Consider the following 72,089-nt stretch of genomic DNA (forward strand, 5'->3'; position numbering starts at 1 on the left):
TTGAGGGGGTCAAAGGTCATCGAAGTCACGTGACACTTTTTGAAAAAAATTTTTTCCATAGTTATCCCTATATACCAAAAATCAGACCTCTAGCTCTATTGGCTTGCCTAGAATTAGATATGTGCATAATTAATGAGGTATAGGATGTGCTGGTCATGTGACATTTTGTTAAAAAACCTTAACACTGATACTTGTCCCTGTGTACCAAAAATCAGAACTCTAGCTCTAGTTTGAAGGCCTGAATTAGATATGTGCATAATCAATTAGGTATAGAAACATGCTAGGGTCATAGGTCAAGTTCATCCTCAAAATTTTGATGTGCAGTTTGGTCCCCTGTTTGTCATTGTTCAGTAGTCACTGACCCCTTGGACTCTTACGTAGGCCAGAATATGCTGAGCTGCAGAGGTATAAGGGAGGTCAAAGGTCATTGAAAAATCAGAAAAATAATACTTTAAAAATCTTCTTCTCAAAACCGGCATGGTGAAAATTCTTGAAATTTGGTACGTAGCATCTTGGTAGTATGGTCTAAAAAGTATGTATTCAGATTTTCGATTTTTCAATTTTTATGCAAATTAGGCGAAATTTAAATTTTTAATAATTATAACAGTCAGGTCATATGACCAATCAAAGTATGAAGAGTCAGGTGCACCAGTACTCAGTATGTCTAATAAGCCCTGGGTCAGCCAACGGTTTGGAGATCTAGCTTTGCAAAGAATTTACGGAAGAAGAAGAAGAAGAAGTGATCCTGAGTAAATACAATAAAGGCCAAGCCCCATAGGGCTTTGGCCCCTAATGATGATGGAGGGACCAACATAATTTTAGTCCACCATCGTAGTTTTGGAACGCTACGCTACAGTAAAATATTTGTAATCATGTCGTGAGCTTTACGCCTTTTTGCAGTGATTGATCAGATTCCTTTCTTCTTTTTGTTAAAACAGGAATAGGATATGGATGATACTTCCACCACATGTAGGAATAATATCTCTTTATATCAACAAACACTTCGCCCTGGCAAATTCCCTTGCCATGAGTGGGTCAGCCATTGGCATATTTATTTTTCCGCCACTGATGCAATATCTGATTGACAGCTATGGATGGAGAGGCGCTGTTATTATATTTTCTGCTATAAATGCACACATGGGGATCTCGGCTGCTTTGTATCGAACTCCAACAAAAGTAGAAAAACAAGCCATGACGTCAAGCGACATACTGAGTCAGAAGTTCAACAGTCGAATATTTGTAGAGATCAATGCGAAATATGGGACTTTTCTCTTTTTAGACAAAATCCTCCTCTCAACATTTACACTGGCTAACTTATTTGGCATCGGTGTCGGATACCAATCCCTACCAGCCCATCTGCTTGCGCGTGCTGATACTAAAAGCCTTGGCAGTCAAGACCAGCTTGCATTCCTCATTTCTTTCTTGGTGTGTTCTCTTAGTTGGCAGATGGGTACCTCTGTTGATTGGGCGCATTTCTAAAAATCGCATTACCAGTAGCACATTGTTTGGCGTTAGTGTCCTTCTAATGGGACTCACAAGTATGCTTAGCTCCTTGGCAACCACATATGCAACTTATGCAATTTTTGCTTGTTTCGTGGGCTTTTTATCTGGCTTTTGTTTCGTTGTGGAGAACAACGCACTGAAAGAAATTGCAGGACCTGAGAATTTAACTGCTTCTCTTGGATTTGCAGTACTGGCCATATCTATTGGCGGTATTATAGGTCCACCGACAGCAGGTGAGTTCAATATGATATCAACACTGTCAAATAATCAGTACAGTACTTTATCATTTGCTGAAATCTGGGGAAAGTACATTCCGTATCGAAGACGATGTTGTTGAGTACATACAAAAACTACAGTCTAAACAGATGTCATGAGACGTCGACAGTTTAACGGTCATAACGTTTGCCACAAAGCAATGATTTCAGGATAAGCTGTAATGCACTTATTTTCTAGATTAAAACCATAAAAACTTATTATAATAGAATTATTAATTATGTTAATTGTGTTAAGCAATTAGAGCAAGTAGAGCATACAACTTTCATGGTGTGGTTATGGCAATGTTCCTTTGTTCCAAGGTTACATATACGATGTCACAGGGGACTACAACCATTCATTTTACTTCTACGGCGCTTTCTTAATGCTGGGTGGACTTACTGCATTATTACCGGAACCATATCTTGCAAAGAGGAAGATTGCATCAAGGAATATGGAAGGCGATCACAATTCACAAGAAATGGCCAACGTCGATGCTTATGTATCCCGATCATGCTATGTAAACGCTGCAACACAAACTGGCGAGTCACAACGGAAGAAAGATAATGGATTTGGAACTCAGTTACATCTAGGAAATGAATAAACCAAAGATACTGACAATTTGTACAGAAGAGGTAGAGTGTGTGTTGAAATTCAAAGAGGAAGAGTGTGCGTTGCATTCATTGAAACCAAACGAGGAAATACATAGTTCATAAACAAGCTATGGTCTTGTATCAATTATCAAAATTTACATGTATTCATTGGACCAATAAAAAGACAAACATTTTGTTCGTTTAGGTGCATATATATATATATATATATATATATATATATATATATATATATATATATATATATATATAATATATATATATATATATAAATTGCTAGACGTGGAACTTGTCGTGATTACTCTAGAGACTGTTTCATGCGCTCGGCAATCGTCGGGAGTGATGTTGGCGGGCTCGTTGCTACCTATATATAGGGTCAGGTGTATATGCAAACGAGGCGGTTGTTCTGGCGCGTTCAAGTGTTAATGAGAAGGAATTGCTTCTGTGTCTACATTTCGAAAGAATTCTGTACGTTTGTTCATAGACCCTCGAGGGTCTATGGTTTGTTTAGCTGTGTTGACTTGTCTGAGTTGATAATGTGAAATTTCTCCGTGATGCAGAGGTTACAGCGTTTTGTCTTGGTTGAGTAAGCTGGGCTCTGTCATGATAGACCATGTGACGTTGTATTTTGTGTTGCTGTCCTTGAGGGTCCATATGTATTTTGAGAGTTCCTTGCTGTTCCTGTGTTTTGATGTTTTGAAAGTATATTTGTGATATGTATATTTTGTTTTGAAAGCCGAGTCCGTGAGTCCGATATAGTGCTTTGTATCATTGCTTGTATTTACGGTGGCTTTGTATACTACTGAGGGCGTGAGGCAGTTTCCGGACAATGGGCAATCGTCTTTTTTGCGGAAGTTACATGACTTGGTTGGTTTGTTGTCGTTGTGTAGGAGGTGGTTGTTATGGGCTCTGATTATACTGCTGCTGATTATACTGCTCAGACAAGTCAACACTGCTAAACAAACGTACAGAATTTCTTTCGAAATGTAGACACAGAAGCAAATTCCTTCTCATTAACACTTGAACGCGCTGCCAGACACAGCGACTGTCAGTTCTTGCAAGGACATGAATATTCATAAGGATAGTGACGTCAAAAGAAAAACTTAAACTGGGCTTAGTGATATTATACTAGTAGCTAGTAGACCTATATACGCGGTATGTTTTTATTTGTCATTTTACATTTTATTTGGCTATGGTACTTGTCATTTGTTTTTGATTGACGGATGCGTAGAGTTCTATAAAGTACCCGATCAGGCAGAAATCCGACCGGTCGCTTGCAAGAACGTCCAGACCCTGGGATTCGCGTCGTGTCTCTGAAGGGCGCGCGCGTGTTCCAACGGGGAAGAACGCGAATCGCAGGGTCTCTGCCAGACTAGGATTCAGTGAGTGGGTTCAGAAATCGATGACCACATGAAGAATTCAGCGAGTGGGTTCAGAATCGCTAACTGGTTGAATGTAAGTGAGTGGGTTCAGAAATCGCTGACCACGTGAATAATTCAGAGAGTGGGTTCAGAAATCGCTAAGTAGTTGAATGTAAGTGAGTGGGTTCAGAAATCGCTGACCACTTCAATGTAAGTGAGTGGGTTCAGAAATCGGTAACCACTTGAATAATTCAGTGAGTGGCAGTCGCTTTGTTTTTCTCGGTAGCAGTTACAACACGTTCACCCCACGACATATACGTAACAGCCTACCACTAACGCGACAGTCTGCAAAAGTTTATTTCTCAAATTTATACTTTTTTGATTTTGTATATGCCCACAGACTTTCAGCAGGTCTAGGTCACAATAGTTGAAAACCTAGAGTAGCCATAGAAACTAAACCGTGGTACCTCACCTTCAATTAGTAGCAATGGTAGCAATGTAAATATTCAGTTTTGCCTTGTTCCTCCTTGTCTAGTTCAGCTAATTAGCAAATGCGAACACGACCTACGAACAAAGAAATATGATAAATCATAGCAAGCACGACTAACGTTTGTAGGGAAAAGCAAAGTCCCCAATGCTAGTGTCAGAAAGAAACATAGTTCTTCGGACGACATGGGCTGGCATTTCTTCTTCTCGTGTGGATTGGTGATAATTCTCACTGGTTTATCCATACTTCCAATGGTTTATCCATACTTCTCACTGGTTTATCTCGTACTTCTCACTGGTTTATCCATACTTCTCACTGGTTTATCCATACTTCTCACTGGTTTATCCGTACTTCTCACTGGTTTATCCATACTTCTCACTGGTTTATCCATACTTCTCAATGGTTTATCCATACTTCTCACTGGTTTATCCGTACTTCTCACTGGTTTATCCATCCTTCTCACTGCTTTATCCGTATTTCTCACTGGTTTATCCATACTTCTCACTGGTTTATCCGTACTTCTCACTGTTTATCCATCCTTCTCACTGGTTTATCCATACTTCTCACTGGTTTATCCATACTTCCAACGGTTTATCCATACTTCCAATGGATTATCCGTACTTCTCACTGGTTTATCCATACTTCTCACTGGTTTATCCATACTTCTCAATGGTTTATATCCATACTTCTCAATGGTTTATCCGTACTTCTCACTGGTTTATCCGTCCTTCTCACTGGTTTATCCGTATTTCTCACTGGTTTATCCATACTTCTCACTGGTTTATCCATACTTCTCACTGGTTTATCCATACTTCTCACTGGTTTATCCAAACTTCCAATGGTTTATCCATACTTCCAATGGTTTATCCATACTTCTCACTGGTTTATCCATACTTCCAATGGTTTTATCCATCCTTCTCACTGGTTTATCCGTACTTCTCACTGGTTTATCCGTACTTCTCACTGGTTTATCCGTACTTCTCACTGGTTATCCATACTTCTCACTGGTTTATCCATACTTCTCAATGGTTTATCCATACTTCCAATGGTTTATCCGTACTTCTCACTGGTTTATCCGTACTTCTCACTGGTTTATCCATCCTTCTCACTGGTTTATCCATCCTTCTCACTGGTTTATCCATACTTCTCACTGGTTTATATCCGTACTTCTCACTGGTTTATCCATCTTCTCACTGGTTTATCCATACTTCTCACTGGTTTATCCATACTTCCAATGGTTTATCCGTACTTCTCACTGGTTATCCGTACTTCTCACTGGTTATACGTAATTCTCACTGGTTATCCATCCTTCTCACTGGTTTATCCATACGACAACTAAAAAACAACTCAGGTGAGTGTGTAAGCGTAAATATTTAATGTGATCAACCTACAAAATGAACTATTACTTGTATTGTGAACGCTCCACATATTGTGCAATTGAGAGATTCATACCTTTACACACCGTACTATCATAAAACACGGTTTTTTTTTACATTCTATACTCAGTTAAGCTTGACATGGCAAAGGCTCTATTCAAGAACAAGAATTAGGTTTTTGCACGTTGGCTTCATGTATTTTGCGTCAAATTTCATCAATCATAAAAGCATAAAAAGGCTTTACTCATTAAACCCTGCTAAGCAAAATACAACCGCGGCAAAGCAAGTGTATAGGTAACTGATTGTAATACAAACACTAACAGTAATTAATATGTAGTCTAACTGCGCCTTGTTTATCTATACTTTGTCGCTGTCAGTAAGAAATCTCAGCAGGGTGGCGTTAAATGGTACTGTCTTCAGGAAGTCCATGCCAAGTTGATTTCTTATATTTATGTTTGGCAAGGAGACTTCTCATATCTAAACCAAGCACCCCGTGGTTTATTAGCTCTTTATCAGTAAAATAAAGGTGCCGCTTCTATACTTTAAGGTTTTCCAGTACTTGTTGCTATTGTAGTTTCTGTTTGTATTACAATCAGTTATCTATGCACTTGCTTTGCCGCGGTTGTACTATCAAAGGTTGTGGCTTAGTCCCTCCCAGAAGTGTACTTTGTGTGTGATCAAACATTATGACTGTCGCAGATCATGGTTTGAGAGATCGCTTACAGATAATGTTTCGCAGAGTTTTCTAATTTACAGTATTGTCTTTGTTTAGTTATTTCAATTAACAGTATATTTAGCCTTTTCATCTTGGTAACCTTGACCGTATGTTGTGAATATGAACGCTGTATGCTCGTTTCTGAGAAGAGCTCCACAAATTAGGAATGTGGGGCTAATAAAGTTATGTTTGTGATGACATTTTTGTTATTTTGTCCAGTCGAAATTAGATTAGTTGGTGGCAATACACTATTTGAAGGTAGAGTTGAAGTAAGACAAAATGGAAGCACGACATGGATATCGATGTGTACGGATGACGAGAAAGGCTGGAACCTCACAGTAGCTAGAGCTGCTTGCAAACAACTAGGTATGTAGTTATCAAACAGACTTAACCTTACAGTAAGTAACGGGGCTTTACTTGTAATAAGCTTACTTGAGGTACAGAAAGAGTGCATTTTGATATAGTAAATAAATGAGACCCATTGCGAAAATAGTTCCTTCGTGGCATAAACGAAGACGTTGTTATAGTATTACCTGAAAATGTACAGATAAAATGGCCGCGAATACAGTGAGCGTACACGGAAACACTTTCAAGGAATCACCGTTGTGGAATTCGAATCAGTAATTCTGTGACAACATTATTCGTCATGCCAAAGTAAATGTAAAACCTGTAGCCGAACAGGGTGCCTAATTTCTGCGATCATCGCCGAAAGAGACGCCTTACTATAAGTCAAGCTGTGACTTCCTCAACAGAATAACAATGATCGCTGAAGATGTGAAGTGAAGTGAAGTGAATTTTATTTCACCAAGAAATATAGACAAAATGTAAACATGTGCGAAAGAGAAGACAAGAATAGGCTTAAATCTGGTGAGGGTCACAGAAATAGTTCTCGGGGAACTATAGTCCGTGACCCTAACAAAAAATGTACAGACAGATAGGTATACGTAACTGTGTCGGATGACAAATTTGTATGTACAGGGTGAAAACGTAAAACATTTACTGTGCAAAAGGAGACAACTGAAGAAAAATCTCAGGCTCTTTACATGTTTACAATAAAGGTATAAAAATATCATTTTCAAGAAAATCGTACAGATCAATGGTCTAGAAGGTAAGCTTTCAGCGGTTTTTTAAATACATTCCTACTTGAAATACTTTTGATATCGCATGGGAGCGAATTCCAGTGGTAGGTAGCTGCGTATTTTATGCCATGTTTACTTGTGCAAGATTTACTCTAGGTACATAAAATTGTCTTGTTTGGATACCATCGTTCAATCGTTTGTCATCAAGTGATAGACCCGTAGAATTGCTAAATCCTTATGTTTGATGGCGTCTTAAAAGCAGCACACGCGCAGAATCATACTGTTAGACTGACGAGCAACACTCCCCTGCTCTCTCTCTCTCCTCTCTCTCTCTCTCTCTCTCTCTCTCTCTCTCTCTCTCTCTCTCTCCTTAAGAGCCATTCCCCTGCGCTCTCTCTCTCTCTCTCTCTCTCTCTCTCTCTCTCTCCTCTCTCTCTCTCTCTCTCTCTCTCTCTCTCTCTCTCTCTCTCTCTCTCCTTAAGAGCCAGTTTGCAGTCGATCCTGAGCTGAACACCATCAAGTACATCGAGTGGCCGCGGAGAGGGCGCCGACAAAGATAGGGAGAAATTTTGGCAAAAAATTGGATAGGGCTTTGCCCAGGAAGAGAGAGGCAGACTTGGCCAAACGTAAGATTAAACCACGTTGTTGGTGTGATTTAGTCACAAGGCGGCGTCAATTTTGATTTGCATAGATCGATTGTGTCAAAAAATAAGGAGGAGGCGTGTTTATGTGGAACTTAATGCTGACATTGCGGATGATGATATACCATTAATTCAGAATGTTGGACAAGAAGCACCTCCTAATGACTCCTAATGACTATGCATGTAGTGCATTTACCATATCTTTACTTTGAAACACATTATATATCTGTTAGCTGTAAAAAGTATTACCGGTTAAATGCAAGGATACTTCTCTGTGTTAACCTCGTAAAATCTGGGGTATTGTCGTAAAACTGTAGGGGAAAGGGTAAATGTCCATTCCCAGGGGCGGGGTCGGGGATGGAGAAGTCTGGGTCTCTGAGTCTGCACTGGTTTCTTGCTGCTATTGCTATTTTTGTTAATATGTTTGACTATGATACATACTGGCAATAAATATTTCTGCTACCAACCTTTGGTGGCTTGGTCTTGTTTAAGCACCGGTTTTGGAAAGATTTCTTTTTTCTCCTGCACATGTATTTGTTCTTTGACAGTCTAGATCTTACGCGAAGTTTTATCACAGTGTTGCATCTATTATCCGATGCGTTTGATTGGTGTAATCCTCAAAAGCAAGCAAGGGTAAGTTACTTCTGTGGACGCTGTCACCAGATTATCACCGAATTAATTTTGACAAAGCTAACAACGAAGGCACCAGTAAGGGTGTAACACAACACCTACAGGGTAGAAGGCAGCAATAAACAGGTCTGACGGTGATATATCGCCCCCTCCCCGAAGATCACTCACATCAAAACCATTGTTTGCTTCTGTTAATTGTCTGTCCCCGCTGCGACCTATGGAGGTGTGTAGAGTTCGTATAATATTGCCAATAAAGCATTGCGGAGAAGTTGACTAAAAGGGTTGTTCGACGTGTATTTCATATCGATGTTACTTTTTGCGACTGCATTCATGCGAGAATGCCGGTATGCGTACAATCCTGAAACGAAGATTATGACATTTTCCAAATCTTATTGTATATAACTTTCAAGTTGAATGACAAGAGAAAGTGACATAGAAATATATCATGACTGAGTGACCTATTGATTATTGATTGTAGCAGATGTATATATATATATATATATATATATAGTATATATAGAGAGAGAGAGAGAGAGAGAGAGAGAGAGAGAGAGAGAGAGAGAGAGAGAGAGAGAGAGAGAGAGTATTGCCTTAATACTTGCGTTTATGCCCGAGAGCAGGTGACGATATACCCGACGCCAGGAGGGCAAATGTCTCCTGCTGCGAGAGCACATAAATCCATGTATTCAGGCAATAATATTTTTATTACATGGCGCTTCACAGTTAACGCTATATGACATTTAATACGTGCAGGGCATCTGAATACCAACGAAAGTTAACATAGCAGTACACGCATGGATACTTTAATCTATTCTTTTAAAACGTCAAGGGCTTCACCGGACCTCTGTGTGTGTGTTAATCGCTTGACTGTGAGAGGGCAAACACATCACTAACACGAAAAATGTGTGATTCAAATAAGCTTACACGGTGTCATTGTAGGGTGCTTGCAAAATGAGGGTTTTCGATCTGCTTTGCTTCAAAACGGAGGGCCTCGTCACACCTAGTTACAATTGCCGCTACGTTAACTTTTCGTAATTGAGTTCAATAGATAGTACATATGTAGTCGCGGTCCCTGTACAGACACCGTGTGGAGGAGGTTGAAACAGCACGTCACGGTGAATCTGAAACCGAATCAGAATCCCACTTCCACAACCCTACCACGTTTGGTGATGGCGCTGTTCATAATGGTAGCCACCATCGTAATGCACGTGTTGTCCGCTACATGATCGTGTAAACAGTAAAGTACATTAACACTGGACGGGAAACAAGCCGAAGGATCTGTTGCCACTCACAAACAGCAGGTACGTGTTGTTGTGATCACAGTCACCTGTTTTCTAAAATTCCGGTCTGCGCCTACGCGCCCCGTAGACGTGTGTACATATACATATGCCAAAACGTGACTGTTGTGACGGTTCACTTGCAAGTTGCATTGAGTCGAATGCCTGCCTAGCGCCTGTGGCTGCAATAATTGTAGCCCTTGGGCCTTTGTTTGCCGTTTTGGCTGTTCAGCCCCTACGGCCCGGGGCTGAACGGCCAACATGGCAAATAAAGGCCCGTGCAGCTAGTTCTAGAGGTTTTGCTTGGGTACAGATTTTACCGAACGACCTGCAGACCAAGGCACAGTACTGCAGTACTGCAGCTGGTAGTACTGACATGTAACATGTTACTTGTCGATCTGAAGCTCTTCCTCCCCACATTTGTGACAGCGAGATAATACCACCAGTTGGAGAGATACCTATGAGGAACTTCGTTTTGTTGTGGTGCTTGTAATTGGAGTAAGTCTGCTCCCTTACCAAATTCTGGTACAATAAAAACATACCCGAGGTATACTTTTTCAGACCAAGTAGGTACATGTTTGGTATACCAGAGGTATACCTTTGGTTTAAAAAAGAGCCTACCTCGGGTAGTCCAGATTTGGACACTTTTGCCAAAAATAGGTATACCTTAGATATACCTATTTTGGCAAAAGTGTCCAAATCTGGACTACCTGAGGTAGGCTCTTTTTTAAACCACAGGTATACCTCAGGTATACCAAATGGGTACAATGTAGGTATACCTGCAATTGTCCAGATTTGGACACGTGCGTCCCAAAATAGGTATACCAGAAATATACCTTACCAAAACAAATAGGCATAATTTAGGTATTATACCTGCAATGTACCTATTTTGTTTACATAGTTGTTCAGACGATCTGAACTATGTAAACAAAATAGGTAAATTTCAGGTATTTACCTAAATTATACCCTTTTGTTTTTGTAAGGTTTACTTCTGGTATTACCTACTTTGGTATGCAAGTGTCCTGAGATGGATCGGATCTGACTCTTTACCAGAAAAACCAGAGATGCTGAAAACCAAAGAAACAACATACTCAGGTGACAGCAAAAATTATGCATTGTACCATAAGTTTCAACATTTTTTCTCTTCTCTTACAATAATAAATTCAGTTCAGATGAGAATCAGAATGAGAAGCTGACAAATTTAACAGATTGTTGACAGCACAAGATATGTTTATCCGACTAAGCTTTGAAATACCAGCATCACAAGAAACCATGCTATTAGCAAATAAAGGTATTATTAAAAAGACAACAGAGAAAAAAGGTTAAATTCAATTTGTGGTATGATTTATTTTATATATGCCATATGCTCATGCAACCTAAAAAAATAAGTGTCTTCAAAAGACACTCATTTGACATATGAAGTTTCATGTAACACTTATATTACTGTCAAAGGCTGTGATTTGGCTTTCTTGCTCTCTGTATTTCTTGTCCGTTTACAGTACCAGCACTGCATTCTGAAAAATACAAATCATTGAGGATAGAGTGTAACGTAGTCTTTCTTGTTTGACCAAAACCTGTGAACATTGTAATTTGATGAAAGAAATCTGTAATTATTTGAAAATGAGACAAAAGCAAGTTGGAAAATTGAAGCGAAGAAACCAAATGCATAAATAATTATGATCATTTATAAATAATGATTAAAATGGACAGCCAACAACTCGCAGTATGCCGTTTACAAGGAGCTAGAAACAGAGGAGCACCATGTTTACATACACGATGGCGACAATGTACAGCTGTTGTGAAACAAATGAATTCTGTATGAATCCGTACTCAACAAAACGCATCTGTAGTTTAACATAGCAATACAAGGGTTACAGAACATAATAGCGATGTGTAAATAGACAGCACATTGACTGACATTCTCATCGGCTGGCAGGATAAACGCTGGACGGTTCCCGTTTGCAGCGGGGTCTCTCCGAGTCTCCGTATGAGAAAATATAGTCGGAATTTTTACTGCTTTTCGCGTCCACAAATTTTGAACTTTGTCTGTCCCTGATACCGTATACACGTTTTTGCGACACTGTGATATCATTTGGGTGGTAATTCCATAGAAAGATCGCCAAATTGTCCATCAGATAACTCCCTGATCACAAATACACAGCCGACAACACTAAATCTAAATTCGCGCCGATTGAGCCTCTTGACATTCACGGAAGTGCTATCTATAAATCATTACGCGATCGATAAAATAGTTCCATTTTTAAACGCATGGACTTGACTCTACATCTGCACAAATCTGTTATGTTTCACATTAAATATAGCAATCAATTTATTACATGAATAAAATGGTTGATTTGAATGATAGAAAGACTATGAAGAGAGTAAAATTCTTTCTGCACGAAGAATCAATATCAATGCGCGAAGTGAACTTGATGAACCCGTGACCTGAGACTGTGAGTACACATGATGCTGCTGGCACAGCTGGGCCGGCAAAACAAAACGCGTTGGACATTGGCAAAGTAGCATACTGGATTTTCGTTTAGCAGCTCGGGATGCAGTATCCTAAACCTCAAATGTGTGATCGGCAATAGCTCTGATGCTGAAAACATAGATAAAAGCCTTCATCAGATGGCTAGATTTTGTTAGGGACATCGCTGCAGGGAGACAGCAGACTACATGTACATGAAGGGCATCCTAAAACGACTGTACAGATCTTTTGCTCAGAGTTGTAATACGACCGCACTCACATGCTGTGCTTGAAGGTAACGGGTCCTTGCTTTAGACATTGAATGCATTGACATTAACTTGTCTGTTTCTTAAATGAAAAGTTCTCGTCTGTCGACATTTGTAAGGTACAAATTTGCGGTATTGATTAAAAGTCCACGACCTGTCCTTGCTGCTCATTTACAAAGAGATGTACGTACAGATAAACGTAATTTAACAACTTTTCGTTTGAAACTGCATTATAATTTTGGTGTGAAAATATTATGAGAAACTACAGGGCTAGACTTGCAAGACAGACAAGTCCCTGTTTTATAATTTGTTTTCCGAAAAATTCTGCTGTTGATCAAACCATGATTTACCCAATCAAATTAAATGACACAGTTAATGTCACTACACATGCAATACCCATCCTAAAATAGCAATGTTGCTGAGTTGTATCGATTTTAGGAGCAGATTTGTGTTTACAATTAATTAATAATAGGTTCATTGGGATTTTAAAATAAATGAATATAAATGAAAGATAAATTTTGCATTGCTTGAATATGACCGGTCACACACTGTACTGCCTGGTAATGAAATACAGTTACTTCATATTTGCAGCAATAATAAAGGAATCAGTCAAACAGGCAGAGACATTTCAGGTATCACAAGAGTTATCATCGACATGCACTAGTACAAGCAGACATGCATGGCAAAAAAAAATATAAGTCATGGATTGGTATATTTCTGGTATACCAGTCTTCAACTTGACCATACATAGTAGAAGAGGTACATAATAGGTACTACCTGTTTCCTACCTAAAATAAACTGGTACATGTTAGGTATACCTGAGTTATACCTGATTACTGAGGTACAGCTTTGGTACACTGTATCAAAAATCGACCTTGAAAATAGGTACTCATCTGGTATACCAGGAGTATACCAGAAGTGATTTGGTATACCCTGGTATACCAAAGAGATACCTAAGCTATACCTTTTGTGGCGAGAATTTGGTAAGGGCTGCTGCCTGGCCAAAACATCATTGGGGCGCTCGATGTAGATTTCAGTGGAATCTATAATCACCCTTGTTTTGGGATACTTCTCCTTACCGGAAGTTGGCATGGTCAAAATTACCTGTAAAAATGAAAAAAATGTATTACATGCATGTACGTGTATGAATGCTTGCAACTGAGAAGTAAGTTGTTCATGTATTAATCATTTTACAAGTAAGTGCATCAATAATATATAAACAAGGTTATCGTGTACATTCTACTGTGTACTAGTACCAGAAAGCAACTTGAACTCCAAATATTTATCTGATTTCCCTGTGACTTAGTATAGGAATTTCTTCAAACTTCTGACCAATCCAGCAGACAAACAAACATTACCTTCTCCTTTGAAGGCCTCACAATCAGCTTCTTCAAACAATTCGACACGTTGTTGAGTGGAATCCACCAATTGACTATCAGTCTTGCTAACGTTGAACCGCAACTCTGAATTGATCAGCCAAATCTTCATCTACATGTAGTAGCTCAAATCTAATTTTCATCATGACGAGTAGGAATTCATCTTCAAGAGACAGCTTGCGCGTACAGCCAGGTTTTTCCCCTCTTTTGTACCATGGGTTTTTTACCTTTGATGACTGTGTGTTCATTGTTCATTTACTTGCCTTTGGTTTGATGAATTTCTCAAAGATCACATGGAATGCTTTGTATGATGGAAATCCAGTGAAGAAATTAACTTTCTTGTCACTGTACTTATATCACTGACAGAACATTTTGGTCTCCGTCTGTTCAAAGTTTGTAGTTTTGCAACTTTACTTCTAAGTGCCTTGATTTTTCTCTTCAATTCTGGATGATGTTATTTTCACTGCTGTACGATGTTTGATATGATGCTATCATCCAGCCTGCTATCATCTCAGTGATTTCCTACCTCAGTATTACTGAGGTTGCCATGAATTTCAGTTCCCTCTGCGGTGAAATTGTATGTGTGATCACTTTGCATGAACTGGATGTCTTCCAGTTCCTTACTGCCATTGTCATCAGGAAAAGGGATCACTTCCTCCATACTGGACTTTTCTGTTTTTCTTTTCTTAGATAGGTGTGGGACTTCTGTTCGTACTAGTTGTTCTGCGTGGCAACTTTGAGGGTATACCCTATCTTTGATATTGGTAGAGTATTAAGAACTGTGGGTTCTCCATCAACAAAATGTAGATCGCAAACTCTTGTGCTGTCAGTCACCCTGAAAGGTGGGGCTCGCTTGATGAGGGTGATCCATCTCTGTCTCAGCTCTGATTTTGTCTTCACTGCAGGAATTCTGAAGAATCTATGTTTTGAAGAGGTGTGTCTACTGTTGCTGTTACAGCCAACAACACAACAGTGATAACCTCCCTTTGATATTTCTTGTAAGTAAAGGTTAGTTAGCCGAACAAGCTTGTGAAGCCAACAGTACAGACAACTACACTTGCCATGGCATTGATTAAGTACGATGGTATCAACCGGGACTCGAACCCACAACGCACGGCACCCAATCACCTAGCGCAGAGGACAACAGACAAACTGCTCGACTAAATCCCCAATCCTAAAAAGATTGGTTCAATAACCGAGCTAAGGATGTTACAATTTTTGACTGCGCCCTCTCCACTCGCCGTAGAGTTCGTGAAGCACTCACGCTAGCACACACGCTATCATACATCTCACACAAACTATATCGAAGCGAAGCAATGAATACAACACTTTACACCGGGCGGAAGATAGCCTCGGGGACAATTCTGTCCACCAGCAGAGCTATCGACCCGGCAAAGAGAACGTACGTACACAGCCATGCAAGTTGTAACTTCAACGAGTGAGAACAAAATTGCAGAAGAGTTTGAGTGCCGACGGGAACAGTTGAACAGCATAAGTGCCTTTATTCACTGTACAATCAGACCCTTTGCTCCATGGTATAATACAGTCTGTAAAATTTTGTGGAGGTCGTACGGCATAGCAAGCCATTGTATATGATTACCGAGACTGTGTGAAACGACGCAGTAATACCTAATACCCTTTCCAAGAAAAGTGTGATCTCTCTCTCTCTTTCTCTCTCTCTTGTACTTTCGACGTTTTCTTTTGTCGGCATTACATGTACTTTACCGATTCAAAGTCACTGTTCGATGATGAGCAAGTCGGACATCAGAATGTCTCTCGTTTTTCATGCTCACAGAAATGGTTTGCCTGTCAAGGCCAAAATTTGCATGGTAACTATGGAAACCTGTGGTTGTGTCTGGGAAATGCCTGCAACCTACTGTATCTCTTTTGCGTTTCGGACAATCACCGTCTTCACAATAGAGTAATAATTTGCAGTACCTTTCCTTTTGACCGTCCCCAATGAGTAAAAACAGCTGCCAATCAAAATTTTGATCAGTCACACGAATATGTATATTTCGAAACATTTGTCTGTCAATCAATATTAACAGTCCCGATCACATAAACAGCATGGGACAGCCCGTAGTTATAGTTTAACAATATTTTCCCTGTCGATTTTTTAAGCGAGAAAATTTCAATGACGGTTACTTGAATCTTCATTTTCTGACATTGAACATTTTATCAGTGGTTTGTAACATCAACAAATTAAATAACCTTTCTCACAGCTCTCTACGTATTCCCTTTCGTGCCACTCACTCTCTTTGTCCAAGTTTGCTGTTTCAGACATCTGTGCGGCCATGACAAAGGCTAAAAATAGCTAAGCTTGCATGAGTACAGAGTTACAGTCCCATGGGACCGTTACTGTGATAACGGTCTTTGCATCCCGGGTCGCGCTATGGCTATCAAATTGAGAGTGTGTTGAACCTAAATGTCCCTACTATTGAGAGTACGACCACAGCTAATGGCACAGCTACACGAACTTATATCCGTTTCTTAATTTTATTTCCACATAATGTTACAATTGTATGTCTGAAACTGAAGAGACTGATCAAAACAATTTGCTAAAGGGGGAAGTATGGCCAAAATTTAGTTTTTAAGGACCAGACATACACATCATGAGAAAGAGTGCACAAACAATCTTATTCTTGTTGAGAACTTGTGTATTGTTTATTGCCATTGTAAAATAATAAAGGATTACAAATGTCATCAAAACTCATTCAGGTTAAAAAATCACCATAAAATAGAATGGAAAAACAAACTAAACTGATTATTAAAACCGAAATGAACAAAATACAAAATCTATTCAGGGTGAAACCATTACAGTAGTAAATAAAAGATTGCTAATCAAAATTAAACTTTCCATCAAAAACTGAATCAGACTTTTTTAAGCCAAGGCATGGATGTAAAAAAAGAACAAAACTCCCCATCAGTATTTCTGAAGTGCTTTATCGATATTGATAATGCAACGTTTCCATGTTGCGTCGCGTTCCTAAGCTGGTACATTTGTATATGTTGAGGGTAGTGAGTGAACATGGCGTCCTTTATGAGGTCCCTTCGCCTGGGGCTCAAAGCCAGCTTTGACATCCCCTTGGCCGAATTTCCAGATACAGTTCTTTTTTTTTGCTCTTCTGGCATGTAAAGGCTATACACTAAGTGCTTCACAAAGTTGCTGATCGACGAAGCCACGTTCAGCGATCGTTAGATTTGTGGTGGAATGGCATCATATGGCTGTGAAATTGTCGGCAAAGGACCTTCTGAGGAAAAAGATTGCTGAGGACAACCCGAAGTTGGTGACGATTCTGTGAAGTTTAGTTGGCGGTAAGTTGGCAAAGTTGTTGGTGGTGGAATGTATGGTGCTGGCATAGTTGCAGGACGTACAGGTATGGGTGGAAGACCGACATCACTTCTCGTTTGTTGCGTTGGGGCCTGATTTTTTAACACCTCGTCAAGCTTCCGCTCGATTTTGTGCTGTCATTTGACATCACTCTCGTCCTGACTGGTTTGTGTACCCGCCTCTACAGTCTGCAAAGGCGTTGTCTGTGTCCCTGCAGTTTTTGGAAGATTGTGTGATAGTCTGTAGGCTTCAACTTGACAATGGACATCGGCTAGTACATCGTCAGACAGCTGGACTATGTTTGTCCACCGATCAACATAGCCATCACTCTCGTAGCCGTCGTTGCTTTTTCCTGGTTCCCCCTAATCCTCTATGCACAAGGGCTGAAAAAAAATTGAAAGCAAGAACAAACATGAATGAGTGTAGCCCGAGTGTAGGTGTGCCTATTGAAGATTGTGACCTGCAAGACAATACACCATCTATTTTTTTGTTTAATTTTGTTTTACAACAACCGAAGGTGGAAAAATGGTATAAATTCCATGTCGTATTTTGTTTTAATATGAGCACTATTTGCATTATCCATTATGTCGCTGCTAAAAATTGTATTTTCAACACGAAAGCACCACCGCTCAAGTAGTTTCGGTCCCGCATAATCACACCAAAGTCATTTCAGAGCCTGTTCTCACAACGTTTTGGTACTGCTGTTTCTGATATTCAGTATATATGTACGGCCGTGGCTACTGATAGCTGTCTGTCAATAGACAGAATCCAGCTATTGACAGGCGCCTGTCATTAGACAAAAATGGCTATAGACACGTGGGACGTTTTTCGCTAAACTTTACTTGATTTAAGCAAAATATGGTGCCTGATGCATTTTTGAAGTTTGGAACTTTTTTATGATTTTTGTCATGTATAACAGAATGTGTTTCATTTAAGTGGGCAAGGAGCATTTTATTTCGCTAACATTTGGTAAATTTTACCAATATCTGTCTGTCAGATTTTTAATTCAATTCTTTCACACGCTTAACGATCTCCTTGAACCTTTTCAACTGTTCGGTGTCTTTTTAGCTTAACATTTCAACTGTAGCGGTCAAACTTGTATGCATGAACTTTGTCTCTGGACCTGCTGCTGCGTATCTGCCGTGATAACTGATGACAATGTCTATTCCGTGTTCATTTTCAAGAATCATTTGACACGATCGATTGTCCGCCTGATTTACGACGAAAGTTGTCAATCGCCATTACAATGTGTGATTATTTCTTCTCAATCACTTTAAAAGTCGTCACATTGGCATAATTGGTACGATTAGGTAAAAGTGGTGATGAGTCTTTTGTCCTATTTCTGAAACAACAGACTTGCGGCAAGTCTGTTTGCAGATAAATATCAAAACAATGGATGGAAGGAATAAAACCCTTAGCATCTGCGGTGTTTGTTGTAGAAGGCTGCATACATGTAGATCATGGGGCTAACGCGTTGGCCAGCTAAACTGCCGCCAAGAAAAGCAAAACGACGGGGCTCAATGTACCAAAATAACTTGGAAAAATGGGGACCGAAAGGACTTGAACGGTAACGGTTATAGTACCGAAAGGTCAAAATGATGAATAATTCATAGAATTCTGTTTACTTACTTTTTTCGGCTTGTCGACCATCTTTCTTGTCGTCTTTTTGGGTGGGCGGGACACTTCCTCGTCATTTGTAGATTTCTGTTGAAAAAAAGAGAAAGTAAGGTAACAGAAAAAGAGACAACTCATCAAAAACACATCGGAAACAGTAGCTGTTGTATTTTTTCGGTAAGTTAGGTCAGAAATTGTTGAACCACTTCTGTTTCGCTAGAGCATTTCAGTCTGGACTCTCTATCAGCAGCCCTATCCTATGGTCTGTATTTGATTGGATATTCGTTATTATTAACAAAAAAATGAAGGCCGCATCATTTTCACCTTAATCAGGTTGTGGAGGTGAAGAACAATCGAACTGTTATGACTTTTCTCAGAACTTATTATATAAAATCAGATACTGTAGTAGTTCCGCAATGTGACTTTCGGCCATGTACACTGCACAAAATGATACATTTGAAGTGGATTTACTTGATATTATCCTTATATCTGTTAATTTTTTTTTGCATCACGCTGGCAAGACTGACATGTGCACTGTGTTGATGGCATTTATCACTTTACATTGAGAGATACAATTGTGTTGCACTTTGAGATTGGAAGAGAGACACGTACGGTAGGTTAATTGTCGTGGTGTTATCACCATGTCCAACAATTCATAGAGTTCCTTCACGATAGTCATCTTGCAGCTGATAAGAGTAGATGGTATCAAAATCATCATATTTTACATTGTACCAGCCTGCAAAGCCAGGCACAATATTGATGACATGTACCTTATGTTGGATGTCTTTGCCCACTAGAAGAAGTGTATGCCCCTATGGAGATTCAGAAGTACAGTCCAGCTCAGAACTCACTTTCCGACCTCGTTAAACGCGAGGCTAACGCAGAGCTAACGCAGCGTTAGCGAGCTCTGTGACCATGCGTTAACGCCTATTGTTAAGCCAAACAAAAGAAGCTAACGCGCGCTAACGCACAACAATGGCTGGTGCCCTACCCAGAATATTCATGATTAAATGGTTGACACAATAGCTAGTGGCGCATGAGATTTTCAAACTCAAAATAAAATGTTGTAGTTGGTGAAAAACTGGATGAAATCGAATTCCAAGCATAAACAGTGGGAAACATTGCATGCTCTAAAGGGGGTATATCTCAGAAGTACGTAAACTCTTTAATAATTTCACATGCCGATTTTAACTTCACGTAGGCGACCTAAAGCATGGACGTAAAGTCATGTACAAAGGTTGGAAAATGAACAAATTACTTCAATAGTTGCAATTGTCGTTGTTCAAAACACAGTGAACGTTTTGTTTCTCCATGTCGATTTTGGTACGTAGCAAAACATCAGTAAGAAAGTGTCATTGACATTACTTCTACCAGCGGTCCTCCAAATTATTATTATTATACAGGGCTCGAAATTAACGGTTGTCGCTTGCCCGGGACAACTGAAAGTTGATTCCGGGCAGGTTAAATGTCACCCTTGGCTGCCCGATCGGGCAAGTGAAGTTTGCTGTTGAGCGGTAATGATTTTATGATTGAGTAAATAAACATTCACTGCGTCCCAGTGTCTGGCTGTCTCATGTGTCTGGGACTAGTGCGTTCAAAAGGTCAAAAGGTCATGAGGAGCTGTTCTATTAGTAAGTCACACTCCCTCACATTCAGTCATCCGCATTGATCATGTCAATGCATACATGGTGTGTGGTAATGGGAACTACCGGTAAATGGAAGAGCCAGTATCAAACGATAGAATGGTCTTGAAACATAGGAAATCACTCCCTCTGGAGAAAAATCAATGTGTGCTCACTGCCTTTCAAACAGGGTTTTTAAAGCCTGTCACAAGGGGCGTAATGAGCAATGAATAGAGCAGCTCTCTAGTTCCTCGTAACTTCGCTGTCTCTGTCGAGTTAATCAGCGGCTGTTCACAATGGCAAAACAAATGACCTTGATCTCATTCAAATTTCACAAAAGTCGTGAAAAGGATGACAGGAACTCAGTTGAAAATACTGTGGAAGCGAGAAACACTAAAGGAGATCGTAGTGGTGGTGATGAACAAAGACAAATTCCGGGAAAAGGCAAGGAGATCACTGAGGACGCCACAGCAGCAGCGTGTGCTCCTGCCACTCGGAGTACCGATACTGCAGATTTTTCTATGGGCAAGTTAAAAGTAACTTGCACTTGCCCGAAGGGCAGGTGCTCAGGAAAGTTAATTTCGAGCCCTGGAATATATTGATATCGTTATTGTCCACTGAAGACTTTCTGAAAGTTTTTAAATAAAATTAATACTCTGAATAACTGCTGTTCAGATTTTTTAAATATTTTTTTTTTGGAAAAGGGGAGGGGAATAAAGAAATTATCGGAAATCATTGTATCGGAGTCATTATTTACTTCAAAACCATTTCGCGAACTTTACTTCTTTCCATATCTGTTGGATTACGAAAATTACTTTATCAATTCGTTTTGTTTCTTCAAGGTGTGTTTCATTGCCGAAAGTATTTTATCATGACTGAGGCTGACATGAACCTCGGAGACATGAAAAAGATTTGTTTTTTAGTTCACGTAGGCCTAATCACGCACGATCCCTTTTGTACAGGGACCGTGACGTAAATATACACAACGCTAATTGTAAATCCATGCCCAAGGCCGATGACAGGTTATGTTAATCTCAAGAAAATTGTACATTCAAGTTTTTATACAGAAAAGAGATTCGTGAATTTCAGTGCCAGACTTGTGCAGCGCATCTGTCTTCATAACTTGTGTCGTTCTCTCATGACGACGACAATTAAAGTACGGTAGCATCAGAGAAGGAGCCGGCACCACTTCGTCGTCCTCAGGCAGCGTGATTGATTCATCCACCTTACAAACCGTTAGCTTATTCGAAGTATGAAGTTCGTCGTTACTTGCATTTATTAAGTTCACGGAATTATCTTTTTACCTTTCAGTTCGTTTAAATTTTCAAATGTAATGCTAAAGTTCAAAAATTACCTCAAGTAGCAAAATAATCGCAATTGCTAAAAAAAATACTGACACGAATTTGCACTGAAAATTGTCGCATACTCATTCGAGATGGCCTTTGACACATCACCTGATCAGTGCCATGACGCGACTGTACATGTATATTGAATAGGCTGCGATTCCTGATTGGATAGGGGAGGTCATGAACTGACGTGATTTCAGTGTTGGAATACAATAGATTTTTGATCGGATTTTGGCACCCTGTATAGTTCACTCGCAGTCACATACTCGCACTCATACATCGCACACAAAACTTTGTCAGAGTTGTGAATAGGGTCTACGTCGCGTCGTAAGTTTTGATTTATATGGGAACAGTTCTAAAATGTCTGACCGTATTGGGTATTGACCGACATGCAAACAGACGCAAATATAACTACACGGACGGCAAGACGTAACATGAAGTAATCTTTATTGCAAAATATAGGACAGTACAAAAAGAAAATAAAAACTGTAGTTTCTAGCTTCATGAATAGTATTTAATCTTTCCTTGCAAGTAAAAAAAAAATTACAATACGAAGTCTCAAGTCTAAAAACAAAGAATTCTTTCAAGTTAAACTGATGTTTTCACGTACATTACTACGATCTCCTAATACTTCCGTAGAGCCTTGTCAATGTCTACAATGCAGCGTTTCCAAACACTAGCGTGATCGGCAAGGGCAACAGGTTGCGGATAGTACGTGAACACAGCTTGGTATATAGCGTCTCTCCGTCGCGGACTCAACGCCTCCTTCTGCAGGCCTCGACAACTATTACCGCTTACCGTTCTGTTAACCCTCTCTTCGGTTTGTACACAAGGTACACAAGGCGCTTCGCGAAGTTACCTATCGAAGAGGCACCCGAAAGTGCCTTCTGAACCTTATCCAAAGGTACGGTAACTTCAGGAAGCGTCTCTCTTGAAGAGAGGGCTACAGGCACAGGAAGATGAGAAACGTGTTGGGGTGGCATCGATGGAGTGACGACTGGTTGACTGTGAAACTGTAACCGGCGTGGTGCTGGGACGGAGGACGGTCGGCGACGTTGGTTGGCATGGGAGGGGGACTGCTGTATGCTGACTAATTGGAGCGGGAGTTTCCTGGGAAGATCTATCTAGTAAGCACTGGAGCATCTGCATCAACTCGTCCTGCTTCTTCTCTAGCCGCTCCAATCTTTCGGACACATCTAGGCTCTCCTGATTCTGACGGTTGACTGTCTGCGTTGCCTTGTCGGAAATGTCGGTGTCCGTCTGCGTACTTGTTGACTTCGGTATGTTATGTTGCCTGCCGTACTCTTCTACCTCCCGCTGGACTGCTTCCATTTCCTCACCAGTTAAAATGAAACGGGAACGTTGGTATGGCATGTGGGTACGATGAAGGGTTTCGTCGGAAGATTGGCCTGGATCTCGCCGTCCGCCTCAATCCTGAAGGTCTGAAAAATAAAATTCGTGTTGAACAGTGTAACATTGATGAACACGCAAATACATCAAGATCGTTTCTTAGCTTACTTATCGGATCGCGTTTCAGATGTGTAGACATAACGACGTTTTTATCTCTCTGTTGTTTGCTCTTCTAATTACTTTTACGAATTTGGTTTTGAATGTGAGTTATACCATACTGAAAATACATCTTTAGCTGACCTGGATTTCTTCTGCCTTGAACTGCTGGAAGTATCACCACGTGACTGTTGATCCAAAAAAAAAATACAAATTACATTTTTACCAGTAATGGTACCAAATATTTAATTTTGCAATCTGGCCGATATCGCAACGTAATGAAATGGAATCCAGTACTAAGGTAAGATGGTGTATGTCCTTTTAACGTGTTTCAGCCGAAATATGGGTAGATGCGCGTTGGAAAAAATAGGCTGACGTTGACTTATGGATTATCTCTGTTGGTAAATAATATCACGAATAATGCAGCGTGCCAACTTACCCTTTTGCTGCCTGTCTTTGTTTTACGTCTCGTAGTTTCATCAGACATCTGTGGGCATAAACATCAAGAGTTAGTATGAGAGTGGTAGACTCATAGAAACAACACAAAAACGCCGTCTAAAACTTGACCCGACTTAATAATTGGAGCAAGAATTTCGTCCGGAGTCTATGACATTTGCTGGGATACCGTACCTGCTCATCGAGAATAAAGGCTAGTTCGATTTCATAATGAGACTAATCACGGTGGAGGGACCGTGGACTACTTACTCTTTTCGGTGATTCGCTGGACGGAGCTGTATTCTGGGGCTCATCGGTTGAAGGACCTGCCTCTGCCAACATATTACCAAATTCTGCCTCTTTTGTTCCGAGATCTTCTTTGTCATCTGTAAAAAAGGAAACTGACAAGATTAATACAAGCAACACTACTATGTTTGATCTAAAAGTTGAAACATTGAATGCATATCAACCGAGGCTAAAAAAGCCATATCAGTAATAGGTACGTTAATGCATACAACATACCTGACAGTGCTAAGATTTAGCATCGAGCTTCTTGATCTTATTTCCCTCCTTCCACGCAACCTTGACCTTGTAGTCGGCATCAACTGTACCATCAATCTTCGTAACAGGCACGATGCTCGTCTTTCAATTAATGTCGAACAGGACAAGAGCATACCTTTGTAACCGGGAAACGGTGCGAGCAGTCATGTTCGGTGCAGTGTAGAATGTATCGAACTGTGTTGTAGAGTCGTGTAAGTCGTAATTTATAGAGTTTCAAAATAGGTGTGAAAAGGCGGGGATGCTTTTATTGCCCAAAAAGGGATATACTCAAACGTTGATCAGCAATGCGTTCAAAGTGACTTAATTTACATAAAACAAAAAGTCTGCATGACTTTGATCTGGGGCCGTCATTCGTTGGTGATCTGACAGATTAGAATTTTTATTTTTTGTACTGCACATAATGTTCAAGGTTATGCCTTCAGAAAAATATCCTGTTGTTTGTAGTACTATCAAGAAGAATGCTATAAGTTCCAATATTGTAACCTATGAGCGTTGCGCGAGTTGATACGCAATGCTATATTTGCTACCGCATATTTATGTGTAAGTTCCACACTTGGCCGGGACGCGTGTACACATCCGGACTTCTGAAGTTTTAGAGCGTTCTTTTGACCCTCATTTTCAAGCCTATGGAGTAAATAAAGGTTTAGCCAACCTTAAGTATTGTGGAAATCGGGAGTTTTACCCAAAAGAGATAACACCGTGATGGCGGTTATTTTTATTTTAAAAATATCTCCTTGCCCTTCTTGTACCAGATTTGCACGGTAACCCGATTTTCATTCTCTATTCGAAAGAGTGTCATGGTAAGTTTGCTTCAAACTTTTTCTGAAGTTTGTCTTCTTTTTATTTCTTGGCGCAAACTGACATAATAGTGGCGTGTATATTATTGTCGAGGCTGTGGCACGCGACCCGACACTTCACAATCTGCTGTAGTGACTTTTGTGTGTGTTTGCCTGATTGTTGTCTTTGTGAAACATTAAAAACCTTTGGGTTTGCCGTTGTCTGCTGAAGAACAGTTTTTAGGAACTTCAGCTGTGCAATCAGTGCACATTTCTTTTCTTTCATTGTACCAATGTCTCGGAGATGTTGGTCAACTTCCTCCTCTGTCTGCCAAAGGCCGTAGTAAATCATATCTTATCACTGATTTTTGTCTTGGCAATTAGCACTAGCCTTTTCCTGTTTGCGATTTCAAGCTGTTTGAATCTTAATTTTCGAAATATATTCTGCTGAATGTCAATGCTCTGTATGAGCAAGGCTCTTATTTTCAAGCGTGCTATCCTTGACTCTGTCAAAACCTGACCCCTGAACCACTGAGAGTCTGCCACTGATCTGTTTTGCTGATTGAATACATTACAGTAAAAATGTGTGTGGAATATGACCAGGTCTGAGTAAGCAGTCGGGAGACGAAGTCGTCTAATACTATAAATGACTACTTTATTCTATACTAATATAATAGACAGTGGCTAATACAGTGAAGCATAACACTTGGGTGAGAGACCGTACATAGAGTCCAGTGACATGAAGTGTCTCTGTTGAGGGTGGAAAAGTCTCTGCTTAGGGAAGGCGAGGTTCCCGTAGATAAAGCACTTTTGGCGGGAAAAGTGTCTATGAGTCACGAGAAAGGCACATGATGGATTAGACATATCGTCTTAGCAGATGGAATCTCTGGTTGGTAAAATAAACAGTGATAGGAAGCGGTGCCTCAAAGCTTAGTCTTAGAAGGAATGCTATCAAGTATCTATAGTAAGACACTGTACTAATAATGACGTAATACAAGAATATATTTCCTAACATTCTCCCCGGCGGGAAATTTAACAGTGTTCCAAATGATTGCAAATTTCAATGAAACGTAAAATACTAAGGAGTAAATTTGGCAGTGAAATGTGTAGTAAATGAAAAAGAATTTCTATTCTATGGAATAATATTGAGTAAATAAGTCCAATATAAGAGTATATAGTCCGATATATACGAGTTCAGCAACAAGAGTTCACACATCGTTTAAATCTTGAATTCTGCAACGGGCGATGGCGGCTGCAGTTCTGGTCGGTGGCCTCTCGCTGCTGGTTGCCTGGTTACCTGTTGTGTTTACGTGATCGTTGTTCTCTGTAGCTTGTTGTGTTGTGTTGGCGTTGATTTCCAGTGGGTACAGCTTGATGATGGGACGATTTGTATGTCCATTAGCAGTTCTGATTCCTGCAGAACGAATGATGCCGTCGTTTCCGTAGTTTAGCTTTTCTACGGTGGCTAATTCCCAGTTGATTCGGCGTGAGGTGTCGCTGTGTACAAGCACAACATCACCGATTCGAATGTCATTGTCCGTTTTACCGTGAATTTTGTGGTGTTCACGTAAGGCAGTCAAGTATTCCGTTGTCCATCTGCGCCAGAAATGTTCCTGTAGTTGAGTAATGCGCAGATAGCGTTTCCTCATGTCATCTTCATTTCCGAATGACGGGTCCGAAATTTCAGTGTCGTCAACAAATGGGCGTGGCACGTTTGTGAGGACGCGACCATGGAGCATATGCGAAGGGGTGAGCGATATTGCGTCATCCGAATTTGAAGACAGATAGGTGATAGGGCGGTCGTTCAGCGTAGTTTCTATCTCTGTGATTAGTGTGTTCATCTCGTCGAACGTTATGAATGCACGACCTAATACTTTCTTGATAATATTCTTTGTCAGTCCGATCATGCGTTCCCAAAATCCACCAAACCATGGAGCGCGTTTGGGAATAAAGGACCATTCTACGCGTTTGTTAGCCATGTATTGTTTCACATGGGATGAGTCGAAGAGTTCGCGGAGTTCTTTAGCCGCAGAGAGATACGTAGTAGCGTTGTCGGAGATCATCTTCGAAGGGAGCGAGCGTCGAGCAGCGAAACGGCGGAAGGCACGTAAGAATGAAGCAGTTGATAAGTCCGATACAAGTTCGAGGTGAATTGCTCGCGTTACAGCACAAGTGAAAAGACAAATATAAGCCTTTGTTTCCTTACCGTTATGAGGCGATTTGACGTAGAGCGTGCCAGTAAAGTCCACACCGGTAATGGTGAACGGCGGAGCTTCGTTCACGCGGTATTTCTGAAGAGGGGCTTGCACTGGATGTTGATACGGCTTACCAGTTACTTTCAAACACTTTACACATTTGCGTATTACTTTCTTCACAGCTTGTCGTATTTTGGGGATCCAGTGCCGTTGACGGAGTTGAGTAACCGTTGTCTGTAGTCCGGCGTGTAGCACACATTTGTGCGCGGCTAAGATGACGAGTTCCGTAAACCGATGATGGGTTGGAAGCAGACTAGGGAATTTCGCGGCGTATTCGAGCGGCGCGTTATGTAGCCTGCCACCACAGCGAAGAATGTTGTCTTCATCTAAGAAGAGCGCGAGTTGTCTAGCGAGCGTAGTTTTCGTAGTCTTTCCGAGGAGCGAGTATACGTCGGCGCGATATACTTCGAGTTGAACGTCTTTTATCCATTTGTTTTCGGCGCGTTGAAGTTCTCTTGCTGTAAGATATCCGGTTTTGCGATCTTTGGGCTTCTTCAAGTTCGATACGAAGCGTAGTACGATAGCGGATACGCGGAGTAGTTTAGTGAGCGAGCTGTATCTATTTGCGTCAACCACGTGTTGGATTCCGATTTGAGTAGAGTGGGCGTTGTCTTCAGGAGGAGCCGCTGTGTTTGCATGTCCGTTATTTGCGTTATCACTATTGTCCGAGTCTGCGAGAAACACAGCGGTGTCATCGTTGTCAGATAATTGGCAAACTGGCCAATCACCACGTTTGAGCCAATCTGGCCCTTCCCACCAGAGAGTAGACTTCTCCAAGTCGCGTGTAGAAATTCCACGTGTTGCCAGGTCGGCTGGATTATCTTGCCCAGGGCAGTATTTAACTGTGTGTGGAAATTCGTTTATTCTCTTTACTCTATTTGCGATAAACAGCGGTAGTTTCTTATCGCTTCTTATCCAGCGAATAACGCTTTGATTGTCCGACCAAAGGAAGCGACGTGTGATATTTACTTTATCTTTCAGCGCATCGTAGGTGAAACGGAGAAGTTTTGAACTGATAAGTGCGGCCATCAATTCTAGTTGCGGTAGTGTAAGTTCCTTCGTAGGAGCGACACGAGTCTTTGCCATAATTAATGCAGTCTGGCCCTTGTAGCGTAGGTACAGCAAGGCACCGAAAGCCTTGGTGCTTGCGTCAGCGAACATGTGTAGTTCATGTTCATCGCGTAGATTTGTACCTTCAGTGAAGTATCGACGACTGAAGGTAATGTGAGAACCGGGCGTAAGTCGGCTGCTGTGGGTGACCATTGTTTGATTAGGTCGTCTCCCAGAGGTTTATCCCAGTCAAGTTTTCTTTTCCAAAGTTCCTGTATGAACAGTTTGGCCTTTACAAGAACCGGCGATAGATATCCGTAGGGGTCGAATAAGCCTGTGGTTATTTGAGCAACTTCGCGTTTAGTCACGAGGTCGTTCGAAGGAGGTAGCTTTTTCTTCATATAAGTCAATGTATCCAAGTCAGAGTCCCAGCTCATTCCAAGAACACCCTCGTTGGTGTTCATTTTGAGTGTTTTGTCGCGTTTTGCGAGCAAGCATACTTCATCACAGTTGGATGACCAAGAACGTAGTTTGAATCTACCGGCAGTCATGATTTCAGTCGCATCGTTGTAGTATTTCATGGTGTCGGTCGTGTTTTGTACTCCAGTAACTACGTTATCAATGTAAATATTATCTTTCGAATCGGCGGAAATCTTGCATCGTATTTTTCCAAGTGAGTGTTCACGACGGCGTTCAGAATAAACGGAGAGCAGACCACGCCAAAGAAGACCGTTTTGAATTAATAGACCTTGAAATCGCTTTTAAGGGTCTGATAGCCACAGGAATTTGGTGAAATTCCGATCACTTTCGTCGAGGCGGACATTTAAAAATGCTTTTTCAATATCGCTGATAACGGCAGTCTCATTTAATCGAAATATGAATAGTATAGCTGCCATATCGTTTAGCAGAGCAGGCCCAGTAAGTAAACAATCGTTCAAACTAGGGGAGTCAATTGATTGGCGTCAGCTACAATCGTAGACTATACGGATAGGAGTTGTAGTCGAATCTTTCTTAACAGAGCGGTGAGGTAGATAATGTCCACGAGTTACATCATCATCAGAAACTTCTTCAATAAAGTCACGAGAGATTTGCTCTTGAATAATGCGATTGTATGTGTTCAATAAATCTGGCTTTAATCTGCGTACCATGGCGCGTGTGCGTTTCTCACTAATTTGATAATTGGTCGGTAATGGCGGGTGATCTGGTTTCCAAGGAAGCTTAGCAACGTATTTACCGTCGTCGATTCGTAAGTGGGTATCGCGAAATAATTCAAATTCGCTTACCTTAGTGTCCGTTGAGTGCTCTTCATTTCTAATTCCGATAGTTTCTAAGTCCCAGAGAGTCTGAAGTTTCGTTTCTTCTTCCATAGAGTGCGTAGCGATATGTAGAATAGTCGCGTTAGCAGCGTTGAGATTGTTTCTCGCGTTTGTAGGTCCAGATAGCAGGTATCCGAATTTTGACTTCACAGCGTAAGGTCCGGGTCCTTCGATGACTTCATTTTCGATGAAGTCCCACGAGCGGTCAGCGCCGATGAGAACGGAGATTTCGAAGGAGGATGCGTCCGAGGGATGATGGGCTAACGGTAGCCCCCGTAGATGAGGAAGGTCGACAAGCGGTTTCTTGATGAAGTTCTTCATGGCGGAGATCTTCGGTGCGATCAGCGCGCTCATTTCCATTGGTCCGTCGCGAGTATGAAGCTTGAACGTAGCCGTTTCGTAGCGTTTACTTTGAGAGAGATCGCCCAATGTTGCGATACTAGTGTTGAAGTAACCGTCCGGTTTAATGTTCAGTTTCCGAATTAAGTCTCTAGCGATAAATGAACGGTTAGAACCTTCGTCGATGAGTACAACAGCGTTGACGGTTTTCCGTCCCGATGAGATAGGAACAACAGCGGTTTTCAGAAGAGCGGTTTCTTCTTTATCCGAGGTAGCGAAATGTACTTGAGTAGTTGCCGCGGCGGGTTGAGCGTGCGAAGCGTTCGCGGTACCGGGTTGAGGCGAAGCATCAGCGTTACGTTGAGTAGGGGTAGGATCGCGTGAAGTTTCCGAAGTCGTAGAGGTGGATCCCTGGTCCGATTTACAGAGTGAAGTGTGATGCTTTCTATCACATTTGCGGCATTTTCCTTTGGACTTACAGTCGCTGACTCTGTGTTTCCCGAGGCAATTGAAACACAGCCTATTTTGTTTGACAATATCGTGTCGTTTCGAAGAATCGGTGACCACAGTGCAATCGTTCGGATAGTGTGGTCCTCGGCAAAAAGCGCAACTCTTTTCTTTCCGTTGAGTAGAGCGACGAGCGGCTGAGTTAGTCGCAGTACTTCAGTAAAAGGCGGCGGTATTACGCATTGAAGACTGAATTGATTCGTCCAATTCAGCAGCACGATTGTTGGAAGACATTATCCGTATCTCGCGTTTGAGAGCCTCGTGAAATTGTTTGAACAAGTGAAATAGTTCATCCTCTAATAGACGTTGCAGCAGTATTAGTAGATTAGGCGGAAGATTTTCCAACACTATGATTAAGATCACTCATTCGAATCTTTCTTGTGGAACATCTAATTGTTCAAGATGGAGAACGTACGTTTCTAACTTATTGTGAAATGCGGTCAAACTTTTGACAGTGTAAGCGGGGTTTTCCAATTTGTAAAAAGCTTTTACGTAAGCTCTGCGTATTTCTTCTGGTCTGCCATATTTATCTCGTAAGAGTTCTATCGCGTCACCGTAACTTTTCTTGTTTGATCTCAGTCCGTCTACTACCCCGGCGGGAGGACCGACGAGGTTTGCTCTCAAATACCGAAGTCGCTCGGTGTCATTTAGCGAGGCGTCTTCATGTATGAGAGACATGAAGTTATCGATAAAGCTTGGCCATTTCATGATTTCACCGTCGAATTTTTCAAGAGTCAGTTTCGGCAGATGATTTCCCTTGTGTCTAAAAACGGGCGCAGAACTTGGCGCCGGCGACGAAGTCGACGATACATTCGAACTAGTCGGCTCGTCAGTATGTTCTCCAATAAATTGTCTATAAAGCTTCAACTTACTGGTGATGAGATCTTCGTATTCGTCTGCTGCTTCAAACTCTTCTTGTAACTTTTCGTTGTTGTTTTTGATGTGTGAAGAAATTTCGTCGTCCAATTTCTTGATGATCTCTAGCTTGTTCGAGACGTTGTTGGTGACTTTGGAAAGGGTTTCAATTTCTTCTTTTGTGGGGTTTTCCTTGGAGGTTATGTTGTCCGCTTGCTTCAGAAGTGTTGTTATCCGATCGCGTCTTCCATTTCTTTGGTATTCCAGTTCTTTAGTTTCCTTGGATCCGGAGGACCCGGAGGAGTTTCCGTTTCTTGGCATCATTGAAAGTATGCTTCAGGCTGTAGTAGGTAGTCTCGCAATCCTGGTCTCGGCACCAGAAATTATGTGTGGAATATGACCAGGTCTGAGTAAGCAGTCGGGAGACGAAGTCGTCTAATACTATAAATGACTACTTTATTCTATACTAATATAATAGACAGTGGCTAATACAGTGAAGCATAACACTTGGGTGAGAGACCGTACATAGAGTCCAGTGACGTGAAGAGTCTCTGTTGAGGGTGGAAAAGTCTCTGCTTAGGGAAGGCGAGGTTCCCGTAGATAAAGCACTTTTGGCGGGAAAAGTGTCTATGAGTCATGAGAAAGGCACATGATGGATTAGACATATTGTCTTAGCAGATGGAATCTCTGGTTGGTAAAATAAACAGTGATAGGAAGCGGTGCCTAAAAGCTTAGTCTTAGAAGGAATGCTATCAGAGTATCTATAGTAAGACACTGTACTAATAATGACGTAATACAAGAATATATTTCCTAACAAAATGCCTCATTTGACTGAGTAGTTGCATTGGGGCAATAGTGTAGCAGGAAATTAACAATTCCAAAAACAAATTCGAGCAATTTATTGTGTGGAACCACATACATTGTAATGGCTGTCATCTCTCTGCTTGTCATCTCCAACAGCTGCCAATAGTCTGCCATGAGGGAGCTGATGTTTCATGGCACGTTAGATAGTGCAGGGCATGTTGTTTGTGCCAGGGAAACTGCTAGCTCATCAATGTTGGGTGTGTCTTTGAGAAGGGCATCTAGGTACTGATCATCATGAAGTGACTGGTCATCAAATGGCTTATCAGACTCCTGGACAAAGTCAGTTGCATTCTGTGCAGTACACGCAAGGAAAGTCCATCAGCTCAGCTGTACATGTACAGTTTGAAAGATCCAAGACATTTGTACTTCCCTAGGCCATGGACGATTCTCCAGTATGGTCCAGTAACAAGCTTGTCTAAAAGGCCCAACACTTTCAACCCTGCCAGATAACATACATGTAGGTTCTGTATGGACTGGAGAACTGCAGTCTGCATGGCATTTGTGGCACCATGTACCGGTACTGTGTGTAAGAATGTTGCAATGTGTGTGCAATGAAAATAAATGTGACAGTCTAAAAGAAAAAGAATGTTGAAACGATTATCTCTGAAAGAAACTATGTTGTTCGTGAAACCTAAAGAAGAAACAAGCGTCAAGAAATCTGCATATGAGCCACTTCTCTTCACAACAGCTGGAGAAACGCTAGCAGCCGCACGTACCGGTACTGTATCAATGCAACACATCCCTCATTTGATATATTCCTTCTCAAACTTTTGAAAGACTTCTGCAGAGCAGTAGGCAAAATTCACTAAAATATGTAAAGCACAAAAAAAGATTATTCATCTTGACATAGCTTTGTTGCTCTTCCTCTGTCAGTATAGGTGCCAATTCTCTGTCATATTTGGTAGAATTTCTTTCCTATAGCTTTCCAGCAGCTCACTGAAAGCTATTGCTAGCTGTATCACTCATCATGTTAGAAATGTGCCCAAGAAGTGTTGTGGCCACACCACTTGAAGTTGAGGCCTCAATGTCTCCCAGAATTAATTTGAAAGTGCTTAGCAAGATGTGTGATGACTTATCAGCTATATCGCACAATCCCAAAACATACATGTTCTTCTCTTGGTCTGTTATGACATAAGTATTGAAGGTCTTGCTGAATTGTTTTGTTTCATCTTAGTATAGACAAATGTGTTCAGAGGGGGCTAGAGTCTGTGCTATTTGTTGTTGGGCCATAAACACCGGCGAATCCATTATATTGTCAATCATTTGATGACTAGAAGAGAGTTTGCACTCTTACAGCAATTTTCAGAACCTTCTCTAATTATACTGTACTTATTCTGGATGTAGTGATGTGATGATTGTCCAGACTCATGACACATTTCCGTAGAGATTCTGAGTAACACCTGTTGTCTTCATCATACATTTCAGTATGGCATTTTCTTTGACTATACTTTTTCAAAAACTCATTCTGAGACTCACTGGTGACATTTCTGAGCTGTACAGTATGTTCATTCACTTCAGCAGCCTGTCTTTGTACTGGCTTGTAAGCAATATTCATTTTCATGATCTTCCAGTACTTTTACTGCTTTTTTCAGATGGACATTTTTAGACACAAGTTGCTGTACATGTCTTCTTAGCCTGATGTTCATTCAACTCTGGTGTTATAATGTGTCCCATTTCAAATAGTACCGGTATACTGCTAATAGCTTGTATAGAGGACTTTAATTACGTAATTTGGCCTGAGCCCTTGACAACTTTCCTTGCAGCTGATGTTTTTCCACCTGGACCTTTCACAGTAAGTGAGGCTACCCACAATTCCCCTTGATTTGTTCACTCAGACATTTTTTGCTAAAGGCTTTTTCAACTTTATCAGTTTCTTAACAATTTTTAACTTACAATTTAAGTTCAGGATTATTTGTTAAAACTATATTCCAAAATTATTGATTATGTTTAAAATTCAAGAGTACATTGAATGAGAAGTCGATGTTCTGAGGTGCTAAAAATTGCACACTTGTCAAGATAGTTATCAGCAACTAAGATGGTCTCATCATACCACCTGTCAGACATGCAAATTTTCTTTGTTACAAACATTAAATAAATCAATACCCTTTCTTTTGCCAACACAGATGCATTTCCCTTAGTTTCCTTGAAAATATTGTGTATGGCTGTCAAAAATCTATGTCGACAAAAATTACAAAATTGCTATCTCCTCCGCAGAAAAAGGGTTGATCTTCTCATTATTCACAGTGAGAAATCAGAAAATTATGATTATCAGAACTATGTTGCCAGAATTTTGAAATATGGACCGAGTTGTTCTGTGTACAGAAGAAATTTGCTTCAGTTCAGTGAGTAATCTCCGTGTGTACAGATCATGGAGAATTGTGGGTAGCCTCACTTACTGTGCCTTTGTTAGCCTTTTTGGATCGTGCTTCTATCTTTGATTTTAGCACTCTCGGGCTGATGTGCAGCATCACATAAGCTGTTATCCAATTGGATGGCTGAATCTTACCATTATAATTGAATAACACAAATAAACCCCATAACTTACTGTGAATAATGACAATCGACCAATCAGATACAATGCATGACCTTCCGAGCACGCTGCACATCAGCAGGACTCTGGGTTTTGGAAGATTGCTTATCTTTCTGTTCTGTGGTTTTCTGAAGCATTTTGACATCTTTGGCCAACCCAGCTATCACTTCTTATAACACCATGGTTGAATTATCTTCAGACCTGGGCTTTGGATTGGTGTAGGGTTTCAGAACTGGTACATCAAATGGCATGGCCAAGAAACTATCTTTTTAGGCACCTCACTGTATCTTGACCTTCGTTTTGAGATGGTACAGCTTTGTCTTTGACTCTGAGGTATTGATATTACTTTGTGGGACACCAATTATGGGGCTAAAGTGCTGTGCTAAATTCTCCAATACATACACACACCACTTGAAGTTTCTATACCCTGGTACACTCTCCCCAGAGAGAGATAGCCTCCTTTACAGTGGGGGTACCAACCTCCATAGCAAATCACTAAAAATATCACCAAAGCAAGATGCCGAAAGGAAATGCTTTCGTGATCTCTAGTACAACTGGAAGAGAAATAAAAACAAATTAGTAAAGAAATAATTTGTATAATGTTTATAAATAGTATTACTTTTAAAATACTCAAAGGAATGGTATGTTAATAATTCCATTATTTCCCAGATATACACCTGTAAGAGAAAAAATTGGTATACATGTAACCTTTCTAAAGAGTTAAATCTATTCAGTGGTATGTTAGGTGCCATCTCAGATTGTCGCATTAAAGTTCAAAAAGCGAAATTCGTTTGTTCCCGAGGAGAACTTCACTTTTGCACCTTTATTTTGTGATCACAAGTTCTTTGTGTCTAAAAAACCCCAAAAACTGCACACTTGAGCCAACAAATTCTACAGTAACAGTTTCCAGCTCATTCACATCCCAAATACAATTTACCAACAGTAACATTGTATCCCAAACCTTTCATTCATCAAATTATAAAGATAAAAAGTATTATTATTTAAATGTGCTATAAGCATTTGCCTACTCTAACCATACTGGGTAATTTCACTCTCACTGTGTTGACAAAACACTGAATACTGCAGTCTTTACAAGATGCATTATTATCAGCAAAAATGTTGAAAAAAAAAATCCCCTGGACAAATGATTCTAGTTGGTAAACCAGTTGCTGGCTCAAAGTAATTCTTTGAAAATCACAATAATGACTAAAAAAATTTGTGTAGGCCTACATGTTTGTACACGAGGGTGACTTGTCAACAACGGAAAAAGCACAGGGATGCTGGAAGGATTGGAAAAGTGTATACGAGTTTGACGCTGGAAAGCTGGAAAAATATGTGTATACGAGTTTGACGCTGGAAAGCTGGAAAAATATATGACTTAATATATTGATAAGAAAAAGGAACAAGAAGAAAAGGAAAGTAATGTTTCCAAACAGTATGGATTTACAAGAAACATCAGAGCAACTTGTGTGACTGGAGACGTATTGACAACATTGGTTTAAAAAATGGAAACCACAAGTACTACTGAACATTGATCAATTACACCACCAAATCATGGGCTGATGCTTCAGGTGTGCAGGAAAATAAAGTATCACAGTTCTCATCATTTCAGCAATTTGAAGGTGAAGAATCATTGAGTTTTTGAATTGTATTGGCGTATACCATGCAAAACTCTTGGCTGATGACGTATGTAACTGGTGTTGAAGGATTCATGGTAACACTACTTCAAGTCGCAAAGTCGTGTTTGTTACTCAAACAGACACAAAATGAATATGATAACCTTTCCCAAAAAAAGGACAAAAATCTCTGATCAATGAAGAGAAAGAGAAAGTTTCTTCAAAGATTACGGAAATGAAGCTCTTGCTGGATAAAATAGCAAAAACTGAGATCAACAAAACAAAATCAAGAATACTGAAAACAGCTCAGTGTAAAGCATCACTGCTATCAGAGGCTGTCATTGCTACATTGTACTCTCAGGCAGACATCAACATTTCACATTATTGAACGTTCGTTTAGGAGAGGGCGGAGTGGGTTTTGATCTAAATGAATGAATTTAATTTCTTGAACTTATGCAACAATCTGAGACGATCCCTCAATTATTCCATTTTTTTACAGATATACACCTGTAAAAAAAGAAAATCACATTAGTAAAGAAACAGTTTTTGTAACCTTTTTACCATTCTAGTCAAATGCATTGTATTTTACTGATTTTGATTGTTTGTAGCTCTATATTATCTGTAATAATACATAAAAAATAAACAAAACAGAAGATACTCAAAATTACGTAGTTTATTTGTACCTTGTATTCCCTGATTGCCATCACCAGTTCCTACTACTCAGTGCTTATATATCTCTCACAAGTTGTGAGTATATTGTTGTTGCCTATTACAATGCAGTACAGGTAATTTAATGATCAGACAGACAGAAAGCAAAGCAAAGGAAAGCAACATGACAATAGCCTGTTTGTCTTTTTGGTTCCCCTTGTAAGGTGAAAAAATGGATGGGTCACGATAAACAAAACATTACCACAAAGTGAAAGGAACATGTTTAACCATTAGCCTATTATTTGCAAATTAAAATGATAAGCCAAATGAAAATATACCCGTACCAGTACATCTTAGTATCTTAACAGTAGTATGAGTGCATGTTGGGTAATTAATAGTGCCACACAACAGTTCTGTAGGATACAAATAAAATCAGAGCATGAAAGAAAATGGACAGCCCAAAACCTCTACCCCCTTACACTATATTTTACTGGTCATTACTGTATGATCTGATACAAGACCTCTGGTGTGTGGTACGTCTGTGGTCAGCTTGATGTATCGGAATCACCATATTCATCTGTCTTGACAATAGTCCCACTAGTTACAATCCGGATAAGCCTATCAAAATACCAATACAGGCAAAGTATAACATTTGGACATTGAAACATATTGTCATGAATGTAATTGTATAAATGCTACAAGTGCAACTTCTCGGCAAGTTACATTGTACATGTACATAAAGTCATGAAAGATGAGCCCAGTCTCTATGACTTCAGCAACAATACAGGCCATACAACTATACAGCAGTTCCCTCGCTATTTCAGGCCTGCATAAATTCATTCTCTTTGAGGAGGGCTTTCATGACACTACATGTCGTATTGACTGAGGGTCCACCTACCATTCGTTTGGTAGTGTTGAAATTTGGAAACATACTGAATGATACTTTAACTGTAGGAAAACCAACAGAAATGACAGCATGGTATAATGTAAGATACACTGTATTATAGTGTATACTAGTATTTATGGTGTACATAACAGTGCTGTTGGACTTGTAACTTTGATCAGAACAAAACACACACGTCTTTTATAGACACCATCACCCAAACCTACTCAACTACATGTAGCAATATAATGCTATTCTTTCACAAGGCACCAACACCCCCCACTGCACTTTGGTGTTTTTCAATCCCATGCAAAACGGGTCAAGTCTGTTGCAAACTTGTCCTCTTTTACTCAAGTTTTTGCAATATCTTGAAAAACACAATATTGCAGAAAATAAAGTGATGCTGTAAATAAATAAAATGCATATAAAGGATTATGAATACACTATGCCCAAAATTGAAGAATATGTCATGTGCCAGCATTTCAGAAAAATTTTGATATGTTGGCATATGCTAGCGAAATCGTCAAGGTGTGAGAGGGCCCTTACATGTACATGTAAGCTCAATATTACCATTTTGATATTTAACCATACCATAATTACATGATAGCCATCCAAATTAAACAATCCAGTATGGTTGGATACTGGTTATAGGGTGGGATTTTATATCTATATTTTGTTATGATTTTGAACTTCATTTTGTTGGTTTCACTTTTTTCAATCGTCATGAGGTAACTGATGATAATCTAGCATGGTAAACCAGGATTTGAAACTTCACTATATTTTTGTAAATTTTACAAATACATCTACATGTACTGTATTGATATGTCCATTGTATTTACTTGTCCTAGGTTTGATCTGGACTATCATATTCAAGAAGTTAAACTGGATGATGATGATGATGAGGTAATTTCATTTCACCAACCAGAAAATCAAAGTTCCATCAGCTGTAACTTAAAATGTGTCTTCTATTACTTTTGTTCAGTTTGTTAAAGGCATTCTTGCTACACTCCTGCAAGCATGGTGTAAAATTAATTTTGGTCTGCTCGAAATCACTTCTCAATAATAGCAGTGTGTTTTGCACACCATGCATCCTGTTTGCAAAGCTATAATGAAATCATACATTTGGGGATAAACACCCTTGTTATCCAGAACAAAGTAATGAAAGCAGTACATTGTATTGCTATGACTTACCATGCAACTATTAGACCTTGAAATGGTTAATAATATCAAAGGTGTGTTTGTGCCCTACTGTGTTTGTGTTGTTAATATCTATATTTTATGTTGTGTAATTTGTGCATATTAATTTCTAAAAAAATTGCAGTCATGTTGACAAATGATGCTCTGTAATACTCAGCTTGGTGATTTTATACAAATTATATCAGGCACAGCAACCTCAATTAGAAATAAAAACTCTTGCAAGAATGTCAGTCACACTTTGTAACTTTTGACATAATTAATGATAAGACTGCTTTTCAAAACTTACTGTTAAACCTAGGCAATCATTTTTTTGATTGACGCTTGACATGCCATCACTCAAATTATGTATGATGCTGTGTTTATTGCATTTGTTATCACACATTTATTCGATTCAACTCTGTGTTATATCAATCCAAAGCATGATCATCTGATACACAGGTATGTCTGTTTACAAGACAAGTGATACATATTATGGGTAAAATTTACAGCATTCCCAATCAAAATAAAAATATGACAAGAGTCAACATACTTTGCAGCATCAAAAATCATCAAAATATTGATCATTCCAGCGTTGTGTTACCTGTTACATTTATACTACTGATGATGTGAATTTAACATTCAGGTACATTGTGCTAATAAGAGGGGAGGGGAAGGGGTGAAGGTCATCGAAAAATATTGCAGCTATACAGCATGATTAAGATAAAATGTAAATTTTACTTCTATTATTTTAACTCCAGGTCACCTGAACACATTTTTAGCTCACATTTGGTTATACCAATGTGAGTTTATCGTATAAGCTGAAGTCGATGGCGTCTGTATGTATGTGTGTATGTATGTACGTACAGTATGTCCGTCAACATCAAAAACACGCAAACCGCTGCATGTTTCAGCTTGGTATTTGGTGTGTTGATGCATCCTGGGCTATAGATGGGATTTTGTTCAAATGAAGTCTGCATTGCCAAAATTTGCCAAAATTATGCAAATGAGCTTACAAAATGTGAAAATGGTCAAGAATTAATATCTCGAGAACCGCTGTTTTGATTGCTTTGAAAATTTGTGTGCAAGTACCTTAGGTGAACCTTATACAGTTTTATGAATATTGTGAAGATATCCTTAATTTTGTATTTTTACTGAATTTTTTGGTGATTTTTCTCATTTTCAGTAAAAATTCTTCTTCTCTGAAACCGCCAGCTCAATCGCTCTCAAATTTGGGTTGGAACTTTGCAAGGTTGTTACTCTTCTAATTTGTTGAAATTATGACAAAATTGGGGAAAATTACTATTTTGGAGCAATATTGTCATTTTTGGTCAAAAAATCTTAAACAGTATTTTCTTTTTAAAACTCATGGACAGACAGCTTTTATATTTGGTACACAGATGTACAGAGATGACAATAGTTAGATACATGTATCTGGAAATTGTCCTGAAATATACAAATTTGTATTTTTAAGATAATATTGTATTTTGGTCAAGAAAACTTGTTCTCAAAATAACTTGTTTGATAGCTTTGTAATTGGTATAAAGTCCCGAGGGATGTTATTATATTAGATAAATTTTCTGCTCAAAGTGTTGGGAAACCCCCAAATTTGTATATTTTAGGTAATTTTCTCAGTTTGTGACCTTAAATGACCTTCACCAACCCAGGATATGTTGTGAGACAGTTTCGAAGGCTGTGAACATAATTTTGTCATAGTTGGTATCAATTTTTAGGAAAATTTGATCCAGAAAACAAAGCTGAGGTGAATTTTTTCATTGCGGACCAATTTTTGCAACTTTTCTATGTAAGACATACAAGAACTGATGAGAAATTTGGATCCAGGATAATTCCAGATGTTGTAATCACCGCCCACAAGGAAGGCATTTCACCATCTGTAACTAACTTAAGTGCTGTTTACATTAGAATGATAACACTCACATTGTATTTACAACCACAAGGTTGTAAATAATTCATCTGGCGTTATGTAATACCAAGGGATGGAACATTTGATATTCAGGAGGGGTAGGGTCTAGAAGATTGATGAGGTAGCATTACTTTTTACCAGATCCCTTGTACATTTTTTTACCCACTCCCACCTTTTCTTTTTATCAAACCTTCTCTGTCTATTTTTTGTTGTTGACATTTGCTTATGTATTTAGGATCTGCTTGTCCCATTGCTATAGAAGTTGATATGCATGTTCCTAAAGATGACCTCCATGCCAGTACCTAAGTTGGAGACCTTATTTGCTTTTGTCATTCTTGTTTTTCCTGGTTTAAATATTTCTCGAATTGACCAATTCAAACCGAATGTGAGCACACTGTCCTTGACTGCATTTTTACTATGATGTTGAAGGAAGACAACTGGGTAAGTCCACCTGGCAGTAGCCATGATGTAAAACACTGAAAAAAAAGATGAAATGATTTTTCTCTTCAGAGACTCAAAACACTGTTGAAAGTCAGTTAAGGATTCTGTGGACATGTTAATTTGTACAGACTAGTACAGTCAGGGATGGCAAAAGATCCTGAAGTGGAAATCTGTCATTGCAATATGTTAGTAGAAGGCTATTTAATCCTCTCCTAATACCGGTATTACTCATCAACCACAGAATTAAGACACTGTCTGTGAAATAAGGAAAACAGAAAGGAAGGTACAATGTATCTCAACATTCATTTCATTTTAACTTTTGCTCACAGGTACCCAGGTGTCTATACACTTTACATCTGGTTTGAGGGATGGCTTGGTTTTCAATACATGTACACAGGTAAGACCATAGTATTTTATGTTTTGAAAATAGATTTACGTTTGGTATGTCTCATTAAACAATAAAGAAGACACCTCTCATTGCACAAGTCTCTGTCATGTCTCTATTGATAAAAAGTAAGTGTGAACTACCGGTATTTGCTCATAGTGTACAATTTCCAAGATAATCTTATCAATCCTACATGTACAACAGAATTGGTATGAAGATGATATAAGATGCACAGAGAACGTGTAAAGAATTTTTTTCACCACAGTCTGGTTTATAACTTGTAACATTTGACAGTTTGTGCCGGTTTATGAGCCTCATATCACCAAAGGTTCTCTTGTGAGTACTTGGTTTCTCTCTTCACTAAATTCTTTGTGGAGATTATGTTCTGTCTTGTTTGGTCAACTGTTTCATAAGAATCCAGGTGTCTTTGTCAGATAGACAGTGGTGTTAATCTATTGTTCAGTATAGTTTCTACAGTGTATGAGGAATGAATTTTATTAGGGCTACAGTTAAACTAGTTTAGAAGAACACATATTGTGGTCCCCGCTAGGAATACTTGCTAAATTGTAGGCCTGATTTGATGAGATACAACAAACTTGATCCCAAGGAAATCTCAACAATGCATTTGATGTGGCAGAGGATAGACTTAGAATTGCAAGGTTGCTCGATGCTTAAGGTACATGTATGATCAGTGTGCGTTATTTAGATTGATGTTTTTAGATGTGTTTGTAGAGGTAAACACGTTATAGCACAGTTTTACTGCCATTGGTGTTATTACGTCTGCCTGCACACTGATTTTCACGTTGACAAGATTGCCATTGCAATGTTCCTTCTTATATCTTGCCAGAATTCTTTGCTGATTGCTCAAGGTTTTCTCAGCAAATATTACATTTCTTCTCTAGCCATCATGCTTATAAATTTGTTTTACAGACAACTGTTGAAGAAGTTGAAGGACTTTTGAACAGGTATGAACGCTTTGAGAAAACTCTGGTGTTTCAAGATGACAGAAGAAATTTCCCCATTGATATGTCCACCAAATTACAGTAAGCAACTCATTTTGCTTCTCCACATTGAGTTTCAAGAGAGGATGTAAATTGGTGTACCGTAAAACAGTCACGGATTTGAAGAAAATGTGTGTACTGTAAAGCAGACAAGCTGTCGGCAGAAGACAGAAAGTGAAAGATAAAAGCAAAGAGAGACATGACATGTTTGTTAGATCTCTTGCCTACATGTCAATCCGTCAGGATGCAGATACGATACATGTAGGTTTTGAATATATGATTCATTCTTTTCATTGGAAGTCAGCCTTTAAAATTTTGATCCACTATGTTGTCCAACAGCACAGCCATTGTGATATTTTTTCAGGTGAAAGTGTTAGAAAATTACTGTAAAAATTATTGCTTTAACCCTTTTCCTGCCAAATCCATATTTTACAACCAGGTCAAGATGGTTAAAATTAATGAAACACGACATATTCCATACGGTGTATCTTAACATAATACTCTACATTTGAAAGCTGTTGAAAACAAAAATACTGCAAGATGCTATAACAGACCAAGCCAAGTGGGTGAAAATATGTCATGTTTTGGCTCAATACCGCTTTTTACTGACTTGGCTGATGGGGAAGTGATACTGTCTAGCAGGAAAAGGGTTAACTGTGTACTCTGAACAGCAGCTGTATTGTTTATCACTGATCTTTTCACAAGGCTACTATCCCTTGTCAATGAACTGTTGAACTTTTCACTATCAACGCTGATATCGTGTGGTTTTGAAAAGTATGCCACTGTGTTTCAGTCAAAACCAATATATGAAAATGTATATGATCTGTAGCGGTCATATTAATATAAGCAATGACCTGCCGTCTCAGGTATGTCATGAAAATTTCCTCATCTTTCAGTGACTAGATGCAAGTTGCCTTTGATGACTCTGCAGAGTTGCAAGAGGCATACCCGGGTGAGAATGCTGAAAACATCGCAAATCAACAAGATAACAGTATTGGAAGTATGGAATTATTTGCAAGACAAAGCCAAAAATAGAAAAGACTTACTAGGAGATTCTCATGATTTGCTGCAATTCCTTGCTGATGTAAGTCCATGCATTATATGTCAAAATTTTATAAACTTTGTTTACTTTTTGCCTCCAGGGTGTTAATGGTGATCATTTTTGCTGTACCATTTCATTCAAAGTGTTTACTGCTCCTTCAGGCATTGTTATTGAATGGAACACAGAAAAGAAATCACTGATGATAAACTTGGACATTGATTAATAATCAAACCCCTTTGGTGGCATATTGTTTTACTTACTGTGCAATGCCAAATATGTTTTTCTTACAATTAGAAAAAAATCTTATATTGAGAAAATTTATCTTGAATTAATAAATTTTATCTCTGGAGTATAGCCAGAAAATTTAGCTTATCTCTCTTGATATTAAATATCTTGAAACAAGAAAAGTTTTCCTGAATCAAGATAGCCTTATTTCTTAAAATAAGAAAATATTTTCCTATATCAATAAAAAATTTTCTCTTTTTATTTGCACTTTTCTTAATTCAAGATGACTAATTTTCTTATTTTAAGAACAGACAAGAAAACATAAAAATCAAATCAAGAATTTTATTTTCTCAATCATCATTTGAACAAGAAAAAAATCTTCATCCTGAAATCTTACACATTCTAGAAAATATTCTTATATTGAAATTTTTTGTTATTCTAAGATTTCTCCATATTCTTGAAACAAGTAATTTGGGAGTATAGCTAGAAATAATGTCTTGTTTGAAAATACTATCCGAAAACAAGAAATACAACTATTAAAATAAGAAATACAACAATGATGCAAACAAGAAAATTAACAGGGTGTGTTTCTTATTTTGAGAGTTTAATACTGTTCTCAGAGAATATTTAAATTAAGAAATACGATGCACACATAAACAAAAAAATTAACATGGTGCGTTTCTTATTTTAAGAATGAAGTTTTCAGAGAATTCTTCAATCGAGAATATTGAATAAACGTGCAAACAAGGAAATTAACAAGGTTCATTTCTTATTGTAAGATGAAGTTCTCAGTGAAATCTCAAATCAAGGAATATAATAAATTTGCAAACAAGACAACTAACATGGTGCATGTTTGTTATTTTAGAATAACATTCTCAAAGAATTATTAAATCAAGAATGGGTTCTCTTACACAGGAGAATTTAGCACTACAGTAAGTTTTCCAAAAAGGACATGAAAAAGACACTACCTCTATATTTAGCAATTTCATGACCAACTCAAACGCCCATTCCTTCTCATATGATAGCATTTTTATATGCTGTATTTGATTTGATTCAGAGAAAATTTGGAGATAGTTGAAATCAAGGTAAATGACCTAGGCTTCAAAGAAGAAATACGAGAAGAGCCAAGTTTACTTTGCTTAAACCATAGACTGTAGAGGCCCCACTCTACCGTCTATGGTATAAACGGTGATGTGTTTTTTACCTGACACGTAATGATTGACTGTGCAAAAGTCATAATTGTAAAAACTGAGGATGGAATAGTTTATATAAGAAATGATCTGCTGCTTTTATTTTGTCAAGGACCATGTTTGGTATAGAGTCAGTATCGATACGTTGCTTTATTTGTTTGAAGCCGCAGTCACACACTGTTGTTATGGCAATGACTGACTTGTGGGGTAGAGCATTGTCCTGATGGAACACAAGACACATTTTTTCTCAACTTTACTTGTTTTTTTTATTGCCTCCCGTAAGTCTTGTATCAGCAGTCAAATACACAGCAAACTGAAAATAAACCATTCAGTTGGTCATCTGAAGAGTTGAAATAAATGCAAATCAAGCTTTGTTGATGTAGCATGGCTCCTTCATAGTTAAGCTCAAAACTTTTCATCCAACGTGCGTATTTGCAAGGGGTCAGTATAAGTAATGATAAATTTTGACATTAGTTATCCGTCACGTCAAAGAGCGTCTTACATTGCCTTGAATCGTCACGTATACAATTTCGATAATATTTTCATTCCAAAAATTCTAAAATATCTCTTGACCCCTACCCCTGTAAGCAACGGTACCATTGTTTGCATTGTTTAAATGCTATCAGCTGAGTCAGCCTAAACGTAAAAATTTCTGCTGTTGTGACCTTTGCGGTGTGTCAGCAATACATGTACAGTGTAAGTTGCTGGCAAATATGGAGTAAAGATAAACAGTTCAACCGTTGAACTGCTGTCCCTGACTAATAAAGAATTGTTCAATTGAAAACTTGCTGCCACTTGATGGATATCATCAAGAAACATCGTTTGATATGGCACTTGTGAACTTGATGCCTTTATTGACCTAATTGGAGACATGAACATGTTATACCATAGTAATAAAACTGAACTGTGAATCACTGTTGTTAGTGACTTAAAATATTTTGTCAAATTTATGCTACAAATGACAGCCCCAATAAATCACAATTTTGTTCCTTCGCAGATCCGCACTTTCTCGGTCGATACAAGGAAAGTCATATTAGAATATTTCCCATACATGTAGCTATGACATGGCTGAGACCTTGGAGTGACGTCACAATACAAGGATGTATCAGAGCGTGTCGGGTTAGAGGAAGACTGTTGCAGCACTTAACAGTGGCAATGAGTGTTTCTGTGGTGATGACTCTCGATAGTTTTGGTTTAGCCATAAAAAGGATTTCCCAAAAGACTGTTCGCTGATTTAAAGTTTGATGTTTATTATCTGTTGAAATAATGTTCACATTACGTCAACTATTACGTTTTCAACAAAAATCAATAAGGAATGGAACTGTCAGCGACAGCAAATCTCCGAAAGTGTGGGTTATTTATGAATAATTGGACTATAGGCATGATTAATGCGTCTCCTATATACAGTCAACGGTCAGGTACACAGCCTTTCTCTTTATAAACTTGAAGATATCGAGGAAAGAACTGAATGATACGTTCTGTATAGTATTTGGTGATCAAAGGCATGATCAAATTCTTGTCTGCGATTTTTTGTCTGAGTCTCCATTCAAATTATATGGCGGGACAATTACAATTCCTTGAAAAGCACCTTAATTTAACCCCTTTTATTGTGTATAACACAAAACAAAGGCATATAAAGGAAATCCCAGACACGGATTTGAAGGATATTACCAAGACTTGTCAATGCACAAATTTCAATCGTGAATCGTGCAGCGTGTTCGCTAGAGGGAGGAAACAACGACTTTTGGAAGGTTCAGCAAAACATTAGTCACGTGACTATTATGCAAATAATGACTGTGTACTGTACAGGGTCGGATTTCACAAAATATATACAATATTTGGGTTTTTAGCTGTAACTTTTGACTAATTTTTCACTACTCTGTTTCAATGTATCAACTACAGAATTTTACCATAATCCAATCATCATGACCACGCCCGGTGTCTTTCTTGCCAACACAGCCTGTATATGTGAAATGACCATTGTTATTGTTGATAAACTTTGATGTATTCTAGTCCGGACCTGAATACAAAATTTAAACAATAACAATGCAGATTATACTCATATAGGGTATATTTATGAACTAAATATTAGGAATTTCTCCATGGTTCAGGGATTCAAACCAGAAACTTGCAGATGATACACAGAACACAAAAAAAATTTAAAAACGACCAAAGTTACGGCTAATGGACGGTCAGTTTCTTCGGCCTGGGGGGCCGGTGATTCATGGGGGGGGGGGGGGTCACCCTGTTTTTGACTTTGGTGATAGGGGGGGTCACCATGTTTTGAAATGCCCAATAGGGGGGGTCAGTGTGTTTTGAATTTCGACACAGGCTCATCATTGCCTAAAATGCATCGTGTCAGCCACAAATTTCATCCAGTTGCATTTTTCGGCGCGCCCTTCGGGCGCGTAACTTTAACAATCAGACATATTTTTCAGCACGCCCAACTTTAACATATCAAGCATACATATATCAGAGATATATGTATGTTAAATATTTTTCAGCGTGCTCTTCGAGCGCATTACTTTAATATATCAGACATTTTTCAGCACACCCTTCCTGTGCATTACTTTAATATACAAGACATATATATCAGAGATGTCAGGATGTTCAATATTTTTCTCCGCGCCCTTCGGGCGCCATACTTTAACCCTTTCACCACCATGGTTTGTCCCAAATCCATTGTTTTCTATGGTTAAGTTGGACCTGTATACAGAGAACTGGGGTGAAAGGGTTAATATATCAGAGATATATGCCAGTGATATCTTGATGTTTGCTAAGTGAAAGTGTACTATTATGAAATCTGCACTTCATATGAAAAGCATGACAAATTCCTGATACTTTTCTGTTCTCTCTATGAGAATTCAGTATGAGAAAGCAACATGCACAAATATCAATGTTACAAAAAAAGGTCATCTCAGACTCTGCACACATCAGATTTGGCTAAAATGCCTCTCTATGGCTCCTCAGGAGATTTAATTGGATAGCTGGCAAGTCCATCAAAATTTTTGATTTACTGCTTTTTCCTGTTTGATATTAATATAATTAATGATTGACATCCATTTCTGTACAACAGTTCAGGACATCTGGTTAAGCATAGAAAGTGTGAAATACATTCACAGCTCATTCAAAATGTACTGTATTCAAACTTTAAGATTGACACTTTGAAATTCCTATCTTACAACTGACATGCCAACAATTTCATTAAAACACTTATATGTATATATATATATATATATATATATATATATATATATATATATATATATATATATATATACCGGTATATATATATTACAGTATTATATTATTATATATTATTATATATCACAGTTGTCGCGTGCGGGGGGTCACCCTGTTTTCAAAATTTGGAATAGGGGGGGTCAGCCACTTTTTGACGTCGGCAAAAAATAATCCACCGCCCCCCCCCCCCCCCCAGGCCGAAGAAACTGACCAGTCCCTAATGGATCTTTAAGCTTCATTTACTTTGAAGGCATTCTTTAAAATCTAAAAATGTGCCAAAATTGTCTGGACAACAAGTACATTTGTAAGACAATTGACGTCATCCATTGTTCCTTCATTTTAACAAAATTGTAATGTTCTTGTAGAATCAACAATATTTATGTTGACTGATTCCCGTAAGACACCTCTACCATTCATTGGTGCCTGTAAGACATCCTAAGAATTATTTTCCGAGGTGTGTTTCGTGATGGATTACATATTAACGATTCTTTTATGAGCAACTTTGAAACGATTAATGCAGAAATTAACCGTAAAAAATCCATGAGACAAAATGTTTGTTTAACAACTATGCCTTTAATGAAATTGAAAGACGAACTGAAATTCCAGATGATTCGATTCCAACCAAGTCAGCACTTTCAGTCATATTCCTCTGACAGCAAAGGGACCCCATCGTCTTTCCGCGATCGAGCGAAAGTTGATACAATCCTCTTCTTTATTGAAGAAAGGCTGATCCGTCGTTTTCGATTGCCTTTGATGTTAGATTGTGTGTTTATTTGCTGTTCGTCATCGCGAATCGATGGAAATGGCGCCTCTTCGCTCATCATGGTGGAGCAGGCTTCATCATCATTGTGAGTGTCTTTGGCAGCCATATTTACAGAAGTCGATGTGTTATCACCATAGGCTCTGTCATCGATATCTTTTAGAGACTGACCGAGTGGAGATTCTTTGAGTGGAGAGTGACTGAGTGGAGCTGGAGCACTGTCAGTTGAAGATTTCAAGATCCTTACGGTATTTCCATCATTTCTTGGTGTTGGTGTTCCCGTTACTATGGTCATTGAGTTACCAGTTGTTATAGACCTCCGTCGTTTTGGTTTCTGAGGTGGCATCTTGATCTTGGCTGCAGCCTCAATGAGCGCCTTTGTGTCATTTGGTTCGCTTTGTAAACAGAAACCGTCATATTTCAATGTGTCTATTGAACCGGCTGTAGCGTCGTCAGCATTGAATGATAGACCAAGGAAATCCATCATTTCATCAAATGAAGGTGACGACACTTGCTCATATTTTCGTTAATGCTGCAAATTTAAAGAAATTTGGTCATTAGGAAATTGATTGATAAATTGGAAACCATCGTGATTATTGCAATTGAAATAAGCAAGTAAACATTTCTGTCTCACTTTTGTGTCATTGTGATCTATATCAACTTTACCTTTTAATTAAAGGTAGAGTCCGTCTCTGCCATGAAGTCGATATTCGGGACAAGTGCCGCAGCGCCCTCACAACTAATCGTTGATAACGAGGAAGTTGTTTCACAAGTTTGTATATCATCACAATGTCCCTAAGAGAATAAAACGTATTTATCAAAATAATGAATTCAATAATGTCTTACTATGAGAAGATTTTTTAGAGTATGAATACTGTTCATTAGATTCAGAAAACTAAGATTTTATAACCATAAAAACAAATTAAGGCTTTTTACAAGATTTTGGAAAGGAACAAGTATAATTCGATAAACTTTCTAGGGCATTTTGTTATCAGTGATACATAAAAGTGACGGCAAGTTCTTTTTCAAATTTACCTGCTACAGCAAATTTATGAAAAATATTTTTAGATATAAAGGCATACAGAATAAGACTGCAGCCTCATCCATAGTTCTCTTATCATTTAAAACATGCATAAAATCTGAATAAAAATACTGATCCTTTTGGAAAACTACCCTTATTAACAAACAATTGATGAGAAATAATAACGGATAAAGAATCGGTTCTTTGGGACACAACCCTTGTAATGCACACTCATTGTAAAATTCTAGTAGAAATGCAGCATTCGACATTTAATATAAAAAATAAAAATAAATCCGAACAAAATGTTGGTTTTCTTACCACAAATGATTGATAAGAAATAGCAGAGTTCAACCATTCTATCTAAATAGTGCTGATTAAAAATGACGCCATTTTTCTGTCATTTATATGCAAAAATAAATACTTGTCCCGCATTATCCGTATTAGCAATGAAAATAAAACCTGCTAGCCTTACAATTGACACTAATTTATTGCTAACACAACTACAAATTGGAACAACAGCCACGCATGCACCAATAAAATTTGTCCGAGTTTTATAAGCAGTACATAGTATCCGACGTCGCACGCGTTCGACTTCATTTAGTAACAGACCTGAAACAGCGATCAGCGCTATTAGTTGTCAAAATTTCAAGTATTCGTTGTGATCTACCAAGCCCAGTCGCTTTTCCCATCAAATTGTATTCAGTACTGAGTGTATCTTTAGACAGTTGATCCGATACATATGTTTCTTTTATTGTCTTTACTATGTCCGGCATTCTGTCCCTCACCTTTGTGTCCTGGCAAACCATTCCAACTTTGGGTTTTAAAGTTACATTGGACTTTGCTATGACATCGGTACAGACGATATGTGACGCAGCGCCATGACTCTCTGTCGTCAACGGAGGCGAGAACGTTGTCAAGCAAGGTTTTACTTCAGTCTGTGGCGCAAATACGTGAATATCATCGGCACTGTCTCTCTGAAAACGACAATATCATACCATACCTTCATTGATATGTCTATTATCGAAAACGTGTGGCGATACGCTCAGGCACCGGAAACAAAAGTTTTTTCTTTGTTACAGCAGTTAGTCCTTGTTTTCCTTGTTGTCATGATAAGATTACACCTTGTGTATTTATTTGTATTTATTTTATGTTATTAAAAGAACACTCTATAGTTCTACAAAACGTATTGAAATTGTAAGTAGAATAATGACAATTATTCTGTACTTGCTACGTTAGTTTTCTATCAAGCACCTTTGTTTCTTTGTGAAAAAAAAATCACTTTTAAAAGGTACAGTAGATTCGGTGATTGCCATTATGCCAGATGTTGAGATAGTTGAAACAGCACAACCGCAGTCTGTCGTTGACAACCATTAAAAGTTCGTATAAATTCGTGTTGAAGGGAGGGCTTCAATAGGAACGATTGAATCTCATAATGCTACAGAAATAAGTAAAGTACAGAATTGTCCCTGTATTAACACAATCAGTTCATACAATAGAAAGAGAAAAAATGATTAAGCCTTTATTTCCGTAAATCTATCATGAACGGAAAAAGTGCACATGATGCTTTCATGAAATTTTACGGTAATTATTACGTTTGGTATATGTATTCCCTTTTCATTATTAACACTTTCCGTAAACAATAATTTAGTTACAATCTCCAATTTAAATAAGGATTCCTGCGTGCCTACACCTTACGATAAATTACATTTTAAAAAATCTTTAATTTTAAGGTTTTTTGTTGCACATGTTATTAGAGAGTGTTATTCTCGAATTACGTGTAATACCAATTTTAAGGCAAGTGTTTTAATCAGATTCATGTATCGGCTAATCAGTGATCTCCCCAGGATTCTGAGAGTGGCGGCTAATTTGCATAACAATAAATGTAATTGTTATGGTAATGAGTTTCTATTGTTTACCAAAAAATATAGAGTGGCGGCCACCACTCTATAATAGTAGGGTGGCCAAGCCATTTTTTTCTCTTGTTTATACACACAGTTTAAATGGATTTTTAGCAAGAATGGGGTAAAAGAAGAAAAATAAAAAAAAAATTATGCAAATAGCTGTATCCAATCAAGAGTTATGAATTTTTAAAGCAATAAAAATACCATTTTTTCGCGGACAATTTTCGGCAAATTTTAAAATTATTTCAATGAATGCCGATTCCTTCAAGTTTGGCAACCCATAATTTTTTATTTACTTCACATGGAATCATTAAACTATGTGTCTTGTGCACAGATTTACCCAATATTACGGAAAAATCAAGATTTGACTGATGCACAGTCTTGGATTTTGAAACTGTGAGTGTTGAAAATTGAAAATATTTTGTCTGACTTAGTCAAAATTGCGGCGGCACCGTACCATCGAAAAATGGATGGATTTTTATGTTTTTAAGAAGTTTGAATTCACATAACTTAAAAACTAGAGCTCACAATAAAACGAAATTTTGTCACAATGTTATTTAATAACACTCAATTCTAACAAATCAATTTAAACTGCCAATTGTCTTTTAATGCAGGTCATTTTCAGCCATGAAATTGTAAGAAATAGCTGTCCCTAACTTCAGCCTCAGGCAGGCTGTCAATGGTGTGTCAGTGTGACTGCCTTCCGCCGCCATCTTGAGTCACACTGTACTGAGGTCTATGAATGAACACGATTTTGTTTTTATGATTCGTACTTGTGCTCGTGGACAGATTTTCGTCATATTTCACAGAAATGTTGGAATGATGTTTAAAAAGAGCATGCTACAAGTTTTATGGCAAAAATATGTATCTAAATGGGAAAATCGACACCGAATTACCGTACTCACTTTACCTCGTGTTTGCTGGCTAAAATTCCCAGAATATAACAAAAACTCACCACTACATGTAAATGGGATGGTCTGCCACTTCCTGGCCAAGTTTCACAGTTCTATGACAGCGTGCACAGGGCCCGAAAGCAGTTCCGTTGCGAAATAGGTATTGACTGGATTCAGAAGTGCGTGCCATGAGCGGCGACCGCTCGAGCGCTGTGGCCGGTCAGTACAAAGTGGCATTTTTGGAGAGGAAAAACACTATTTTTCTATCGTTTTTTCTTCAGTTTTTAATGAAACCTGCCTCATACATCGATTTTAATTGGAAATATCCATTTTTTCAGTAACTGAGCTACTTATTTTCAGAAAAATTGCGTTTAAAATTTCACGAAAATCAAATTTCAATTTCAGTGTGCGTGAGTTGCGTATAATGTCGCAACATTTTAGCTTAACGTTGGCCACCCTAATAATAGCTCTGGGGGGAACACTGAGCGTATTCTCTAGAATTCAGTTACAAAGGTTATGAAAGGTTACGGGGGCTGAAGTCTCTAAAGCATATACCATATACGTAGGATACAAACACATATCATCGAAGTACTCAAGCCTTGCTTTGTATCTAAATTAATTATTGAAGGTCCCTTTAACTCAATTCATGAATAGCATTTTAGGGGAGCAATTCAATGATAATCGACACAAACTACAACGTGACCACAAACGGTAATACAGATAAAGGGTACAGTATTGAAAACTTGTGGGCTAATGCCATTACAGTAACAATCTATTGGCTTTACAACAGGGATCAGTTCTGTACAAAATACATTCGCCTTTCTGTCCCTTACATTTGTATCGTGGCGGACCTTATCAACTTGTGAAACTAAGATAGAATCCGTGTTTGCCATAGAGTCACCAGCCAGGACAGACAACACAGAGGACATGGAAGTTGCTGAACAAAGTTGTTTGTCAACCTGCGCAGAGAGTACCATATCATCATCAGATTATGAAAATGATCAAATTCAATATCTACAATGATGAATACAATATACTCCGTGGCCACTGTACTGTTCATTAAGCCCACTTGATGCAGTCAGAAATTTGTTTGTACAAAGGCAAAACCAGCTCTATCTTGAGCTGTACATGAGAGTTTACGATTGGCACCCTGTTTTCAAGATTGAGATACAATGTAACATCACTATGCAATTGTCCATGTACAAGTCTTGTTCAGATAACTCACTTGTTCTATCTATACCATAATCAAAGGAAAAAAACTGGTGTCATTGCACTTTACAGACTATTGTCTGTTGACCAAATATGAATTTTCTTGTATTATATTTTAACTTATCACAGTGTCTTGTTACTTTTACAAAAAACAGTGCAGTTGATTTCAATAGCGCTGATCGCATATGACGTCATTTTTCTCCCATTAATATGCACGAATAAATTTTTGTCGCATTTTCCGCAATAAACGACGAAAATAAAGCCTTGCGCACAAGAGAGAAATTAGCAGAGTAAAATTTCATTCGAGGCTGTTTGCTCAGGTAGTTTACGGTTGTGTGCGGACGATCTTTCGTGAGTTTTCTTGGTCCTCGCAAGCAGTTGAGCAAAATATCCAACATGTTGATATTTTTGCCTCGCCAGGCAAATTCCTTACAGTGCGCGCCGGAGAAAGTTATTTTCCTCACGTCTTGCTTCACTAAAGCGCGTGTGGAGACCACATGACAGTGTAAAAATGACCACCCATAGTTCTCATTTACAACCCTTGGCAGGCTGTGTTTTGTCTTTGTACAAGAAGGATTTCTGACTGCCTGACTGCATCAAGTAGGCTTAATCAACAAGGAGTTGCTATATCCGATGACGAATGTCCATGTATTCCTTGAAATTGTTGTTACTTGCTTATCAAAATAATAATGACATCATTTTATGAGTTTACTCCTTTTCTGTTACCGAAGGAGTACACAACAAAAGATAGAGTGAGTAGTGATAGCAATAGTGTACTGCGCATACTCAAATATTGGTGGCGATCAACAAAAGTTGGTTGATTTTTAAACAAGTGGAATATACATACATTTGCCCTCGTATCACTCACCTCAGAATCTTTGAAAACCATATCGCGTTTTGAAGTTATGTTACAGTCCGATTTTGCCATACAGTCAGTAACTGGGACGTGTGACTTAGCGCCACCACAACCTATCGTTAATGACAAGGAAGTAGCTAGACGAGCTTGAAAGTCGACTTTTTCTGAAAGAGGATTATCATCATTTCCCTGAAAATAAAATATACATATCACAATCATGAATTATTGTTTCCGAGAAAAGTGTGTTACCGCAGACTTTCTTGTTTTGTCCACTGACGCAATGACTATTCTTTTTCTTGAACAATTTTTGTGTTATTGAAGATGTATATTAGTCACTCATACTTTCAAACTAGCTGCATCGGTAAATTGAAATATGTGAACTCAAAAAACTCATGCAATACTATCCAACATGTTATGTACAGGCATATAGGTATACAGTAGAATTATTGAAAAAAAAATCGAGCAAGCTAGCCCTTGTCCTCACAAAATAACTGATAATATTTGTCGTGTGACTAAGATCACAGTTTACACTTGTATAATCCAAAGAAATATGAACGAAATTGTTCTAGCAAAGAGAATCGATAAAAAGTACGAAATATTCGCAGACCTATATAGAAAGCAGTATCGAAAACAGAGTTTAAACTCTACTGTCCATCCTCCCGATAAAAGTAACAATTGACACAGTGGTTAAATATTCAATTTTGGTCACAATAGACCATGGTAGTGGCTTTTTAAACATTTATGGCGTATCTTTGCTATCTTTGTTAGGATTTCCATCTCTCACCTTCCGACATGGTGAACCATATCACCTTTGGAATCCAAGGTACATTTTGTTTTTGATGGGAAGTCAGAAACCGCGTCACGTGACGCAGGGCCATTACAATCCTTCGTCAACAAAAAGCAAATTGCAGAACAAGGCTTAACGTCCATCTTCGCCGGAAGAACTTTATCAGCGAACCCCTGTAAATAAGACAATCAATGACAATCACAAAAACATGTATTAAAATGTGATCGGACACGTTGGCAAAGGAAACAAATGAGATTTTCTCTGCATTATATTGTATATATTGAAATCAAAGGTATATTTTGATTCTGTACTTGGTACATTAAGCTTTCCGTTTTGCAATTTAGTATTTCAGCGAATATATCACCAAAGGAGTCCTTTTAAGCCAGTAGCCAAGACAGCAACTCAACGCCACCACAATCATTCATTGGGTATCTGTGCTACCTATTTTAAGTTTTCCATCTCTTACCTTTTCGACTTGGTGAGCCTTATCACCCTGGGAAACCATGGTACAGTTTGTGTTCTTCGGAAAGCCAGTATCCGGGACAGGTGACGCAGGGCCACTACAATTCTTCGTCAACGCCAAGCAAGTTGCTGGACGAGGCTTAATGTCGACAAACGCTGAACGAACTTTATCAGCAAACCCCTGAAAATAACAACAGCTTTTATGGCAATCATAAATAAAGGTATCTGAAAAAGTGAGACTGTACACCTAGGCACTAGAAAGCAAACCAGGTTACTGCACTACTGGAGATTTCATGGTTTTGCAATTGGGCTTCGTAACAACCAGAATTTTTTGACTAATAAAGGCTTATGGAAAGTTGACACTTCAAAACGGTATTGAAATCAGAGGTAGATTTTGATTCTGTACTGGGTAGATAAACCTTTATGTTCCGCACCTTTGGATCTCGGCGAAATACATCAACAATGGTAGTCCAGGCACAGTCCTTCCTTGCCGCATTGTCAATAGCCAAGACGGGCGACGAGGCCACTCGACCGGGTTGTCCATCAGGGTTGGCCGAACGTATATGAATATTGTCTTTGCCTTTCCTCTGAAAATAACAAGTATTTATGACGTTAATAAATTAGTTTATCAGAAAAAATGTGTAACAATACACGGAGGCATAACCAGCAAATGACATCGTCACTGTATTACGACAGATTTTGTTGTTTTCGTCTGTCATGTAATAACGACCACCTTTTGTGAATTATCTTTATGTTATTACAGATGTATACTACTCTCTTATCGTGTGGCTAAGTACTCAGTATTCAATAGTAAACACCTATTACCTGGTCATGAGGCCTATAGCACCCGTCTATTACCCCGAGCTAGGGGCCGTGCTTTACCAGAAACACATCGTTCGCTATTCTCCGAGGCCATGGGCCGAGGGGTATAGCGATGTTTTTCTCGTAACACACGGCCAAGAGGGATAATTAACGGGCGCTATGACCCGAATAAAGACCAGATTATAGGCGTTTTATAACACACCACACGCTCATTTATATTATGTTAGGCCCTATAGTTTTTAATGTGTTTTGATATTTTGCACCGCAACAATACATTATGACAAGTTTACTTGGCGATATTTCCACGGTGTACATGGTACCACTTTCTTCCAAGAAATATTCTACGCATACCAAGCACCATCCCTGGTTGCACTTGAATGAGCTGTTCAAGTTCCTACGCTGTTGGAATGGAAAATCTGTCTGTATATCCCGGGCTCCCACCACGTTCTAGTCACCCGCCATTGTTTCAAAGCTGCAGACGACACTACGGTCACGTGACCGGGCAGTTTTCCAAATTTGGTCGAAACTATTTCCCTAGGGAAATCCTTTTTCAAAAAATACCCTCTGACGTCACTTTGTCGATTCATTGGGGACTAGACGTATCTATTTTCTCGTCACGTGACGTATTCTGGCGAATCGAGACAAGAAATGAGCATGTGCCGTGTTATAATACAATTCAAAGTAATATGACCGAAATGGCAGTTGTCCTATCAAAGAGGATAACGCTTTGCTTTCCGCATCAAGCACTGTAATTTCCCACGAGGACAAAGAAAAAGTTTATCAATTGTCATTTTTTCCTCGGGTATCGAGTATCTGTGCTATCTATTTCAACTTTATCATCTCTCACCTTTGCGACTTGGTGAACCATATCACTGGCAGCTTTTGAAGGCAAAGTACAATTTGTTTTCGCCGGCAAGTCGTCAGTAGCGAGAACAGGTGATACAGGGCCACTACGATTCTCCGTCCACGACAAGCAAGTAGCTGGGCGAGGCTTTACGTCGACAATGAAAAGAATATATGTTATCAGCGAACCCCTGAAAATAACAGCAATCATAATACGTGTATAAAAGTGTAACCGTACATGACCGGGCATATAGAAGCAAACCAAATTTTATCTGTATAACAGGAGATTTCATGGTTTTGCGCAGCACGTCTTGACAACTGTAGTTACTGTAACTTTTTTGACTAATATAAGCTTATAGAATGTACTGAAATCAGAGGTAGATTTTGATTCTGTACTAGGTACATCTGCTCCCCACCTTTGGATCTCGTCGAATCATCTCAACAATGGTAGCCCAGGAACAGTCCTTCCTTGCCTTCAAGTCCGTAGCCAAGACGGGCATCACTGCACCACCACAATCACAAGGCAAGTACATAGCTGCTCGACAGGGTTGCACTCCAGGCTTGGTTGAACGCACCTGAATATCGTTATTACCCTTCATCTGGACATAATAAAATGTATTTACGACAGTGATACATAGGTATGTTAGTAAAATGTGAAACAATATGCCAGACATAAGGATTATAAGACTGCGCCACGTTACTCTTTAGCAGTCACCATCATATCATAACAAATGCGTTACAAATAAGGCTCCTTATTATCTTTGTAATTTATTTGTTCCCAAAAAGCCATATTATCAGTTATCGTAAACGTTCAGCTTTTTAATAGAATTTTGTGAACCACGCTGTCAGTTAAATGTAGGCAGAAGATTTCATTATCGAGCAACAAAAATGTTTGGAACTTGTACAGAAATGAAATCCGCAAGAAACGAAATCAGGTTTAAAAATTATATTGAAAGAGTTTGTCAAGAGAAATATACAGTTTACTTTGTCTTTTCCCTTTCGATAAATTTACTAATCATTGTCAGAAATATATGGAATTGGTAAGAACCTACTATTTATCTCTTTATTACTTTCCTTCGTGGTTCACTTCAATTTACTTGGTGTCTGTTTCATAAACTCTAAGTCTTGTAAGGTTTGTTTACCGTAAGCTTCGTGAGCCCCGAAGAATATTACTTATTTATTATAAGTAAATCGGTCCCTCATTAAATAAAAAAATAAATAAATAAATAAATAAATTAGTGCAGCTTTTGTTCCTTTTCTCTGTCCCGTAATTTCAACCACCTTTTGTGCAATATCTTTTATATAATTGCAAAAATATTCTTCTCTCTCATCGTCTAAAACTTGACTATATCTCTTTAATTGAAAACACTATTCTAAAGAAAGACAAATTTTGTTATTTGACTCAATATTCTTTATACAATAATACAATTCAAAGGAATAAGAACGAAATGGGCGCCGAAACCACTACAGAAGATACTGTCGAAAATTTATTTATTAGTGGCCAACCGTCCTCCCCTCAACAGAATTATGTGTGTGTGTGTGTATATATATATATATATATATATATATATATATATATATATATATATATACAAAAAATGTATACAATGTGCCCTCCCGGTTATCACCATAATGGCTTTAATGGCAACCTCTGACTTGGGCACAGAGTGTACGGTTTTATATATATATACATATATATATATATATATATATATATATATATATATATATATATATATATATATATATATATATATATTTAATACGACACATTGCATATTGGCAAACCTATTGCCAAGCTTCAAAAAATTTGAAGCTTAACATCTTACAGCAAAACCCCACGACAAAAGTAATATGCAGTAGTTGTTCAACATTTAATTTTTTTAACGATCGACCTTGGTCAGTGGCTTTTCCCACGGGTGTTTGGTATCTGTGCCATGTATATTAGGTTTACCATCTCTAACCTTTGACACTTGGCTAACCTTATCTATTCCGGAAGCCATGGTAGAGTTAATCTTTGCCGTAGAATCAGTCGCCATAACTGGTAACGCATTGCCAGAATAATCAGTTATCGAAACAGATGAAGGTGCCGGGTAAGGTTGTTCGTCAGGTTTCGTAGAAACTACGCGGGTGTCCGCATCGGCATTACCCTAAAAGTAAGCACATATATTTTGACCGTGATAAATTTACATTTCAGAAGAAAAATTGGCTCTACAAGCTGACAAAAGTATAGCAACACATCGTCTCTGTATGACTGTCGATTTTTATCGCTTGAACCTTTAACGCGATAACTATCCTAATGTTTTAATAAGCTAATTAATTACCTAGTTCGAGGTGTACACGACAAAATAATGGATATTGAAAGTGACTTAATGAAATGCCTGTGTACAAGGCACGCTTGCCTTTCTTTCAAGCAACGTTGTTCGTTGATGAACCATTTCAACTTTCGAAGCTACTATAGGGTTGAATTTTGAAATAACGACAGGCGTTGGGGGGAGGGGGGGTTGATGAAAATAAAGATATTAACCATTGTATTTTTGTATTGTTGGCGAACTATTCCAACTTTGGACAGTACGGTAGAGTCCGATTTTGAAATTATGACAAATGTCGGGGGAGTTAATGAATCGATGTCCAAGTAAGTTTTTAAATATTGTGAAGATGGAATATGAATTTGTGGCGATGATACTAAGTCTCGGTCATCATTACCAACATTCAGTGAATATATTATGTATAGGTATTCACAAAATTTATAGACATATCTGAAACAATAGTAACTATTTTAATAGAAATTACTGATACAGATTGCACTGTATCAGCACAATCGGCTAATACAATGAGCTTCACCCCCTCCCCCCAAAAACAAAACAAAACAAAACTTTTATAGGTGTTTGATAATTGATACAAAATTTATAGATATATCTGAAACAATAGTAACTATTCTAATAGAAATTACACATACATATTCCACTGTATCCGTACAATCAGCTAATACAATGAAGTCAACCCGCCTCCCCCCAAAAAAATCCAAAACAAAACAAATTTAAACTTGAGTAAGCATTTAAGGCAAAATAGCAAGAAATAAAAAAGGTTATACATTAATCAAAATGAATATTCGTCTGTACTATAGTACTGGAAGTATTATTCCGCATATATATTCACATAAATATCCAATCGATGAACTTTATAAAGAGTGATATATTTCCAAACAATCCTTATATATTAAGGTTGACAAGATTTGAAGGGAAAGCACCGTATCTCACCTGTTCCTCAGAGGTATTGTCATTCCAAATACCAAAAATAGAACACAGTTACTCTAGCCGGTGATAGAAGGGCTGTTTGTAAATTGAACAGCAAGTGCCTTAGACTTACCTGCCAAAACATATTTATGCACACAAATTCTACATCCAGTGGCAAAAACAATGTAGATATCTTATTATCAGAAATTGTCCAAATCCGTTGGATTTAAACTTTGTTCTATACGAGTAAAAGCCTCGCTATGCCAACCGACTAGATTCATAATTCAGTTTCAGGACGATGATCAATATGAAATCATGAATAAAAAGAAACGGAATGAAATGGTGTTCTCATGCCAAACAAAATTGATAATTGAGCAGTGACGGAAAAGAGAACAGTATGAAACAAAAGCACGATTTCCTCTTTTCCATCTTTACGACATAAAGTAAATAATTCATATATGTAAAACAGTGGTTAAAAGTTGACATGGTCACTATCTACTGAGGTTGCTGGCTTTTTACGGAGGTTGACTCTATACTAGTACATCGTTGACTCTATGCTAGTACTATGTTTGTATATAATAGGATTGACACTTTTGATGCTTTGCTTAGAAAGCAAATCAATAGTTTGATGAAAAGGGTTTTCTATGAGTGAGAACCTAATTATACGTAAGGTGTATGATGTTGTGTATCACTTCTGACTTGAGGAAAAGATGGATAAATTCAGTCTTCTAATCTGTGTTCAGAAATATGTCTTTATGGTCTAACCCATAAATGAATATTTCTTGATGTAACCTTTTTTGTATCATTCTTTTTGCCAATCCTGTAACCATTTATATATATGGACATGCTCATTGTCCGAAATAAAGAATTAATAATAATAGTAATAATATATTACATTTGCCTTTCTATCACTCACTTTGGTATCTTGGTGAACCAAATCAACCAAGGTAGAGTCGGTCTTCGCCGTGCAGTCATTAGCCGGTCAGGTGATGCAGCGCCACGACAATCAGTCCTTACAGACGAGGAAATTGCCGGACAAGGTTGTACATCAACCTGCGCTGAAGGCACCTTAGTGTCATCATCAGAATTCTTCTGAAAATAATAAGATGTATTAATGACACTTTTGATAATAATAATGATTCTTTACTCGGTACACTCTGTTTTCTACCGTCGACGGCAATTCTCCGTACATGACAAACATTTCTCCGTTCTGACAGAATATTTCTGATCGGAGACAATTCTCCGTTCTGACAAAAAATTCTCCGTTCTGAGAAAAAAATTTCTTTGCTAGGAGACAATCCTCCGTTCCGACAAAAATTCATACAGTGGGGACGAAATAAACTTCATTTGAGTACACAGCGCCAAAAAACAATCTTATCAAAGTGTCTACATTATATTTCTGCACACATATCTAATAATATCTAATAATAGTGATGAGCAAAGGCGGCAAAGAGGACAGCATGAATTCTTAGAACATAATTTCCTCTATTCCATCCTTAAGCTTGTCAATATATAGAAAGGATGCTGGCTTTTTCAACGAGGATTGATTCTCTGCTACATTCGCCTTTCTATCACTCACCTCGGTATCTTTGTCGAACCAAATCAACTTTCGGAACCAAGGCAGAGTCAGTCTTTTCCATGCAGTCATTAACCAGAACAGGTGATACAGCGCCAGAACAATCATTCGTCACTGACGAAGACGTTGCTGGACAAAGTTGTACAACACCCTGGGCCGAACACACCTCAGAGTCGTGACTAGAAATCTTCTGTAAATAATGACGGAAAAGAGAACAGTATGAAACTCTGTTAGAGCATGATTCCCTCTTTTCCATCTTTACGACAAAAAGTAGCTAATTCATAAATGTAAAACAGTGGTTAAAAGTTGACATGGTCACTATCTACTGAGGTTGCTGGCTTTTTACGGAGGTTGACTCTATATTACATTTGCCTTTCTATCACTCACCTTGGTATCTTGGTGAACCAAATCAACTTTCAAGGTAGAGTCGGTCTTCGCCGTGCAGTCATTAGCCGGGTCAAGTGATGCAGCGCCACGACAATCAGTCCTCACAGACGAGGAAATTGCCGGACAAGGTTGTACATCAACCTGCGCTAAAGGCACCTTACAGTCATCATCAGAATTCTTCTGAAAATAATTAGATGTATTAATGACACTTTAAATAACAATAATGAGTCTTTACTCGGTACACTCTGTTTTCTACCGTCGACGAAAACAGCAATTCTCTGTACATGACAAATATGTCTCTGTTCTATCAAAAATGTCTCCGCTCTGACAAAAAGTTCTCTACCAGCAGACATTTCTCCGTTCTGACAAAAAATTCTCTACTAGGAGACAGTCCTCCGTAACGACAAAAAATTCTCATAATAGGGACGAAATGAACTTCAATTTAGTACAGTGCCAAAAACCAACCTATCAAAGTGTCTCCCATAATATTATACATACAAATTCTACATTCAATGGCAAAATATAAGAAAAAACACTGTTTATCATTTATTTATCTGAAATATGACTAACCCGTGGAATTGATAAAAGTTGTTCTGTGCGAGCAAAATCCTTGCTATGCAAACTGACTATACATGTAATCATGTTTCAGTTTCAGGGCGATGTTCAATGTGAATTCGTGAATACAAAGAAAACGGAATGAAATGGTGTCCTCATACCAAAGATAATTGATATCTAATAATAGTACTGAGAAAAGGCGGCAAAGAGGACAGCATGAAATTCTTAGAACATAATTTCCTCTATTCCATCCTTGTCACTATCTACTAAGATTACTGGCTTTTTCAACGAGGGTTGATTCTGTGCAACATTCGCCTCTTCTATCACTCATTTTGCAATCTTGTCGAACAAAATCAACTTTCAAAACCTTGGAGGTAGAGTCGGTCTTTGTCTTACAGTTATTCACCAAGACAGGTGACGCAGAGTCACAACAATCAGTCGTCATCGACGAAGACGTTGCTGGACAAGGTTGTACAACACCCTGCGCTGTACACACCTGAGAGTCGTCATTAGAATTCTTCTGAAAATATAAGATGTATCTATGACAGTTATGTTCTATAGCCAAAAATATTTACAATGTAGGAGAGGAATATCTTGGACCACAAATTGAATTAATAAGCATGGTACCAGGTGTCCTGAATGGGAAAGCGTACCCTGCTAACATGCTACACCTATCAAGAATAGCCAAAACTGACAAAATCGATAATAATCCACCGAAGTTGCTGAATCAGTTTGTACAGTTAAAGCATAGACTCTTTCGCTCCATGGTCTATGGTCAAAGTTAGAAATGGTGTCGCTTTGTGTGACATATATATTGTATTTTGGAATGTAGTGTCCTTATTTATCATAGAACTTTTTTAAACAAGTCATTGACAATGACATAGTCCCCACTTGTAATAGGAGTATTATTCTTGATGGGGCAGGAAAATGTGGTCATTAAGAAGTATCACTGGAGGGTATATGTTGAGATGACAAAATGTCATGTGACTGCACAATTCAATTTGCCCTACTATCGCATTTTTTCTTCTTTGTTTCTCATTGTTTCTTATTGTTTTTTTACAAGCAGCTCAGGTACGAATCACTGCCAGCATAAATTTACAGTGGACGCGCGCGTCGTTGAGCGCGTTCACCTTCCAAATGTTTTCATCGGTTGACTTTGTATGACTTGAATTTCCTCGCAATTGAAAAAGCCAGAGAAAAATAGTAACGAATTCATGGTCAACCATAATTGTTATTAAATTCATCATCTGATTATTGTCTTAAAACTTTGTCAACTAAATTGTCGGCAAAATCAATCTCGCCCTTTCCATCTTCATTATTACATGCCTAGAGGTGACTGCAAATCAGTGCATTGATTTGAATAGGAACATCCGGGATGTTAGCGGGCCGGTGAACGATGTACTGACCGGTTTCCATGGTTACCCGGGCCAGTGAAGCCTTTCGATGTTTTCGACGTCAAAGTAGACGCTTAACGCTAGATGTAAAATATCCATGCGCGCACTGCTATTTGGACTTGCGTTAAAATCTGTTTGATGCTGGTCGATAATGGTAAAATTGTTTGAAAATGCCCTGCATGTAACTAAATGTTATATAGCATTGTGAAGAGGCATGTAATAAAAATATTATTGCCTGAATACATGGGTTTATGTGCCCTCGCAGCAGGAGACAATTTGCCCTCCTGGCGTCGGGCAAATTGTCACCTGCTCTCGGGCACCTAAACCCATGTATTCAGGCAATAATATATATTACATTGGGATATCTACAAGTTAGCACCTGGTGAATTTCTGTTTTGACCTCAACGGACAGTGAACAGGAAGTTTCAGAAATGCTTTTCTTCTTAATGTGATAAATGTATCACAATTATAACTTCAACTGCCTTGATCACCCATGTCAGTAATATTTATCAATGGCTGATTTTTCGCAGAAGTCAATGATTACCACCCAAGGCATAACATACAGACATGCATTTATTGAACAGTTCGTTACCACTCTAAATTTGGAGGGTCGTTTTCGAACGACTGCGCATGCCCAGATCTCAACTCGATTACGTCACTGACTTCGAAGTCTTCGTGTTTTGATTTTGACATCGGCTAATTTCGGCCTTTGTTTTTATAACGCTATGCAAGGCCAAGTTAGGAAAAATTCGGTCGTGGTTAACCTCGTGACTAACCTCACTACAACATCATGGCAGCAAGAGAGCATGATAAGTCGTAATTTGCCAACTTTTCGAGCTTTCTGTTTGACGTAGTGCGATCGTGACCTCAATGTTTTCAGTATCGGCAGTGACAGGTCAAGCACCTGCAGTTCAAAAATGTCCCATTTTCGCGTACTTATGTGTTTGTGAGCAATGTCATTCAAGTTATTCAATCGATAAATATAGATGAACAAAGGATGGCAGTTTCATTGAGCTACGTTGATGGGGGACGTTGGGGGACATTTTTGAAAATCGGTTACCCTTCCAAATTGTATTCGTTTAGCCTGGTCAAGCCAGCGAAATTGATGATCGCCGAACTGTGGATGGTTCAAAGACTTTGGAAGTGCAGATTTTTGATATTAAAGAGCTATGTTTATTGACTGAATGTTTCCAAGTTGTCTTTCCCGGGGTTGAGGCATTTATCAAACTTCATAAGATTTATTTCCAAATACCCCACACTAGGGTAGTACGTGGGTAGGGGTTGACATTGACTTCGTACTTTCCACTGTCCCTTATAAAGTTAAACCACATCGTAAAATGTTAAGCTTCAGCATGCTCGAGATACAGGTTTTAATACAGATACACTGCTGTTAGTCAAACACGTGTATGTCACACATTCAGAACCGACCTAGACACATTGGGCACGGAGTGAAATCAGTTACTTTGCACGTCGCCTTCAAGTTCAACTTAATTCGCATTCCGAAACTTCATCATTATAGTACATACAGTGATAATACCAATGAATTGTCCCCGGGAATTTACCAATGAATGGGCGCTCAGTTATGAACACGGACGAAAATGTACGGCAAAGCGAACATTGAGGTCTAAATCAGCTTGAAATTGGTGTGTAAACAACCTATTTACCTTCGCTAAGTGATCGGTCCCGGCATTATTAGCCTACCGGGTACCAGTCAACTCGCACCTTTTCCAACCCGCCCAGAACCAACTCGCCCGATTCCAACTCGTCCGATTCCAACTCGCCCGATACCGACTCGCCCGATGCCAACTCGCCCGATACTATTTTGCAATTTTTATGAGTACTTGGTACGTAAAAAAAAGTTTTATTTCTTAAAACAGCCTACAACAAATATTTCTAACATTGAGAACCATAGGTGCGGCTAGGGCTTGAAATAGGCCTATGTGCCAACGCGGAAAAGTTTTTATTTGCGAATTTCATGTTTTGCAAATCTCTTGAAAGAATAAATTTCGTTCGGTTTCTTTACGTATAGGGAAAGTTACTGCAGTTACTGGCTCATGTCTTTAGGAACAGTAGGACCGTCTTTTACGAGTTACTGGCTCGGCATGAAAATAGCTGGCCTCTAGCTCTGCATGGCAGGGCTGTGTGTTACCGGCGTTATACGGCCTCCCACCACATGGGCAGAGCTAGCTGGCCAGAGCTAGCTGGCCTCGGGCCATCGGGTTGGCGTACATGGAATCTGCAACTACATCTCAAACAACGAGCAACTTGGCATCCGGCGAGTTGGAATCGGGCGACTTGGTATCGGGCGAGTTGGAATTGGGCAAGTTGGTTCTGGACGGGTTGGGAAAGGTGTGAGTTGACTGTAATTCGTTACCCGGCTGCATTGTGGCCCGTCATCGTCCATTTCCGCGTCAGATAACGTAGGCAACACGTACGTACATAGATTCCCACTGTAATCTGTTTGATGCATTCTGGGATTAAATACGCATGCGCATATCAAAAGTTCACGAGGTCATCCAATCTGCGATTGCGCAAACGACCCTCCAAATTTAGAGTGGTAACGAACTGTTGAAATGTTAGTGACGGATCAATGTTAGAGATAATTTAAATCGCATAAATGGGATATTAAGTTTAATAAAAAACGTTACAGTAACATTGGTGGCGCTGTTGATATTGCTGAAAGTAGTATTGGTGGTTGCATTGAACTGTAAGGGACCCATTTAATCAGTTTAAACGGAAAATCTATTTCTTTGTGTTCAGTTAATACGCGAATTTACTAACTGAGACGATGTTTAAGTGGCTGTTTTGTCATTTTTATTGTTATCATCATTCTAAATTACCCCATTGGCGTCTACAGGGCCAGCAGCTGTATTAACTACATTGGCAGTATTTTTGTTCAGCATCAACCAGATTCTTATTCAACAATCATGATTAACTGTCCAGTATTCAGCTTGCTACCACAGACTATGTGAATACTATGCATTTGTCTCGTTGATAGATGGGTTTCAGTCTAGACTCTAGTTCAACCCACAACAATAGCATGTAAATGTACAAGCTTTGTTGACAATTTGAATATTGTGTCTGTCAAGATGTTGTAGGGTCATAGCAAGAAACAGTATTTCATACATTGCATACAGATATTGTATAGATTATCAAAAGTCACAGATTTCGTCCTGTTATAAGTGCTACTAGTTTTCTTATGAAAATTTGATGTCATTTTTAATATTTTAGATTTAGCTATTCAATGATTCGAAAATTTGTACGATTCAATTTATTATTAACATCAGAGCCATTGGATGGTATAATAATGTCATTCTTTCTTCATACTCTTAGCATTTAAAGAAAGTGGGCGATGCGTACTGTCAATTTTTTCTTTACTCTCATTTTTAGTGGGTCATTCAAAGTGCTTTTATCAATAAAACAATGTTAAATGTCACGGAGAAATACAAACATTTCAAATGACACCGTGAAAGATATGCTTAAACAATGAAGACTTAAAACAAAATAAAGATTGCTAATATTTTGACCAGTCTATTATATCTGATGATTGCTATTTTGAGGAAAAGGTTCTTGAAGTGCGCCTTAATAGTCGCGCCAGCGCTTACTGACTACGCATGCGCTTATTCATAATATACTATGCGAGTAACCGGAAGTGTACCCTTCTTTCTCAGTTGGGCGCCGCCATGTTTTTTTTTTTTGAGTACTCGTAAATAAACAAATACGAAACAAATTACTATGATATAACATGCCTTTTATAAAATATACCTCTTTTATTAGCCAGTAAATGTTATTATACACCTTGTCGCTGATACAAAGTATCGTTGATATAGATAAACGGAGAAAACTGTCGTGCACATGAACGGGGGCATACGCAAAGAATTGAATTATAGAAGAGCGCCCCCTGTGTCAATAATTAGATTCAAAAATTGCAAGTTTTTAGACGGAACGCTATAGTTTTCAGCTTGCAAGTGGAAGGTGGGCAGTGCGATTACCATTGCAATGATAATGATTGCATAATACGTCCCTTGTTTATCGCAATAGGCTGTTATCATTGTAAAAATTGCCAATTTTTGTCCAAAATTTTTACACGCTACAGAAAATCTATACCTGCCCTGCTGCAGCCTGTGCAGGGTTTGACGTCGTGTGTTCGTGAACTGCTTTCATCAGAGGGAAACTGGGCATAGTTATGAAGTAACAATTACAGTTTATCATGAATCAATACAAATAACATTGCCAATCTTACCCCTGGCGCGACACCAAGGGCTGAGCCCTATATAATATTAGAATATATGAATACCTGAATTGAGTAAAAATCATTATTTCAGCCAAATCTTTTCATTAGCCGTGCTGTAGAAGGTCTTAGTCTTTTCTCCGGGAAATGAACGCGACTATAATAACTTACCGCTCAGTATAGTCAAACCACTGTCACGTACACAGTGTGTTCAAACACTAATGAAGAAGTTATGGTCAAATATCCTTTGTGTTGTTGTTTGCGCAGCTGCACATTAAAAGTATTTTAAAGTTGCTAAGGTCACTACGAGTCAGACATTTGTTACCATAGTGCCATCATGCATATCAATTTCAACTCAAAACACAATTTAGTTCACAGCAAAACTATGCCGACATCTAGTCAATCAAAGTCAAAAATTAGATTTTCCTTTGGAAGGAGCTTCAAATTCTTTGAAGGAAATGATATCATGTTTACGTCACGAATTGTGTGCCCTTCCCTCCCTACCCCCGATTTCGTGACGTAAACATGAGACGATTACCTTGTAGGCAACTCCTCTTGCAAATGAAAATACCATATTCCTTGTATACCTCTTCCCCTTAATTGATGCCTGTGTTATCCATAGTCCGTCCACAATTTGGAGGGACAGTGTGTTGTCCTATAATGTTTGAAGCTGTTCAAGCCTCACAGAGCAAGGTGTGGTAATTACACCGTGACATGCAGCAAGTGATTAATCACTGCTCAGTCAGCAGAACAGAGCAAAGTACGTCTGAATATAGTGCCGGGAGGGTGCTGTAAAATGACGATCCTTGGTATACATAAAAGTGTTTACTGACCAGTGCAAATCTACGTACAAATTTAAACTTATCGGTAAATAATCTCTGTAAAACTTTCTGATTTTGTTATGAACGAGGATAATGATTTTCAAAAATCTACCCGAGGCCAAATCCAGTTTTATTTCCTCATGCGGTAAACTGTGCGCGTGACTAGAATCGAAGTAAGTCCCTGTCCAGATTGAAAGTGAATTGCTGCTTGACATAACACCGAGCTGGACTATATACCACATGTATTGTTCATTCTTGGGGTCATGACCTCAAACTCTGACGAGAAGTCGTCAGTTTATACGCTCTTTATTCTTGCTTTGACAAATATAAATCTGAGTCAGTCTGGGTCGTTTGTATGCACTCTGTCCCACTTGGTTTGGCGAAAAGGAGTTACACCCCTTTTCATGACTCCTTAGAATAACAATTCATGTTGATGTGCTATTTATACTTATAAATCCTTATTTTCCTCGTAAGTGGCCAAGCTCGATGCTTAGGTAGCAGAATAAAACAAACTTATTAGTGTTGAATTCCAGTCGTAACTAGTGTTCTATCTTTCGAGGAAGAGGTGACATAATACTTGTGGTAGTCTTAATTAAATCTTTGCATTGACCTATTTGTCATTCACCTGTCTACGGCATCGAGTAAATCATTATACACCGCTTTCCTAGCAACCATAAGCAAAAACTGTACACCATTGAGTTGTCGGAGTATTTCAAAATCTATCTGTTCGCCTGAATCTCAATATACCGATAAGCGACTTAGCTGAGATGCAACTCATCGCATCACGTGTCTGAGTTTGCCCTTGTATACTAACTACGTATGTTTACGGCACAGGTACTTGACATACCATATGCCTTTGTCATTTAAATTGATATTGTAGACTGGCATTCGGGTCGCATGTTCAAGGGGCTCTGACCGGGTCCAACAGAAGTCGAGGGACCTAGTAGCTAACAGCCGAAGGGAAAGGATCCGAGAGTACAAAATAGCTTCATATTACAGAATATGTATGGGACACAAAAGACGGGAAATATGTTGAAATGGTCACAGAGTTCAGCATTAGCAATACTTCTCGGTGTTTACACGTCTATCTTTGGAGTGCAGGCTGGTGAGTTCCATGTCTATAGGTGTAGGTAAACTGTTATTGCGAAAGACTGACATTACCCGGAAATAAAAACTTTCACCGCAGGGCTTTGAATCCTCCATTGTTTACTATTATTATTTTTTCTATAGCCTTTTGTGAAGTTCGATTCCTTCGACAGCGGGGCTTCCTACAAATTACTATCTCTAATCCATCGACGTTGCACATGCATCTTACAAAGCCAGGTTGCAGATATCGTCTTTTCTAGGAGAAGGTATCATATGTAATTTAAATAATAATGTTTCATTGTTCTATCCGAATCACGTTTTCTTTAAGCTCCACTGGCTGTAACTGTTGACGTATTCCCCGGACTGAGTATTTATGTTGTGTATGTTATTGAATGCCGATTATAGGGAAAATACCAAATCGAGTAGGAAAGTCTTAAAGATTCGTCGACTTTTACCCGTCAAGTTGAATGTAGCCTGTAAGTGTGTAGACCTAACTGAATGGTTACCAGTGTGGCTCGAAATTAGTATAT

The 72,089-nt window shown here is 38.7% G+C and overlaps 1 long non-coding RNA gene across 4 annotated transcripts; it reads left to right on the forward strand.

The window, feature by feature from the left end:
• The first annotated feature begins 9,892 nt into the window (after positions 1 to 9,892).
• Positions 9,893 to 47,332, forward strand: LOC139132822 (uncharacterized). Of its 4 annotated transcripts, none has more exons than XR_011552452.1 (7): positions 9,893 to 9,956; positions 17,180 to 17,356; positions 38,944 to 38,998; positions 41,963 to 42,030; positions 42,949 to 43,061; positions 43,916 to 44,103; positions 46,474 to 47,332. It is a non-coding gene; the product is annotated as an uncharacterized lncRNA (long non-coding RNA). The 4 variants fall into 4 exon arrangements; XR_011552451.1 differs by lacking the exon at positions 9,893 to 9,956 and adding an exon at positions 14,921 to 15,039; XR_011552450.1 differs by lacking the exon at positions 17,180 to 17,356.
• Positions 47,333 to 72,089: the final 24,757 nt, after the last annotated feature.

The sequence above is a fragment of the Ptychodera flava genome, chromosome 5, assembly GCF_041260155.1.
Source record: "Ptychodera flava strain L36383 chromosome 5, AS_Pfla_20210202, whole genome shotgun sequence".
NCBI lineage: Eukaryota > Metazoa > Hemichordata > Enteropneusta > Ptychoderidae > Ptychodera > Ptychodera flava.